This window comes from Beta vulgaris, chromosome 3 (genome assembly GCF_026745355.1).
Source record: "Beta vulgaris subsp. vulgaris cultivar EL10 chromosome 3, EL10.2, whole genome shotgun sequence".
NCBI classification, from domain to species: Eukaryota; Viridiplantae; Streptophyta; class Magnoliopsida; order Caryophyllales; family Amaranthaceae; genus Beta; species Beta vulgaris.
In genome coordinates, this window is record NC_079204.1 from 39,812,387 (window position 1) to 39,884,475 (window position 72,089).

At 35.3% G+C, this 72,089-nt stretch overlaps 6 protein-coding genes across 6 annotated transcripts; 4 read left to right on the top strand and 2 right to left on the bottom strand.

Annotated features, from left to right (window-relative positions):
- Nucleotides 1-2,560: 2,560 nt before the first annotated feature.
- LOC104906527 (uncharacterized) lies at nucleotides 2,561-22,214 on the bottom strand. Its single transcript, XM_010695292.4, has 3 exons — nucleotides 21,650-22,214; nucleotides 7,388-7,620; nucleotides 2,561-2,966 (listed from the first exon to the last, which is right to left on the bottom strand). The coding sequence occupies exons 1-3, from the start codon at nucleotides 22,127-22,129 to the stop codon at nucleotides 2,720-2,722; spliced, it is 960 nt and encodes a 319-aa protein (XP_010693594.3). The 5' UTR covers nucleotides 22,130-22,214; the 3' UTR covers nucleotides 2,561-2,719.
- A 9,510-nt stretch (nucleotides 22,215-31,724) lies between these two features.
- LOC125496058 (uncharacterized) lies at nucleotides 31,725-37,142 on the top strand. Its single transcript, XM_048641469.2, has 3 exons — nucleotides 31,725-33,138; nucleotides 34,053-34,116; nucleotides 35,054-37,142. Exon 3 carries the CDS (start codon nucleotides 35,658-35,660, stop codon nucleotides 36,612-36,614), a length of 957 nt encoding a protein of 318 aa, XP_048497426.1. The 5' UTR covers nucleotides 31,725-33,138; nucleotides 34,053-34,116; nucleotides 35,054-35,657; the 3' UTR covers nucleotides 36,615-37,142.
- Nucleotides 37,143-38,373: 1,231 nt separating this feature from the next.
- LOC125495654 (uncharacterized) lies at nucleotides 38,374-39,543 on the top strand. The gene has a single exon (XM_048640435.1). The coding sequence runs from the start codon at nucleotides 38,374-38,376 to the stop codon at nucleotides 39,541-39,543; it is 1,170 nt and encodes a 389-aa protein (XP_048496392.1).
- A 58-nt stretch (nucleotides 39,544-39,601) lies between these two features.
- LOC125495655 (uncharacterized) lies at nucleotides 39,602-40,819 on the top strand. Its single transcript, XM_048640436.2, has one exon. It carries the CDS (start codon nucleotides 39,602-39,604, stop codon nucleotides 40,817-40,819), a length of 1,218 nt encoding a protein of 405 aa, XP_048496393.1.
- Nucleotides 40,820-42,463: 1,644 nt separating this feature from the next.
- LOC130590812 (uncharacterized) lies at nucleotides 42,464-42,910 on the top strand. The gene has a single exon (XM_057393370.1). The coding sequence runs from the start codon at nucleotides 42,464-42,466 to the stop codon at nucleotides 42,908-42,910; it is 447 nt and encodes a 148-aa protein (XP_057249353.1).
- Nucleotides 42,911-48,886: 5,976 nt separating this feature from the next.
- LOC104906526 (uncharacterized) lies at nucleotides 48,887-53,156 on the bottom strand. Its single transcript, XM_010695291.4, has 3 exons — nucleotides 52,467-53,156; nucleotides 51,332-51,567; nucleotides 48,887-49,370 (listed from the first exon to the last, which is right to left on the bottom strand). Exons 1-3 carry the CDS (start codon nucleotides 53,091-53,093, stop codon nucleotides 49,124-49,126), a joined length of 1,110 nt encoding a protein of 369 aa, XP_010693593.2. The 5' UTR covers nucleotides 53,094-53,156; the 3' UTR covers nucleotides 48,887-49,123.
- Between the last annotated feature and the right edge of the window lie 18,933 nt (nucleotides 53,157-72,089).

Genomic DNA, 72,089 nt, shown 5'->3' on the forward strand with positions numbered 1-72,089 from the left:
CCAATTTGCCCATTTATTTTTGGGGTTAAAGTGTTTTACCAGCCGTTCACTTGATCAATCGTACACCTATCCCTTTTGAAATCCTATTCAATCGGCCCGCATCTTATGATAAGATTCAAACTTTTGGTTGCCTTTCCTTTGCTCATAATCACAAGACTAAAGGTGATAATATTTGCTAGCAAGAGTAAAAAATGTGTCTTTCTTTGATATCCCTTTGATAAGAAAGGTTGGCGTTTGTTTGATCTTGATGAATGTGTTTTTTTAGTCTCTCATGATGTTAAATTTTTTTAGGAGGTCTTTCCCTTTATTGATACTAAAGCAACTAATATTTCCCCTCATGATGTTGTTCCTATTGAGCATGATGTTCATGAAGACTTTGCAGAATTTGTTTTTGAGGATTTTGATGATGATTCGATCCAACCCATTGAGCCCCCTTTAGCCCACCCACATGCTTCATCTTCTCCTCCCCCAAATTCTAGCCCAGCCCGCATCCCTGAAACCCAAAGCCCAGTCCACAAAAATCTTGGTCCTACACCTGCTTTTGACCCGGTTTCTGTTGACCTTGCGTCTAATGCTGGGCCGGCCCAAGTTATTCCTTTCGCTTCAGATCTCCAGCCGCCCTACAGTGCTATTTCTCCTCCTGGGCCTTTTAATGTTGGGCCAGACTCGTAGGACTCTCCTCATGCGTCTGATTTAATGGGTATGGCTATGAGGCACAAATTTCCGTCTGTCAATCTCTGTGACTATGTGACTCACTCTGTTTGTGCTGATAGCCCATCTCCCTCTCCTCCGTCTCGTTCACCGCCCTCAGGTACTCCGTATCCTTTGGCACATTATATTAATTGTACACATTTTTCTGGGAACTATCGTAAGTTTCTTGCAACTATTATTTTGGGACATGATCCCCGCTCTTTTAAGGAGGCTATGACAATGATGGTTGGAAAAAGCCTCTATGCAAGACGAAATTCGGGCACTGGAAGATAATGGTACTTGGCTTCTCACTTCTCTACCCCTAGTAAACGTGCTCTTGGTAGTCAGTGGGTGTATCTAACAAAATTTAAATCTAATGGTGAAATTGAACGCCTAAAATCTCGCTTGGTTGTCTTAGGCAATCATCAGGAAGCTGCGATTGATTATAATGAAACTTTTGCTTATGTTGCCAAGATGACTACCGTTTGTACCTTTCTTGCCATTGCTGTTTCCAAAAATTGGGAGCTTCATCAGATGGATGTTCATAATGCATTCTTACATGGTGATCTTCAGGAAGAGGTTTATATGAAACATCCACCAGATTTTGAGTGCTCTGATCCTTCTCTTGTCTGCCGATTGCAGAAATCTTTTTATGGATTGAAACAGGCTCCTCGTTGCTGGTTTGCCAAGTTGGTGTCTTCTCTCAAAGAGTATGGTTTTCTTCAATCTTACTCTGATTATTCTCTTTTCACTTTCACTAAGGGTCCAGTAAAAATTAATGTGGTTGTATTTGTGGATGACTTGATTATTTCTGGTAAAGATTCCGATGCGCTTCTCACATTCAAAGCATATCTTAGTGACTGTTTCAAGATGAAGGATTTGGCTTCATTGAAATATTTTCTTGGTATTGAAGTTGCTCGTAGTACTTGAGGCCTTTTTCTATGCCAACGGAAGTCTACACTAGATATTGTTTCTGAAGTTGGTCTCTTAGGGGCAAAGCCTTGTGGTTCGCCAATTGAACAGAATCATAAACTTGCCCTTGCCACTGGCGAATTCCTTGCTGATCCGGAAACTTATAAGCGTCTGGTCGGGCGCTTAATGTATTTGGCTGTTACACGACCTGATTTGGCTTACTCAGTTCATATTCTTTCTCAGTTCATGCATACTCCTCGGATGGAGCACTGGGAAGCCGCACTTCGGTTGTTCGTTATTTAAAGGGGACTCCTGGTCGAGGCATTTTGTCACGTGCTGATAGTGATTTTTCTCTTCAGTGTTGGTGCGATTCTGATTGGGCTGCTTATCCCATTTCTCGCCGCTCTTTGACTGGTTGGTTAGTTTTTCTTGGTCACTCCCCTATCTCATGGAAAACAAAGAAGCAACACACTGTCTCTCGCTCTTCTGTTGAGGCTGAATATCATTCTATGGCTGCCATCACATATGAGTTGAAATGGTTGAAGGCTTTGTTACTCAGCCTTGGTGTTCATCTTCCTAAGGGTATACCTCTCTTCTGTGATAGTCAATCTGCTCTTCACATTGCCGAAAAACCGGTTTTTCATAAAAGAACTAAGCACATTGAAGTCGATTGTCATTTTGTTCGTGATGCCATTCAAGATGGTTAATTTGAGCTCTTCATCTTATGTTCCAACATCGACTCAGCTTGTCGATGTCTTCACAAAAGCACTTGGCAAAGCTTCATTTGATACTCTAATGTCCAAATTGGCCATTTTTGAACCCCATGCTCCAACCAACTTGGGGGGGGGGGTGTTAAGTATATATTTTAGGCATAGAGTTTGGAAGATTGTTTCCAAAAAGATAGAGTTTCCTTAGTGATAGCTTTTGCTTAATATCACTGCATTGTACGATATATATCTCAAGAGAAATAAAAATCACCTCAAGCTTTTTTCCACAAATACAATCTTTTCACTTTTTTAAATAAGTATGAAATAACTTGTTTAACCACTAATAAATTGTAGCACATAGAAACCCCGTGACATTACGAGCCTAAATACTGTTACCAATGTAAACACCGTTAGAATTTTCTGATGAAGTCATAAATGTGATCTGTGACCACATCAGGCTTCTCTTGCTGCAAAAAATGCGCAACTCCTTCAAGTATCACCACTTCCTCCAAAAGTGGCACATCTTTTTTCATCCCCCCTTGATTAATATATTCCTTTACTCCAGGCATATGGTAAGCCAGATCCAAGTCTCCAACAACAAATTTCACTGGTACTTCTACCTGTGCTCCTGTCCATGGCGCTGTAAGTTCCCAATTTCTACAACCAAACATAAAGGAAATCAAGTCACTGCTCGATTGATAATAAGGGTTTCTTCATGTTTTGGCTCAGCAATTACAGTATATAAGAAACTTTTCTTAGTAATTAATAAGTATTTATGCGATTTAGGAAAAGGGATCTTTTTAATATTTGAAAATATTTTGATTATGTATAACACACGTTTCTTTTTCTTTTTTTATCTATATGAGCCACGAAGGCATCATAAAGAAAGAGAGGGGAGATTCAAACCAGTGATCTATCGTTCTGTGCACCTCAATCTTGACCACTAAGTCAAAACATCCTTGATTGTAACACACGTTTCTTTAATGAGTTCCTTGATTCCATATACACTTAAATTGTACGGCTTTTAAATTGTACACCTTAAACTCTAAACTACTCGTTGATCCGGGTAATGTCCCAGATTATTCATCAATGTAAATTTGAAGTTTAAATCAAATATTTGAGAGAAGTGGAAAAAAAGAAGTTATTGGCATTAAATTGTGCTCGTGAAACAATCTTTTGATTTCTTTTAAATTTTTAGCACGGTAAAATATACTCCTTCCATTTCCTAAAGATCTTCCTTGTTAATGTTACTACAGATACCAATGAAAATCAATTTGTGTGGGGGTGTGGGGTGCGTAAAATAGGAGAGAGAAAGGGGTTAAGATAAATAAACAAATAAAAAGGGGTTAAAGTAGGAGAGAGAAAGGGAGTAAAATTGAATTAATAGTGTAATGGTGGACCATATGATAAGGACATGAGAGGGTAAAAAGGAATAAAAAAAATCAAATAAAGAATAAAGTAAAAAAAGGAAGATTTTTTTAAAACACACTTAAACGGAAAGATGGAAGATCTTTAGGAAATAGAGGGAGTAATATGAATTATTGATCAATATAACCCTCGCTTTCAAGAGAATACATATATATAGCTTAAAAACTAATATGAACCCGGTGCACACTAATTAGTGTGCACCCGATCCATATCACGTGAGTTTATGATAGTGTATATTGATATGATATAGTGTATGTTAAAATGATATAGTGTATATTAAAATGATATAGTGTATGTTACAGTGTTATAGTGTATGTTAAAATGATATAGTGTATATTAAAATGATATAGTGTATGTTATAATGATATAGTGTATGTTAAAGTGATATAGTGTGTGTTAAAGTGGTATAATGTGTGTTAAAGTGATATAGTGTGTGTTAAAGTGATATAGGGTGTGTTAAAGTGATATAGGGTGTGTTAAAGTGATATAGTGTGTGTTAAAATGATATAGTGTATGTTAAAGTAATATAGTGTATGTTAAAAATGATATAGTATATGTTAAAGTGATATAGAGTGTGTTAAAGTGATATAGGGTGTGTTAAAGTGATATAGTGTATGTTATAATGATATAGTGTATGTTAAAATGATATAGTGTATGTTAAAATGATATAGTGTATGTTAAAGTGATATAACGGGTCACGTGCCTGGACCTGGTCCACACTATTTTTAGTGTGAACCGGGTCCACGCAAGTCGGATTGTATATATAGATATATAATTCATTACAAAAACTATAATACAATTTATTTTTGAAATTTAGGTTAATATGTAAGAATATTAATGATGCAATTAAATAGAGTGCATTAGTTGTTTTGATTAGATAGGTTACAAAAATTTTAAGATTTTTTATTCTAAGTATAAGATTACTGATACTAAAATTATGGTCAATTATACTTTGAGGGTTGATATAGTATGCGGTCAATAGTTATAATTTTAAGGTCATTAGTTTTATTTATTGTATGCATTAGTAAACATTGTTTTTGCATTGGTTATTTATGCGCGATACTAAAATTATGGTCAATGAAGAGAGAATTAGTTCGAAGTTATTTAAGAAAGAGAGAATTAGTTCGAGAAAGAGAGAATTAGTTCGAAGTTATTTACGAAAGAGAGAATTAGTTCGAAGTTATTTAAGAAAGAGAGAATTAGTTCGAAGTTATTTAAGAAAGAGATACTTATTTATGCGCGATACTAAAATTATGGTCAATAAAATGCATTTTAATATGATTTTTATGATATAACTAATATACTTCAGCGCTTCACTAATGTACTTCAACGCTTAACTAATGTACTTCAGCGCTTAGCTAATTTACCCAGAAGCAATTTAAGGCTAGCATAACTAATGGGTGCAAGCGCTTAACTAATTCTATTGCTGGTTTGATACATGGGCGTGATGTCAGCATGACATCAGCGGTCTCACGTTAACACTATAACGTGAGACCGTCTCTCCAAAATGGACTCTTCATAATATTATGTCTAGTGCAAAATTGGAAAATGAAAGTTATGGCATGATAAATCGTTTTAGAAAAACTTCAAAGGAATTGGGAGATAAAAAAATAATTTCAATGCAATTGGGGTAAGAGAATGTTGTTACTTAATAAGAGTGTTAGAGATCAAAAGGTTTGTCTATGTCTATATAATTACATATAATTATAAGACTTTATTATGTTTTACTATGAAACATTAAGCATTCAAATTATAGTGGACTAGTGGTTAAACTCTCACATTTCATTTCAAAGGTCACAATGTTCTTTTGAACAAAGATAATTTGATGAAAGTTTTGGTGTAATTGTTCAAAGTATTAGCATTAGCGAGCATCAAATGGCGCTAATCACTACAAGAGGAGAATCTAAACCATCAATTTTTCATATAAAATCTTACCCATTCAATTTTATTAATTACATGTATCAGAATAAAGAAAATATAATTAAATATAAGGTTTATACATATATTTCTATTGTGTAAGTGAGGGGGGAAGATGGTGTCCACATTACAAAAACTCTGATAGAACTTTGGTTCTCCACCAAATCAAAACCTTGCGAGTTGGGCCCAAAGAGGACAATATCTACTAGTAGGCTCCTGAACACATAGGGGTGTTACATACCCTTAATAAATTTAAATTGCCATATATATTATTTTATCTTTTCTTCTTTCTACTTGTCATATATATTGAACAATTTAACAATGAAATTAAATTTGAAATTTCAATGAAATATTAAATTAAAGGGAATGATTTCCTTTTATTACATATGTGTGTGTGAAAAATTATGAAAAAATATTGAATTACCAGTATATTTGACAGACACAATGAAAAGAAAAGATAAAAACTTGAATTTTATATTAATAATTATACTGATAATATTTTTAAAACTAAATGTTGATGATTGTTCAGTAAGTTCTATTATGTAAATCAGATTCTTCCACTTTATTAATACTCAACGATTGAACTTGATCCACAAATTCTCCCACTTTATTTGAGCACAAGTTTTCTTCTGAATGTTTTCTTCTCTCAATACAATATTTGAATAATGATAAACAAATAACTAAAAAAACCAATGAAACATTGAGTTAAGAAAATATATTTAAAAATATAAAAATAATTATAAATGTCTGTTCGAATCAAATTTTTTGTAACATTGATGAATAATCAATTGAAAAAAAAAGTGAATATGTTATGCACGCATAGCATGCAAAAATGCTAGTATATATAAAACGGAAATATATGTCATAAATTGATAACTTTATAAAATTCTAAGTTTAATTTATGCCACGAACTAAAAAATATACATAAAGTAATAAAAATATGGTTAAACTAATAAAAATATGTTTTAAATTATTACAAAAGTGTTATAAACTGAAACTCGTCTTAATCATTTCATCTCAACCAAGACGCTTTGTTAAGAGAGCCTTAAAGAGTCTGAGAGTTTTAGAATAAACACTCTCAAAACGAAAAAAGCTCCTAATATGAGGTTTGTCTTTAGAGGATTAGGTAGAAAATTGTTAAATTGTTTTTTTTGCCTCTAATAATAATACTAGACACATGTACTAAAATGTCTATAAACGTCATTTCACACAAACAAATGGTAATAATCGTTAAGCAATCAGTTAATTGTTACCAAATACGTCTATGAAAAAAAGTTGTGATATCAGCAGTTAAAGGTGCTCAACAAAAAGTTAAAACTTTAATAGCAAACTCTAATCTCTAATATCTAAACTTTAAACTGTATTTGGCAAGGGAAATAGTTTCCAACCAAACAACACCATTGTTACGGATCTATCGCTAGTTGGAGCTACCAAACACAATCATTAATATTGCAATATTGTGACAATTTTATCTTTACGTTCAAATATAGTTTAGAAACTATTTAATATCATTTTTTGATTGGAGTAATATATATATATCTTATTATGAATATATGAATAATATACATTTTCTAGGGCCTAGACAAACTAAAACCAGTACTCTTTTGGTTCCAAGTTGTATATATATGTAATATGCAGATGGGTTTTAACTAAAATGTCATGAGTAAGAGTTACTAATTATAAAAGAAAATTAATCAACGAAATAATACTTAGTGTAAGAAGGTGCAACATACAGGTTTAGAGCACGATAATAGTTCAACCCTCCAGTAAAGCCTGACTTCGTGAATTTGTCAACATAATAAGAAGATTCCTCTTGGGATAACCAATTGGGATAAGAAGCCATATCCGTGAAGGCTTTGCCTTTTGGCAACATCAAGGGTCCTGGGTCGCGAAATGAAAATATTTTCCTCAAGAGTTTGTCGGCTCCACCAGCTTCAGCAATTTCTGATTCTATTTCACCAGGTACCTATCCATAAAACGAGTGAAATCAGTGAATAGGTCCAGAAAGTAAACTTACTAAATAAAAAGTAACTACACAATGATTAATTTACTAGAATTGAAATGTACCTGAACAATCCAACAAAGAGGAAAAGAATTTTATCTACGTAGCGTATTACTATCATTTTCGGATGTCAATTAACATTTATTATGCTACATTAAATCGAACCTCAAAAGTCCAATTTGCACTTCAACATAAGGGCCCAATAGAAGTATAAACCCCATTAAGTGAAGTCAACATAGGTCAAAGTCAACAAAATTCAAAGGAAGGTCATCAAGATTATTAAGAGATGAAAGTCAAAGAATAACAATCCAAAGAAGATGATCAGAGGATGGTTCAACAAGAAGACAAACGTGCATTAGAGAACAACAATTATTCAGCGTCAGAAAACGGTTAAAGTTTAAATATGATTCAAACATTTTCCCTCCCTAGCATGCATGGAAGTTACATGTTATGATTCACTATAAATACAGAAACTATTATTAAGAAGAAAGACACACGATCCATTAAACTCTAGCATTTCTTAATTCTCTAGCGCAGCTTAGCAATAGCATAGCCTAACCCCCTTCTGGGGTTATAGTTTAGTTCCTTAGATTTAACTTAGGCATCGAAGCATTATCTGGCGCCATTAGGCAAGATCTCAAATTCTCCAATTGAAGCAAGGAACCATGAAGGTAACAACTTTTGTGTCTCCTCTTTATGTTGTCCAGACTGGCTTATCCCTTCCGTGTTGTAAATTCCATCTCTAAGTTTGTGGCATGTATGAGAATTTCATACTTTAATTAAAAGATTGATTACTATTTGCTCTATTTATTGCTTTTCGCCTGAGTTTAATTTATGTTGTAGTTTGATCATTAATTAAATTGCAATACAACAAGTTAGCTAGGTTTTATCTAATTAAAATCGGTAACCCCCAGCGACCAAACTATTGGGTGTCCATTGTCTTGTTTGCAAGGTTAACAAACTGATTTTGCACCAACAAGTTTTTTGGTGACCAAAGTGGGAAAAGAAGGTTCATAGTCAGATTATGAAAAATCTTCTTCAAATTTTCGAAAAAATAACTGTAAAAAGGTTTTTTTTGTTTTTACTAGACGGAAACACGTTCTAAGAAGAATAAACAAGGTGCTCACGGTGAATCAAATTTTCACAACATGAAAACTAGTTCTTGTGTCCCTCCAGAGACAAGGGTGCATGGTAATAACGGTAAAATAAGTCCACCATGGTCATGAGGAGTCGGTTGAGAGACCTCATCAAGGAATGGCTCATCTCCAAGTAGTGTTGGTCGTGGACTTATACACCAAACGTATGGAAAGTTCATGGAGGTAGTAAAGGAATTTACTATTAGAAGCCAGAGAGAGTCAGCGATAACAATTTGACTCTAACTACATAACTCTAGCCCATGAGTCTGCCGGACTCTTCACGGATAACCTCCAAAGGATAAGGGATGAAAATAGAGATATTAACTCTAGGAAATCGATAGGATCCTTGTGGATATAAATGATACAATCAGTGCAACTTTCATGGCAATGTCTAAGTCTCTTGCCACTGAAGGAGTTTCTCGCCTAGAACCACTAGTCGAAAAACACTACCAGTTAAATGAGAAACTAGTTAAGGCCTTACAAGAGGTTCCGTTAAATAGAGTAAGGGGAAGTTTTGGCACATCGCCAGACGTTCCTCCACTAGGTTACCCTCCAAGGGTACATTTCTCCCATCTTGAAACTAGGCGGGGTCCATTTATCCCAAGCAATTTACAAACTTCCACTCATGTGCATTATAAACAAGGGCAATACCCATAAACTATGGAGAGAGTAATCATGGAAATCTTTGGAGAAGTGATGGAATAGCAGCGGGAGTGGAGCCATGGCTGACACCAGGCGTCAGGACATCATCAACCTTCGCTTTCCATGGGTGGTGGACATGTTGGTGACAATAGACATCAAACTAGATCATCATAGGGAGGATAGAGGCAATCTACTTTATATACCTCCTAGGCAACCAACTATGGCTGGAACTCCTTATTAGGGGAATGTTCCAGGATTTCGTCACCCCCAAGCCCCATTTGCTCAAGCAACTGGTGCTTATTATCAAGGGATTCCCACAAATGGAAATACACCTTCGCCACAAATGGCACAAGGAGCAGCCAATTAATTATACCTTCATGCACAATCAGGAAACCCCTATGGGAGGTTATCAAAACCAACCTTTCAACCCTAATCCTAATCCTACATATGATCAGGCAGGAAAGCATGGGATATCGAAATATGGGATATCTAGAAAAGAAGGACCATTGGCAGCACACGTTGAGACACTAGTTCAATGATTAGTGGGTGATACCTCTAGGAGAAATCAGAGGTACGTAGGTCAAAAACCGTACCCTGAATGGATGGATAGAGCAAATTCATTTCCCAGGACTTAACATACATGACTTTACTTTGTTTTCGGGAAATGATAGAATTTTTGCTGAAGAACATTTAGTTAGGTTCAATTGTCAGTGTAGGTGTAGACACATAATCGTGTCTCCCCACTTGATACCCTATGATGACTAATACTCCGCTCCACCGGAACACCCCTTCCTTAGCCCCCTACCCCGAAATCCTCTCACTTTCCTTCTCTCTTTGTCTCCTAGCTTCATCCTTCTTCTTTACCTCCCAATTTCAAATCCTCCAACCCCTTTTGCGCTGGTTGCCTCTCTCTCTCTCCTCGTGGGTCCCTACTCTCGTGGTTCACATATCGTAGGGCGCAAAAGAGGAGGATTCTGGTAGGGTTTCCAATTTCGGTGGATAGGACGTAGGGGTGGTGGAGGAGGATTCTGATGGTTAGGGTGCAGGGCATAGGGGTGGGGGAGGAGGATTCCAGTGGGGTTTCCGGTGGGTAGGGCGTAAGGGTGGGTGAGGAGGATTCCGGTGGGTAGGGCGTATGGGTGGGGGCGGAGGAGGAACAAGAAAAGAAACCAATGTTTTGGATGGAAAAATAAGTCAACGCCGGAAAGTTAACAGTTTGGCCGAAAAATCATAATGTGGTGTTAAGTTACCAACGAAAGTATTTTAATTAGTCTTTCCCTCCAAAATTTTTTTTATGTGGTGTTTCCCCACAAAAATCCTATTTTAATTGGTCCTTCCTAACAAAAAAACCCCTAAAAATATTTGTCTTTTTATGTGTTTCCTAAACTAGTCTAGCTTAATTATTTTTAGGGTGCTTAAAACGTTATATGATTATTGTTTTGCATAAAATCTGTAATGAATCGGTATTTAGTAGAGGCCAGCAATAGGGAATGGGTATTTAGTAGAAATGAAAAATATGATTCAAACATTTTCCCTCCGCAGCATACATGGAAGTTACATGTTATGATTCTCTATAAATAGAGAAACTATTGTTAAGAAAAAAGACACACAATCCATCAAACTCTAGCATTTCTTAGTTCTCAAGCGTAGCTTAGCACTAGCATAGTCTAACCCCTTTTTGGGGTTAGAATATAGTTCATTAGATTTCGCTTAGGCATCTGGGTATGTTTTGGTGCAATTAGGCAAGATCTCAAATTCTCCAATTGAAACAAGGAACCATTGAGGTAATAACCTCCGTGTTTCCTCTTTAAGATGTTTAGCCTGGCTTATCCCTTATGTGTTGTGAAATCTATCACTAAGTTTGTGGCATGTATGGGAATTTCATACTTTAATTATAAAAGATTGATTACTGTTTGCTCTATTTATTGCTTTTCGTCTGAATTTAATTTATCTTGTAGTTTGATCATTAATTAAATTGCAATAGAGTACGTTAGCAAGACTTTATCTAATTAAAATCGGTGACCCCCAAGGATTAAGTCTCCCATGGCATTCAATACCAAACTATTGGATGTCTATTGACTTGCATGCAAGCTCAACGAGCTGATTTTGCACCAACAAAATGCAAAGGAGGTTACATACTAAAACTAATTGATAAGAGTTTGAGTAACTCCTTTAACTTATAATGTGGTATTTTTTTTATCATCATTCTCCAATGTAGGACAACTCACATGTGAACAACGTTTAACACACAACTAAATTAAAATGCACCTAATTACGTATATTGATATAGGAAGTAATCTATATTGTTTTTATTTTTTTGTTGCAATTTTCCTCTGAGTATTTATATACTCCATCCGTTCCAGGAAGAAGTACACAATATTTATGTGGCCAAAGATACAAAAATATGATAGTGTTTTGTAGTTTTTCATATGACAAACAAAAACATGTGGGACGAAGTGGAATTTTTTTATTGATTATAATTGTTATACCTATTGATATACTTCATTCGTTCTATAAAATACTTTCCCTTTGCAATTTTGTCACTACTCATAAGTAAAGAGTTCATTCGAAATTATTCTCTATATATGAAAAAAATCATAGTCATTTTGTGCTAACTTTGACTCATCTCAATGAGTAAATTAAGAATATAAAAGAAATAATAAATTTTATAGATAAGAAATTTAAGATACTAATTATTATATAAAATATACATACATTGGCATACTTGAAAACTGAAATAAGAAGACCTTTGTGGAACTGTTGGAGATCAGTTGACTTTCGAACTTGTTATCAATATTGATATACAGATAATACTCCATGCATCTCTTTTTGGGAGTAATTGTTATATACTCGTTTTACATCTACGGTCTCAAGAATAATACTTAACCATTACTTAGAATATTATGTACATATTATTGATATTTGTAAGTTGATATTATAAAAAGATAAGACAAATCTAATAAGATCTCATATATAATAAGAGTGTCTCTTATATCATACTAGTATATAAAAATGGTTATATTTTATAAATTTTGATCCTAAAAAAGCAAATATATATAACAAGTATACGCAAAGGAATTGCGTGACCAATTTTCTATCACCGTTCAATTTGAATTAGCAAAAGCAATGTCTCATTGTAGCTTTTCCATTCCTTGAATTACCGGACATGAACAGTTTTATTGCAGAATTATTAGTATTTTTTGGAATATACTAAACTATCTGAAACTTTTTTGAATGCTATTGCAGAAAAATATCTTATTGAAAAATTCATCAAATTAGAGGAGCTGCAAATTTAGAAAGACGCGAAAGCGAAGCCTATGGGGTCGCTTCTGTAAGTGGATAGCTAGCACTAAAAACCATCTTTAGACGTAAGTAATAAAGAACAAAATACTAAATATTTGAGCCATATAATTTCTCAATTTTGACACAAAGTACTTATTAGATCTAATATAAAGATTTTGATGTATCTAGACTAATACCAATCCAACTCATTTCACGAATAAAATGTGACCAATTAATCAATCAACAAAACAACTTATTACAAGTAACATCTTGTTCTCGCATCGAAATATATAAATGTTGATTGTTAGATGTGATCAATGAGAGAACCGGATATCCCACTCCAAGGCACGAAAACTACGCTTTCCTATTAGTTTAATTTCGCCCCTCTAGGATCACCGGGTTAATACGAAATAACTAATGAGATACAATGGAGAGAACAATCCACTTAGGTGATCTTCTAAGCGAATCAACAAGAACTTGTGTTTTGTGTTTGTGAAGAACACTCAAGAGAAGTTTGCAAGGTTTCTCTTAAATAAAGCAAGAATATTAGAGAGTATAGAAAATCTGATTTTTTTTCTAACTCTTTACTCATAGGAATTCCAAAGGTTATATAGGAAAATATCCCCTTCATAGACTAGAGTGGTTAATCACATAACCTCCATCTTAATCACTAATCAAAGACCTTTAATCCACTGATTTAAGGACCTTAAAAGTCATTAAAATGAAAACGTACACATCACAACGGCTAAAAAACCGTCAAGGCATCTTTTCGCGTTCCAAGGCAGAAGACAGGTCGCGACTGGCGAGGCCTAGGTCGCGACCCGCAACGGGTCTCGTGACCCGCGACCAGGTGCTTTTGCAACTTGATGTACTATAATCTTGTGCATACTAGACCTCCTCCTCTTCTAGTATAAAACCATATGAGTATCAAACCCATTACCCTATAAATGTTCCAACAATCCTCCTCCCATTTATAGGGTAATGTTGAAAAGTTTTCAACTTGCTATAAATCGCAAACACTCATGTTCATGCATCATGGAAATATCAACGATTGAATTTCCATTTAGTAAAAGTAACTTTTACAATAATTTGATCATAATGATAGACAAAGCTTTGAATCATATAACCATTACAAAATTATTGAATTACTAATACACACAAACATAAACTAGGTTCTTATTAAACCTCCGACACCTATGAAGCCTTGGTGTCCATATCCATTCATAAGCTTCCAAGTCAAGCCTTAGACTTGTGAAGCGGCCAAACTTCTAGTTATAATAGGTAAATCTTTGACATGCTCCTACAATTGAGAACTTTATCCAAGATTTATTAAGAATAAATTCAACCTTTTTAACATTGTAGCAACAAGCACTAACCTCGGGATGTATTAAACAAGTGCTCCCAACCTCTTAGAGAAGTACTATCCTCCTTGAATTTGAGATCTAACGTTGTATTAGACATCAAATAGAGTTTTCCTTCACCATAGGTTGATCAATAGGCTTAAGACCCATCCCTTTGTTCATTTTGTTCACTAGTTCCCTTGACAACGGTTTTGTAAACGTATCCGCCAAGTTCAAACTAGACCGAACAAAATTAATAGTTATACAACTATTCCTTATCATTTCCCGCACATAGCTATGTCTAACTCCAATGTGCCTTGACTTGCCATTGTAGACTTCACTATATGCTTTAGCTATGGTTGATGCACTATCACAATGGATAGCAAGAGGTGACAAGGTTTCACCCATAAGTCCACCTCACTCAACACATTCCTTAGCCATTCCGCTTCTTGGCAACAAGAAGCCAAAGCAATGAATTCCGATGCCATAGTGGAATCCGTTATACATGTTTGCTTCTTGGATGCCCATGAATAGACTACCTCCTCCAAGAAGAAACACCCAACCACTAGTGGATGAAATCTTCTCTTATTCGAAATCCAACTAGCATCCGAGTAACCTTCTAAATAGAAGGTTCTCTTTGTATGTTATGACATAATCCAAGGTCTTATTCAAGTACCTTAACACTCTTCTCAATGCTTGCCAATGCAACATACTAGGATTACTAGTATACCTCTGAGCTTGCCAATAGCAAAAGCTATATCCGGCCGAGTGCTAGTCATAGCATACATCAAGCTTCCAATTAAGCTTGCATACTCCAATTGTGAAATTGGAGTACCACTACTCGGAACCAAGTGAATACTAGGATCCATAGGAGTAGCAAAATGAGTCGAATTTGACTCATTATACCTCTTGACCACTTTCTCAATATAATGAGATTGTGATAAAGAAAACGACCCTTTCCCTCTTATTATTCTAATACCTAGAATAACATCCGCTTCACCCAAATCTTTCATGGAGAAGCTAGAAGAGAGAAAGACTTTGGTCTTTTCCACTTGTTCCAAATCAGTCCCAAAAATAAGCATATCATCAACATATAAGCAAATTATAACTCCTTTACCGTTATTATCAAATTTGCTATATACACACTTATCGGACTGATTTATTTTGAACCCACTAGACAACACAACTTCATCAAATTTTTGATGCCATTGCTTAGGTGCTTGTTTAAGACCATACAAAGATCTAACTAATTTGCAAACTTTAGTTTCTTGACCTTTGACCACAAACCCTTCAGGTTGATTCATGTACACTTCCTCCTCCAATTCACCATTAAGAAAAGCAGTTTTTACATCCATTTGGTGAATTACTAGACCATGAATCGCAGCTAATGCTATCAATAGTCTAATAGTAGCTATTCTAGCTACTGGAGCATAAGTATCAAAGTAATCGATACCATATCTTTGCCTAAAACCTTGGACCACTAACCGGGCCTTATGTTTTAGTATGGTTCCATCGATTTTCTTTTTCCTTACAAAAATCCATTTACAACCTAGGGGTTTGCAACCGGGGGGTAAATTAGCTAAAATCCAAGTAGGATTACCCATTATAGAATCCATTTCATCATTCACTGCCTCTTTCCAGAAAGCAGAATCATGAGACTTCATAGCCTCATCAAAGGTCCTAGGATCCTCCTCCATATTGTAACAATATGAAATTTGAGTCGAAATTGACTCCCTTGACCCTTCAACTAAATATAGTTGAAAATCCGGTCCAAAAGATTTCTCTTTTCTAATTCTTTTACTTTTCCTAATTTCCGGTGTTGTATATCATGATCATTGAAATGTCATCTACAACATTGGAACTAGTACTAGGTATCATGTCCTTTGGTCTTGGAATCGATGAGAATCATGTCTCATCAAATATTGCATCCCTTGACTCTATCACGGAGGAATAGAGACAAAGTCATTGGGCTCAATGACATAAAACCTATAGGCTTTGCTATGTACCGCATAGCCTATAAAAATGCAATCAATTCCTTTTTCACCTAAAGTTTTCCTTTTAGGTTCCGTCAATTTGACAATTGCCCTACAACCCCATACCTTAAGGTAATTGAGATTAGGCTTTTTATTACACCAAAGTTCATAAGGGGTAGTCTTATTTCTTTTATTAGGAACTCGATTTAAGATATATAACATGCATTAAAATTGCATCACCCCAAAAACCGTCATTAAGACCCGAATTAGAAAGCATGTATTAACCATTTCTTTTAGGACCCTATATTTCCTTTCGCTATACCATTACTTTGAGGTGAGTATGGGGGTGTTTCATGAATTACACAATGGAACTAAAATAACTGGATTATATATTCACCACCCCTATCCGTCGAAGTCTTTTAATCTTTTGATTAAGTTGGAGTTCCACTTTGGTTTTAAACGTTTTAAACTTTTCAAGTGCTTCATCTTTAGTAAATAATAAATATATGTAACAAACCTTGAAAAATCATCAATAAAAGTTACAACATATTTCTTATTTCCCAAAGAAGGTGAACTATGAAAGTCACACAAGTCACTATGCACCAATTCTAGCAATATCGTTTGTCTAGTCACACTAGGATAAGGATTTCTTGTAATTTTATTTAGCACGCAAGTATTACACTTCTCTAACTTTAATTCCACTAGTAGAATAAATGCTACTTGCTGCGGTTAAAAAGTACCCTATTGCTGCGGTTTGGGGCGCGCAACAATTAAGGGCGCAACAATAGGTATTAATTATATTGCTGCGGTTTTAAACCGTAGCAATATATACCAATATTGCTGCGGTTTTTTAGGCCAAACCGCAGCAATAGATATTTTTTTAATAATAAAAATACTGGTATATTGCTGCGGTTTCTTCCCCGAAACCGCAGCAATATATGCATGGCAGGTAAAAAAAAAATTTTTTTTTCATTACTCAAGGCCCATAAAGATCTTACCCACAAAGATCTGTTAACTCATAGGTAAAAACAAAAGCTTTATCAGCTTATATGAGAGGAAAATACAGAGATATTCAAGAGAAAGTTTATGAATATTTTAACTCACGCAATATTTACAATTACTGAATTACAGATCTAAAAAAAATACAATTACTGAATTACAGATAATTAACAAAAAAAAAAAACAAAAAGAAAAGTGTGAACGACTTTGACGCAAACCAAGATTTTAAACCCAAGCCATCCGACAAAACTGAACAGCATGACCTTTGCTTCTCATCCATGGTGGTGGCGCGATTCACGAGCGACAAAGGCCGGCGAAATCCAGCGAGCCACGAACGACGAAGGCCGACGACCACCAGCCACGAACGACGCTCGCTCGCCCAGCACTCGAACACGATGCTCGCCTTCACACCCTCGCTCGCACGCACCACCTTCGTCGGACTGCTTCGAACGACCACGCACATATAGAGAGGAGAGAAGACGGTTTAACGCGGCAGAGAAGCACCGCACCTTCGTCGGTCTGCTTCGAACGAACACGATGCTTCGAACCCAGAACTCGGGGAAGAATTATACAGCAAAAACAAGAATGGACCGATAATTGCTTCGAAGGCGACGAGAGAGAACGATAGAGAGGAGAGAAGACGGTTTAAGGAGAGAGAGAGGGCGACCAAAGAGAGAGGGCGAAAACCCTAGTGAGGAGAGAGATGGGGAGAATGAGGAGAAACGGCTGAGGACAGGTAATGAGAGTGAGAGAGGGAAACAAACCCTAACTAGGCCGAAATATATTTAAAACAACATATACAGCTAATATTGTTGCGGTTGCCACGTAGGACCGCAGCAATATATTAAAAAAATAGTTTTTTAATATATTGTTGCGGTCCTACGTGGAAACCGCAGCAATATTAGCTGTTATGGGCCCCACATGTTTTTCAAAATTTATCCGTTGAACAATATTGCTGCGATTTTTGGTGGGAACCGCAACAATATGTCATTTTCTATTTTTTATTTCTTTTTGCGTGTTATATTGCTGCGTATAGGTAAAACCGCAGCAATATCAGCGCAGCAAATAGCATTTATTCTACTAGTGTTCGAAAGGAGGTATCAAACCCATTTTAGACATGTCATATAATCTACGATAGTTTACATGACATAAACGATTGTGCCATAGAGAAGAAACATCAAGCATGTAAATAGAACTAGTATCAATTTTATTATCAATACTAAATTTAAACATTCCATTACAAAAGAAACCTTGTCCAACAAAAATACCACCCTTGGAAATTACAAACTTATCCGACTCAAAAACAACTTTAAAACCATACTTATTCAAAAGACCTCCGACACAAGATTCTTCCTAACTTCTGGTACATAAACAATATCCCGGAGAGTTAAAGTCTTTCCGAAGTTAACAACAATTTACTTGGCCTATTCCTTTAGCCTTTACCGTAGAATCATTCCCCATATACAAGATTGGACCATCATCCAAATCTTTCAAAGACTTGAAGAAATCCTTGTTATTGCACACATGTCTAGAGGCTCCTGAATCTATCCACCAAAATCATCAACCTGCACACACAAAACTCATAAATCATAGCAACAAAATGCATTTCTTCAAATACATTTACATGTGCAATTTTACCTTGGGTTTGAACAACACTAGGTTGTTCATTCTTTAATTTGTCTTCTTCTTGTTCTTAGAAGGACAATCCCTCTTAAGATGAGAACCATTGCATATCCAACAAGGAGGTCTTCCTCTTCTTGTTTGCAACATTGGTTTTGTTATAGTTGTTGTTGTTGGATTTCTTGGTCTTATTAGACCCACCAACCTCTACCAAATTCACGGTAGATTTAGGAATACTAGGAGTAGTATCCTTAACCCCATCTTGAGCCCGGATCCCCTCTTCAATACGAAGATGAGTTCCTAATTTCTCCATGGACATGTCTTCCTTTCTATGTTTCAATAGATGTTTTGTATCTTTCCAAGAATTTGGTAATTTGTCAATGATTGAGGCAACCGCAATTGCCTCATCCATCACCATACCATGTGATCTTATTTGGTTCAAAATGTGATGAACCTCATAGAATTGCTCCATAATAGGTCGATCATTAGTCATTTTAAATGAATTAAAATTACTGACAAAAAATTCTTACTTGAAGCATCTTCCGAAATATACTTGGCCACAAGAGCATCCCAAAGTTCCTTTGCACTCTCCACATTTTGGTAGAGATCGTACAAAGGGTCGGTAAGAGAGTTGAGAATGTGACCCCGGCAAATGTAGTCATCATTCTCCCACTTTGTCCTCTTCCTGTGGTCTCCACGGCTCTTCCTCTCCATCTTCGGGAATGGTGGCATGGGTGTTGAAAGAACATACACCACATTCAAATGGTCAACAAGAAGTGCATCTTCTTTTGCCATCTTCGATAACCCACCCTCTCAAACTTATCCAACTTTTGGAAGTTCATAGTCATGTCCTTGAGTGATTGAGCCATATCCGAAAAGAAAAGAAAAGAAAATTAAGCTAATAGCTTGTTAGATGCGATCAATGAGAGAACCGGATATCCCACTCCAAGGCACGGAAACTACGCTTTCCTATTAGTTTAATTTCGCCCTTCTAGGATCACCGGGTTACCACGAAATAACTAATGAGATACAATGGAGAGAACAATCCACTTAGATGATCTTCTAAGCGAATCAACAAGAACTTGTGTTTTGTGTTTGTGAGGAACATTCAAGAGAAGTTTGCAAGGTTTCTATTAAGCAAAGCAAGAATATTAGAGAGTATAGAAAACCTGATTTTCTTCTAACTCTTGACTCATAGGAATTCCAAAGGTTATATAGGAAAATATCCCCTTCATAGACTAGAGTGGTTAATCACATAACCCCCATCTTAATCACTAATCAAAGACCTTTAATCCACTGATTTAAAGACCTTAAAAGTCATTAAAATGAAAACGTACACATCACAACGGCTAAAAAACCGTCAAGACATCTTTTCGCGTTCCAAGGCAGAAGATAGGTCGCGACTCGCGAAGAAGCTCGCGAGTCGCGAGGCCCAGGTTGCGACCCGCGATGCCTGTCGTGACTCGCGACGGGTGTCGTGACCCGCGACCAGTCTTCTGTCTCCCTTGATTATTCCACGTGCTTTTGCCACTTGATGTACTCTAATCATTTGCATACTAGACCTCCTCCTCTTCTAGTATAAAACCATATGAGTATCAAATCCATTATCCTATAAATGTTCCAACATTGACTAATCCTTTTCGAGCCTGTTTATTCTTCTTCATTTCCGGATTCTTTTAGTTTGTTTCCTAGAGTAGGAATCCAGAATTTCAGACCAATCAAATAATATTTTGTGGTTCTCGTGTGACTCATGTCACAAAAGTCTCAATGAACACTTATGAACACGTGCTAAAAAACCACAATGTGAAGTATTCACCACGCGGGCAGAGAATTAGTGATAATAACGAAATAGTCAAAAGTGAACTGTAAATTATCGGCCAAACTACCAATTGGTACTAAGAAGTAGATAATTCACGTCTTTGTCAAATTAGTATAGAGAAGTTATGAGCAAGATGGCGAAATATTGATGAAAAAGGGAGCAATTTAATAAATTGATATCAAAAACTATTATGATATTCCTTCAATTTTTTTTTTAATTTACACTTTCTTTTTTTAGTATGTTTCTTTTTAATATATACATTATTGTTTTTTCTATTTTTAGTAACATATCACTTTTATTTTCTCCTCCTGTTTTACTCATGTCATTTACTTTTTTAATATTTTAACTCACTCTTTTTTTTTCTCACTCACTTTTCAGTTTCTCTTTCTACCTTTTAGTTTCTCTCTCATACTTTTGTACTTCCTCTTTGATTCTCCCCCAAAGTGAAGTGAGTAAATTAAAATGAAACAGAGAGAGTATTATATAAGCCTAAATTATAACTGAGTAAATACTTTCTCCATCTGAATAAAACTTAGATGTAATTTTAAAACATTAATGTAAACATCATCTTTTCAACCTTTTCTACATTTTTAACTCATTATTTTTCCGTTAATCCATTATCATTATTATCGTGTTATTTTCTCAGTAGAAACTGAAAAGAAGACTAAAGAATCAAAACTGACTTAGTTAGTTGGAGTCCTTATTTTCATCCCTCGTGATCATAGTTCGATTCTTGCCTATTATGAAATAGGATTTTCAAGCCCCAGACTTGTACAAGGAATATTTGTTTTACCTAAAAAAGAAAAAGATAGGGAACATAAAATACAATAAGATTTAAAATTGTTTTTAATTATCTAAGTACAAGATTAAGTTAAATTCAACAAGGAAAAGTTGAATTCAGGAAAAATTTAAACCGATATGATATCATAACTGATTTTTATACGATTTTAACAAAGTACCCTTATTTTTATACCAATAAATCGCCTATAGTAAAAAAAAAAAAAAAAAAAACTCATACCAATAGGTCAAAAGCCCCCTTTAATTTTACCAATCTGGCAATTGCCGAAAATTGTTTATTTTTCATTTTACGAAGAGCCGGAAATTGTCATAGACTCATATGCCTCATAAGTCATATCTCATGTATATTATCAAAAACAATAGTAGAACTGCAATAAAACTGACCTGAAAGCGACAAATGTAATAATCTGGACCATAAGCAGCACAAAGCATATCTAGCAGCTTCATGTTGGGGTTCCTGGGCGAGAAAGCCACGCTCATGCTAACAAACGCCTTAACGCGATCAGGCCGAAAGAGGCACAACCACCAACCAATCACGGCGCCCCAGTCGTGTCCCACCACGAAAACCTGATCGACACCAAGCTCGTCGATCAGGGCTACCAAATCCCCTACGATGTGCACGTAAGTGTATTTACGGGCATCAGATGGGGCTTCGGTGTCGCCGTAGCCCCTCATATCGGGAGCTACGGCGCGGTAACCGAGGGCCGAGAGGGATAGGATTTGGTGTCTCCAGGAGTACCATAGTTCGGGGAAGCCGTGAATGAATAGTACTACTGGGGAACCCTCATCTCCTTTTTCTACTACGTGCATGTTTATGCCATTGACGTGAAGTGAGCGGTGTTTTATGCCGTCAGAAGTGGCCATTTCTCTCTGTTTTAGCAGATTCTGCAGGGGTCTTGTAGGATATATTTGAGTTGGAAAAAGCGAGAAATGGGTTTTATGTTGATTCATTACTGATGTGTATATGAGAAAGAGAAGTAATTGCGTCCTCATGAAAAAGGGCCCACCTAACCTTTGCTTTCTCAAAATGGTTGGTTGTGGATTTAGTTTTACAAACTTCTTTTCTTTTTAAAATAGGTTGTCTTTTCGATGTTAGCTAACTTAGGATGCGTTCTGCTCAACTTAAAAAATTAAGTTTCAGGTCCAATAAGTTCAGATAAGTTGTAATAAGGTCTAATAAGGGCAATAAGTTCTAATAAAGTCTAATAAGGTCCAATAAATTTCAATCAGATGCAATAAGTTTCAATCAGGTGCAATAAGTTCCAATCACGTGCAATAAGTTCCAATCAGGTCTAATAAGGTCTAATAAGGTCCAATAAGTTCTAATCAGGTCTAATAAGGTCCAATAAAGTCCAAATAGTCAATGTTTAATAAATATTTGTATTATTGTCCATTATTTTGTTATTCATAATTTCATATCACTATTAGCTGATTATGTTATTATTAGAATTTTAATTAAAGTACCACAATGATTATATCGCATTATACTTGTATTAGTGTCTATTATTTGATTATTTATTTGTATTATGTCTATTATTTTATTACTCATTTGTATTATGTCTATTATTTTATTATTCATATTACTATTAGATGATTATGTTATTATTAGAATTTTTATTGAAGTACCAAGTATAGTATTATACTTGTATTACTGTCTATTATTTGATTATTCATATTGCTATTAAATAATATCATAATCATGGTCAAATAATTAAGGTTAACAATAATAATTATAATTATAATTACAATATTTTGCAATTCGTCTTTCGATAACTAGAGATAACATGTTTTCGTTACTAATAACAATGAAAGATTTAAATGCTATCAATTGATTGCTTCATTATCATCATTGGATTATCTTACTCAATCGAGGACCCAGAAAAATCGCTCCGTGAATTGTTCTCGACCCGAAACCGCAACCTCAAAGAACACTATTTTCCTCTTAGCACGAAAAAAAATCCGAGAGGTGTTGAAGGTGGATGAGTGAAAATTGATGGGTGATTATGGTTGGTGACTTCGTATTTGTATCTCTAATGGAGTATTGGAGAAAAGCAAAATTAAAGAAAAAACAGAAGGAAGAAAGGAGAAGAAAGAAGAAGAAATGAATGAAGCAATGTCATGCAAAGCTACGGTGATTTTGACCATTTTTTTTCTCTTTCTTTTTGTTTTCTTTTTATCTTCTAGTACATTCACATAAATGAAAGGAGAAGAAATGAAGGAAGGGGCTAATGCTATCTACTTACCTTCACATTAATGAAAGTGAAGTGAGAATTTTTTATATGTGCCAATTATAACTTGTTAGCAATAAATGTCAATCAATTTTTGATTTTCTACTAGTGTTTTATAAAATTAAAACAAGACTATTAGATATATTAGTGATGAAAGTTATGTATAGGCAAATATATAAATAGTAAATTTTTTGTTAAATTAATTATCATAAGAGATAATTAATAATCATTATTTTTCAAAGGACGAATTATAATAATTATTACTCCATAAAAAATTTTGAGGGGTAGTATTTACGTTAGTGGTAATATTTATGTTATTCATGGTCAATGTTTTTGTCTAATAAGGTCAAATAAGTTTCAATCAGATCCAATAAGGTCTAATAAGTTTCAATCAGGTCCAATAAGGTTTCATAAGTTTCAATCAGGGCCAATAAGGTCTAATAAGTTTCAATAAGGTCAATAAGTTCCAATAAGGTCCAATAAGTTCCAACCAGGTTCAATCAGGTCCAATAAGTTGAATCAGGTCCAATCAGATTTTACAAGTTCCAATAAGTACAGTTCAGGTTCAATAAGTTCAGTTTAGATAAGGTCCAATAAGTTAAATAGAACGCACCCTAAGGGTGCGTTCTATTCAACTTATTGGCCCTGAACTTATTGGACCTTATCTGAACTGAACTTATTGAACCTGAACTGAACTTATTGGAACTTATTAAACCTGATTGGACCTGATTCAACTTATTGGACCTGATTGAACCTGCTTGGAACTTATTGGACCTTATTGGAACTTATTGACCTTATTGAAACTTATTAGACCTTATTGGCCCTGATTGAAAATTATTAGACCTTATTGGACCTGATTGAAACTTATTAGACCTTATTGGACCTGATTGAAACTTATTTGACCTTAATAGACAAAAACATTGACCATGAATAACATAAATTTTACCATTAACGTAAATACCACCCCTCAAAATTTTTTATGGAGTAATATATTATAATTCGTCCTTTAAAAAATAATGGTTATTAATTATCTCTTATGATAATTAATTTAACAATAATATTTACTATTTATATATTTACCTATACATAACTTTCACCACTAATATACTCCTATCTAATAGTCTTGTTTTAATACATAACTTTCACCACTAAAACATGTTATCTCTAGTTATTTAAAGATGAATTGCAAAATATTGTAATTATAATAATTATTATTATTGTTAACCTTAATTATTTGACCATGATTATAATATTATTTAATAGCAATATGAATAATCAAATAATAGATAATAATACAAGTATAATACTATACATTGTGGTACTTTAATCAAAAAATTCTAATAATAACATAATCAGCTAATAGTAATATGAATAATAAAATAATAGACATAATAGAAATAAATAATAAAATAATAGACACTAATACAAGTATAATACTATATAATCATTGTGGTTCTTTAATTAAAATTACGGTTTTTTCACCATATACCCCTGACAAATATTTTTTTGCACCATATACCCTTTCGACTTTTGAAATTCACCATATACCCCTCACTTTTGAAAAAATACATCCAGTTACCCTTAATGACTAACGGCGATAAACTCTGTTAGTTATAACCCCTAATCACCCTCTAATCCTACTTAACTAACCTAAATCTAACCCTAACCCAAACCCTAATACTCTATCCCTAATACCCTAACCCTAACCCTAACCCTAACCCCATCCTCCACTCCCACCCCCACCCCACCCCCACCCCACCCCCACCCCCACCAACCATGCAGTCCCCCTCCCCACCACCCCTGAACCCCCCCCCCTCCGCACCCGCAGCGCCGCGCCTCCCCTTCCGCCGTCCATAGCACCGCAACCCCCTCTACCTTCCGACACCCCGCAACAGTCCCACTCCCACCCCCCACTCCAGTTACCCCACACTGCAATCCCACCCCCCCCCCCTCGCAAAATTGCTTTCGGCCTGAAATCTGGCTTTTATCAGGGATGGTGCGACATTTTTCAGGGAGGTACGATGTTGGTGCGAGGTTTTCGGGGTGGTGCGAAGGGTTTTCGGGTTGGTGCGAGGATTTTTAGGGGAGGTGCGAGGATTTTTAGGGGAGGTGCGAGGGTTTTAAGAGTGGTGTGAGGTGGTGCGATAATTTTAGTGGTGCTGCGAGGGTGGTGTGGGGCTTGTGCAACGGTTTTAGAGCAGAGAATCTGGTGGGGTGGGGTCGGCGAAAATCCGATCAGGGTGGGAATAGGGGTCAGGTGCGAAAATCTGGTGGGGTGGGGTTGGTGCGAAAATCCGGTCAGGGTGGGGGTAGGGTCAGGTGCAAAAATCCGGTGGGGTAAGGATGGGGGTCAGGGGAGTGGGGAAGGGGTTGCTGGGGAGTGGGGAGGGGGTTGTTGGGGAGTGGGGAGGGGGTGGTGGTGAGGAGGTGGTAGTGGTGGTGAGGGGGTGATGTGGCAGTGGGGGTAAGGTGAAGGGGTGATGTGGCAGTGGGGGTGATGTGGCAGTAGGGGTAAGGGGTGGGGTGATGGGGCAGTGGGGGTTAGGGTTAGGGTTTAGTTTAGATTAGTTAATTAGGGTTAGAGGGGATTAGTGGTTAATGACTAACGGAAGTCTAATGCCGTTAGTCAAAAGGGTAAGTTGATGTATTTTTCAAAATGTGGGGTATATGATGAATTTGGAAAGTTGAAAGGGTATACAGCGCAAAAAAATATTTGTCGGGGGTATATGGTGAAAAAACCGTTTTATAATAATAACATAATCAGCTAATAGTGATATGAAATTATGAATAACAAAATAATGGATAATAATACAAATATTTATTAAACATTGACTATTTGGACCTTATTAGACCTGATTGGAACTTATTGGACCTTATTAGACCTGATTGGAACTTATTGCACCTGATTGGAACTTATTGCACCTGATTGGAACTTATTGGACCTTATTAGACCTTATTGGAACTTATTGCCCTTATTGGACCTTATTGCAACTTATCTGAACTTATCTGAACTTATTGGACCTGAAACTTAACTTTTTAAGTTGAACAGAACGCGCCCTTAGGGTGCGTTCTATTCAACTTATTGGCCCTGAACTTATTGGACCTTATCTGAACTGAACTTATTGAACCTGAACTAAACTTATTGGAACTTATTAAACCTGATTGGACCTGATTCAACTTATTGGACCTGATTGAACCTGATTGGAACTTATTGGATCTTATTGGAACTTATTGACCTTATTGAAACTTATTAGACCTTATTGGCCCTGATTGAAACTTATTAGACCTTATTGGACCTGATTGAAACTTATTAGACCTTATTGGACCTGATTGAAACTTATTTGACCTTATTAGACAAAAACATTGACCATGAATAACATAAATATTACCACTAACGTAAATACTGTCAAAGGACCAACTCAACCAAAAGCTTAAGCTGATGGTTGAAGCCCTAGGAATAGATTTATACTCTATCAAATACTACCCCTCAAAATTTTTTATGGAGTAATAATTATTATAATTCGTCCTTTAAAAAATAATGATTATTAATTATCTCTTATGATAATTAATTTAACAAAAACATTTACTATTTATATATTTGCCTATACATAACTTTCATCACTAATATATCTAATAGTCTTGTTTTAATTTTATAAAACACTAGTAGAAAATCAAAAATTGATTGACATTTATTGCTAACAAGTTATAATTGGCACATATAAAAAATTCTCACTTCACTTTCATTAATGTGAAGGTAAGTAGATAGCATTAACATTTATTGCTAACAAGTATAATACTATACATTGTGGTACTTTCATAAAAAGTTCTAATAATAACATAATCAGCTAATAGTAATATTATGAATAATAAAATAATAGACATAATACAAATAAATAAAAAAATAATAGACATAATACAAATAAATAATAAAATAATAGACACTATACAAGTACAATACTATATAATCATTGTGGTACTTCAATTAAAATTCTAATAATAACATAATCCGCTAATAGTAGTGATATGAAATTATGAATAACAAAATAATGGACAATAATACAAATGTTTATTAAACATTAACTATTTGGACCTTATTAGACCTGATTGGAACTTATTGGACCTTATTAGACCTGATTGGAACTTATTGCACCTGATTGGAACTTATTGCACCTGATTGGAACTTATTGCACCTGATTGTAACTTATTGCACCTGATTGTAACTTATTGGACCTTATTAGACCTTATTGGAACTTATTGCACTTATTAGACCTTATCGCAACTTATCTGAACTTATCTGAACTTATCTGAACTTGTCTGAACTTATTGGACCTGAAACTTAATTTTTTAAGTTGAACAGAACGCATCCTTAGTTGGTAAAATTTTATTAGGGTGATATTTAAAATATGTGGTCGAATCTCGTTTATGTCAATAAGCTTAGTTGCTCATTTACATCAAATAAAAAATTATGATCTGCTTAATCCTTAAAAATGAATTGGGAAAATCTCAATGGTACTATTTAATATTGACTTTTCTTTATAATCATCTGAAGTTCTGATTCTTAATGGTATCATCAACAGAGGTATAGTTAGTCAGGATTGATCACATGAACAACCATTATTTTGAAAAAAGAAAATTTAAAACCGCAAAACACGTGTATACTTCTGTCATTGACAAACCAAACCTAACTCCCTAAGTTTCTCTATCTCTCACTACACAGACACAGCCCAACGCGACAATGATAACGACCCTATCACCGACAACTTTCTTACTTGTTGGCCTTCAAAACAAACCAAACCCACCTAGCCACCTTCGTTGTGCTAATACTGCAAATCTGCAGTTTTTCTAGCGACTCACCCAATGTCGAAGAAAAAAAGTTCTCTCACTTTCTATCTTTCTCTCCAAGTATTCTTCTTTTAGTTTTAGGTTTTTATCTTTCATTTGTCATTTGTAATTTTCCATTTTAACACTTACACAGTCACCCTGAATTTGTTTGTTTATCTTTAGGGATTTATTTTGTTTGATGTCTGATTTAATCCTGTGATTCAATTATGTCATTTGAAATTTATTTATTGCTGAAATTTGTTTTGAATGACATATGATGTACAAATTGTTTTGTGAATTAGGATATAGGATGGTAGTGTAGTAGTAAGCATCTTTAGGAATACCTATTTATAGTATTTATTTAGATTTGCAACAACAAAATTATTATCTAATGTAATATTTTTATTATTTTCTTTTATTAGTATTGGATTCTCTCATTTATCCTTATTTTTACTATTTCTTCAAAAATAATCCTTATTGGGTTAAAGCTATTAGTTTCTTAGCCCATTGTTTAACAATTTATTACGTGGGCTAATTATATGCAAAACCTTTTACTTTAACCTAAAAATTTAATAAATGGTCTAAACAATTAATTCTGAGCCGTTTATTAAACCCAATTTTCTTCCTATAAATCCTAATATATAAAAAGAAATATTCCTCCCATCTCCCTTTTGAGCTGTGGCATACTCCTCTCTCTCTCTAAAAAAAATTCTTAATTAAAACCCTTGCACTTTGATCCTAACTGATTATGTATTCCTAAAAATTAGTACCTTATGTTTTTATTGATTTTTGTTACTTATGTCTTACAAATGTGCTTGAATTTTCGACCTTTACTATTGATCATCATTTGCTATTGTTTGTGTTGTTTTAAACTAGATTAATTAGATCTAAAATCCTAGACTCCATTTATGCCTCCTTTGTTTTTTTGAAACTTCTCAATATTATTTATTTTATTAAAGCCTAAACTAATCCCTTTTTGGATAAGTTATTTTGTTACAAGAAGTATTTTATATGTAGTAAGTTACTAAGTATTAAGTAGATAATAAGACCTAATACTTTCGGACAAGCCCTAAGACTTCCAGAAAAATCGTTTTAAGAATTGAGAATTGATGTCGTAGTAAGTGGTGCGTCTGACGAAGCTATGATGTGCAAGGCGCATGAAGCTATGTGGAATACATCTACTGTGTATGACGCACATTATCCTGGCACGAGGCATGAACTACGACAGGTCATCAAACTGGTAGAATGTTGTTTATGTGAAAATTTTCAAAGTCTATAACATTTTAGAAATTCTATATTCTTCTTAGCTTGTGTTTGATTTCACGAACTATTATGTTGATAAAGATTATTGAATTGTGTTTTAGCTCTTGTTCAACCATAGAATAGTAAGTAGTCTTTAGTTTCATGTATTGCCATTGGAAGTTACTAATGTCTAGTAACTTATTTATGTTAGGAGACGAATTCTTAGAGGAAGACTTTTAACCCTAGTTTTTGTCACACGCGTAGTGAGCCTAGGGTTGTCTATGTAATAGTAGATAAGGATAAAAGCATGATAAACTTAGTATCATATCTAGGAAACAAAATTGTTTGCTTCGTGACATTGAGTTATGTTAAGATCAAGTATGAGCTATGTTGAGTTAGCTTCATGTTCAAGCACGTCTTATGATTGAAACCAAGATGCATGTCCTCAAAGAAGTTTTTACATAAGTTCAAGTATTCATGTAAATATTAAGTAAGTTTCTCTTCAAGTCAAGTATAGCCAAGCTCATGGCTACTACTTAATGGACCTAAGAAAACAACTTGTTTGGTCACCATGTATGCAAGATAAAACAAGTTTATGTTGAAGGAATGGAACCGTACCCTTTTGATACTTATTCCCAAATAATCACCTCCTCAAGAGGTAAACCATTTGCGCCCTATCAGTTTATATAATGTTATATATAAATGTGCTTCCAAATGTATGGTCAACATAATGAAACCCCTCCTTCCCGACCTTATTGAAGATTACCAAACTGCCTTTATTTCGGGACGGCATATGAATGATAATATCTTGCTCTCTCATGAGATGATGCATGTTATCAACAAATAACGATCCGGAAATCGTCATTTGGCGGCTGTCAAAATTCATATGAACAAGGCTTACGATTGTGTTAGCTGGTTGTTTATTCTGAAAATAATGATAGCATATGGATTTCCGGATTACTGGATCGGGTTGATCAAACAATGCATATCAACACTGTCTTACAGATTTATCATTAATGGATCCGTAACAAAACCGTTTACTCCCACTTGCGCCCTTCGGCAAGGAGACCCTTTGTCACCCTACCTGTTTCTATTTTGCATGGATATACTTTTGTGTATGACAACTTTAGCGGCAGATATTCGAATTCTTCAAGGTATCCAAATTCGACGGCAAGGTCCTTCTCTCACCTACCTTTTCTTTGCAGATGCGCCCTATTCTTCTTCAAAGCGTCAGCAGCTAACTGCAACTCATTGACTTCACTGGTCAAATGGTTCCGTAGCGTTTCTGGTCAACTCCTCAACTTACAAAAGTCTTTTGTAAAATTTAGTCCGAATATCCCTTCTGATCAGCAACTGCTCTATAAAACGCTACTTTTCATGCAAGTGCAAGGCAACATGGGCATGTATCTTGGAATAGTGAGCGATATACAAGAGAGCAAGGAGAAACATTTTACTCCATTACTAGACAAAATTTTACAACGAATTGCACAATGGCAGCAATGGAATTTATCACAAGCCATGAATCTTATCATGATTAACTCAATTTTGGTAGCATTTATTATTCACTGTCGGTCTTTCGCATCCTAATGTCCGTCACACACAAAATTGAAGGAATGATTGGCAGATTTTTTTAGGGAACTTCGACTAAAAAAGGCATACATTGGCGTGATAAAGGCGATCTTCAACTCCCAAAGAGTTTAGGCGGCCTTGGCATTCGCAAAATAGGAAATTTTAATACAGCGCCGTTAATGAAAAACGTCACTCGTATGCAAGAAAATCCATATCTATTACTCTCAAAAGCTTTCAAGGATAAGAAAAGCCAACAATTTCATATCCTATCTCGAGATCAGAATGTCTCTTGGGGTAGACAGGGTCTCCACCAGGCTGAAAATATTTTAAATAAAAGTCGAGCTTGGAAGGTGGGCAATGGGCAAACCATACTAGCTTCTAGTAGTAAGTGGGTGCATGGTCATACTCCTATCCTCCGAGATGAGGTTCAACTAGTTGAGACTACCAGATTAAAAGTAGCAAACCTCAGGGACCCGACTACTAACGAATGGAATGTTCACCAACTCTACAAGTTTTTATTCCTTCCAACGCAAAGATGATTCGGACGGTGGAGCTACCTTCCAATCCCAACATCCCTTAGAGGCTATATTGACCATTGACAAAATCAGGGCACTTCACGACTAAGTCATGTTACTATTTTCTTTCTACTTTACAGCAAAACGATATCTCAAGCATGACCAACTCTAAAACTGCGGAATTCTTTCGCATTATATTGGGTCTGAACATCATGCCAAAATGAAAACTGTTCCTGTGGAATTTATGGAACAATGCATTAGCCACGAACTACGATCTGCATAGACGTAACATCGACACTGATGCCTCCTACCCGATCTGCCTCCAACCTAAGGAGTCCCTACTACACTTGTTGATTTTTTGCACCCTAGCAGAGGAAGTACGACTCCATGCCTTTTCGACTCTCAGTGTGTAATATCCCGAAAATTTAAACTTACTTAAATTAAATAATAATAATTAGTGGCTAAATTTTTCCTTTAATGATAAGGTAAGATCGAAATTTTGTTATTCTATGTCCAAGTAATAACAATTAATTCTTTAAATAAAAATATATATATTATGGCAAGAGTTACAATTAATAACAAGTTATGTTAAATGATTTCATGACTTAAAATAAGAAAACAAATAATAGACAAAACAATTACTTGAACTTTACAAAAATGGGTCAAATTGGTTTTGGTAATAAAAGGAAAAGAAAAAGAGAAAAGAAAAGAAAAAGAAAAAGAAAAAGAAAAAAAGAGAAGAAATTGAAGAAAAATAGAAAACGTGAATTTTCCTTCTCCTTGGCTCCATTTCAGTTTTTTCTTCAAACAAAACCCACCCATGAATTTCTTCCTCACAATTTCACAAAAGATCCATTAAAGGATTATAAACTCTAAAATGGATTATTCTTGCTCAATCAAACTCATGTTCATATAAAATTCATTAATCAAACAAAATTACCCAATAACCCATTTTTATCCATTCAAATTCATCAACCCAATTGAGCAAAGGTTGAAGCTCAACAATGGCTATAAATAGCCATGTTTATCCCCTCAAACCATTCACTCAAACCACTTGAGTCTTCGCCGGAAAACACCACCCAAAACACCCCTCAAATCCCCTGTTTTTTTTCTTTCGCAATTCTCTCTCTCCTCTGTTTTTCGAACTAACACCACCGCAGCACCACCTTCTGTGGCTGTCACCCTCCGCCGACAACCACCGACGCCCCTCGCCACTACCACCTTGCGCCAACCACCGTGCCTTCGCCTACCCAGCCGCCCCTCTCCCTCGTCCTCATCTCTCTCGCTCAGCTCCTCTCTCCTCTCGCCAATTCGTTCTCTCTCTCCTCTTCCTGGTCTGCTGTTCGCACCGTCCCAACACCACCGGAGTACCGTCGAGCCATCACCGCACCCCGCGACTCTCGTCGTGTCGTCACTTTTCTGCTTCGCCTCGCCTTCGGTCGCCGGAGCTTCGTTGTCCCCCCTGCTCTCTGGTTCACGCTATTCTGTTGAAGCAGAGGTATGTTGAAAACATACCTCTCCCCTTTATATGTTCTGTTATTTATTTTTGTTGGGCTTTGAGAATATTCTCAAATTGAGATAATGGCTGGATAAATTAACAACTTGGGCTGATTTAATTAAATCAGTAAATTAGTGAGCTATTTGAGATGGTTAGTCAATTATGTCCATTTAGTTAATAACACATACATAATAAAAGACTCACTATATATTATATAATACTTGTGATTCGATAATTAATAAACGATTAAACGATAATTTATGTGATAATACTTAACAATATATGTCATATATATATATATATATATAATATATATATATATATATATATACCTTTGCAATTTGATTATTATGAGACTAGATAATGATGTAGTATGTGATAACCTTAATATTATATTTTATATAATTAAATATATCAACTAAAAAGTATTAGTAAATAAGTATAGTTCACTTGTTAAATTTGTATATGTTAAGGTAGTAGTTAATTAAATTACAAGAACGAAAGTATTCTATTACGAGTTTTATAATTATAAGTCATTAAGTATAATCATGAACCATAAGATTAATGACCACTCTTTTAATTCATGAAATGACGAATAATATGTTAAAGGGACCCTATGACTAATAGAATGAAGTTTTGACTTAAAGGTTAACAGAACTATAACGTTTTGAAATTCATAAAATATGAAAAGGTTATAATAAGACGTTCATATTCAGAAGCCGTGATTTATAGCGTAGACGCTAAGTTGTTAAGTGGAAAGGGCGCCTACGACTTTTTTTCAACCACCAAAGACGATAATATATAACACTCCTACACACCTCCTACAATGGAAACATGAAGGAAATGGATCAGTAAACTCAGAATTTCGAATAAAATATTAATAAGTCTTCATTAATTCCTGAATTGATTATTAGATATAAAAAGGAAGAGATATTACAAGTCTTCCCTTACGATCAAGGTTGTTAAGCAGGATTCCAGGTAACGTCTACTGCTAACACCCGCACTCCCCTTCCAACTACGTTTTATGGTGATTTTATATAATGTTTATGCTATGTTTTATATGGTGTGCGGGATATGAAATGTTCTGTAAATGATTTGATGACGTTATGAAATGACTTTATAATGATTTATGTAAAATTACTCAAAAGAAACGAAACATGATAAATGAAAGTGAAAGATGGTGAATGGCAGTACTATATTTTCTGGGCCGTGCACGTGTCATTCTATTATCTGGCGGCAATGCCACCTTCTGATGGGGGACAACGTCCTCGGTGGCACCCGCATTATGGCATTATATGCCACCTTCTGATGGGGGATGAATATCCTCGGTGGCTTTGCCTTCCTGTTATGGTGTAGGGCATTATATGCCACCTTCTGATGGGGGATGAATATCCTCGGTGGCTTTGCCTTCTTTTGTGATGTATGGCATTATATGCCACCTTCTGATGGGGGATAAATATCCTCGGTGACTTTGCCTTCTGTTACGATGTCTGCATTATATGCCACCTTCTTATGGGGGATGAATATCCTCGGTGGCTTTGCCTTCTGTTACGATGTCTGGCATTATATGCCACCTTCTGATGGGGGATGAATGTCCTCGGTGGCTTTGCCTTCTGTTATGATCTATGACGTTATATGTCACCTCCTCATGGGGGATGAATATCCTCGGTGGCTATGCCTTCTCTGTACTCGCCAAAGTAACCAAACATAGTTTTCTGATATTGAAATGTGATAATGGAGATAATATGAACGGAAATGACTTTTAAATTCCTGATTCGAAGTGTATGTTTACGAAATGATTTTTACTATATTCTCTTCTCCCTGTTTGCAAATAAAATGAATTGAAATGAATTTACGTTGTTAGAGTAGTATGTTACTGAGTCTCGGCTCATGACGTTTTGTTTTTCTGTTTTAGGTATGCATACGAAGATGGGATGACGTAGCAGTGAGGTTTAAATTACGTTAATTCATACGACTATAACAATTATGTAATCCAAGTTTATGATCACCAGATTACGTAGTATCAGCTATGCTTAAGCTATCTATACATATTTCTAGAATTACTACCATTATAATAGAAGTTTAGTGATATGAAAGAATGTTGCCTTGTACTTTCCTGTGTGGAGAGTACGGCAGTGACGCACCGACTAAGCTAGGAAGGTCTTCCGCTGCTAATCTTTGTAATTTATTAACCTAATAGTGATGCTTAGAAGTCGGGGCGTTACAGAGTGGTATTAGAGCAAAGGTTCTGAGGACCATTAGTGAAACTCGGGTTTTCATGCCAACGAGGTTTTAGGAAAAAGGAAAGTTAAAATGAGAAATAGGATATAAAAAGAAATAAAAGAATTAGGTTATAAAGTTATAAAATGGTTTTAAGAAGGAGATTTATATGATTATGAAAATGGTAAATGAAATGAGCGTGAGTGTTAGGAACGAGACGGGAACAATATTTTATACTATTTATCTACGATGTTTGTGCATGAATATGTGATGATTCTAATACAATTAATGTATTAGAAATGGCTTCAAGTGAAAGCGATCCTACTAATGGCGGAAATGGGAACCAAGAGCCTGATGTTTCACTAGATGAAATAAGGGCAAGACTCGACGTTTTACGAAACGACCCCGTTTTCGGAGATGCCACGGGAGACGTTGCAAACGATAATCGAATGGATTTGATGAGGCTCATGATGATGGAACTACTGCACGGAAATCGACAAAGGGTCAAGACGGAGCAAGAAGAATGCTCGAATACGTTTAAAAGATTTTCTACGCATAATCCGCCAACTTATGACGGTAAGCCAGACCCCACCGAATTCGAAGAATGGCTTAACAGCATGGTGAAGCTATTCGATGCCATTCAGTGCCCCGAAAAATGGAAAGTAAACTTTGCGATATTTTATTTGAAAGGGCAAGCTGATCTTTGGTGGAAAACCGCCAAGGGCCTGCAAAGTCAGCCTGGGTTTGGATGGGAAAGACTAAAGGAGGTTATGAGAAGCCAATTCTACCCTCAATCTCTGCAGCTCCAGATGGAATCTGAGTTCATCCAACTGAAGCAAAGGAACATGTCCGTCCTGGAATATGCTGTGAAGTTTAACGAGCTTGCTCGATTTGCTCCCGACCTGGTAACCACCGATCGTCAGATAATGAATCGTTTCGAAGGCTGTTTGAACTTGGAACTTCAAGAGAAGCTTGTTGCACACATGAGTCAGTCCTACCAAGAATTGTATGATAGAGCTATCAACGTCGAGCGGAAAATGAAGCTTCGAAAAGAGATATACGAAAATAGTAAAAGAAAAGAAAAACCCCAGGATGGTCGATCCATCAACAACTCCAACAAGAGGCTGAACATGGGATTCTCAGAGAACAATCATTATCAAAGACCGTCTCTCCAATGTTATAAGTGCGGTAAGCAAGGGCATTTGGAAAAAGATTGTCGACAAGGGACAGGTAAATGTTTCCGATGCGGTAAATGAGATCATTTGGTTAGAGATTATCCCATGCCAGACTCTCGAAACCATCACGCGAACAACTACGATCTTAGACGAACTCAAGGAAGCGGACAAATTTCCGGATATAAGGGCAACACAACTAACACCAACATCAACAGAAATCATGCACGAGGATATTCACAAGCTGGAAGAGTATACGTGATGAAATCAACTGAAGCTGATGAACATGAAAATAACGATAATGAAACCTTCTCTACTCCCGATGCTTAAATCTTTGTGCGCAAATTGACGAACTCATATTATATGACGCTATTGCTACGTATTATGATGCTATTAAGTGTAGTTTTAAGACACGTTTATGTGTTAACAATCTAAATAAAATATGAAACTATTTCCGTGAAATGTTGTTACGATTTTTCTCAAGTTTTGAGGATGAAACTTTTTCTAAGGGGGTAAGGATGTAATATCCCGAAAATTTAAACTTACTTAAATTAAATAATAATAATTAGTGGCTAAATTTTTCCCTTAATCATAAGGTAAAATCGAAATTTTGTTATTTATGTCCAAGAATAATATTATTCTTAAATAAATATATATATTATGGCAAGAGTTACAATTAATAACAAGTTATGTAAATGATTCATTAGTTAAAATAAGAAACAAATAATAGACAAAACAATTACTGAATTTACAAAATGGTCAAATTGTTTGATAATAAAAAGGAAAAGAAAAAGAGAAAAGAAAAGAAAAAGAAAAAGAAAAAGAAAAAAAGAGAAGAAAAACAGAAAACGTGAATTTTCCCTCTCCTTGGCTCCATTTCAGTTTTTTCTTCAAACAAAACCCACCCATAAATTTCTTCCTCACAATTTCACAAACGATCCATTAAAGGATTATAAACTCTTAAATGGATTATTCTTGCTCAATCAAACTCATGTTCATATAAAATTCATTAATCAAACAAAATTATCCAATAACTCATTTTTATCCATTCAAATTCATCAAACCAATTGGGCAAAGGTTGAAGCTCAACAATGGCTATAAATAGCCATGTTTATCCCCTCAAACCATTCACTCAAACCACTTGAGTCTTCACCGGAAAACACCACCCAAAACACCCCTCAAACCCCTGTTTTTTTTTCTTTCGCAATTCTCTCTTTCCTCTGTTTTTCGAACCAACACCACCGCAGCACCACCTTCTGTGGCTGCCACCCTCCGCCGACAACCACCGACGCCCCTCGCCACTACCACCTTGCGCCAACCACCGTGCCTTCGCCTACCCAGCCGTCCCTCTCCCTCGTCCTCATCTCTCTCGCTCAGCTCCTCTCTCCTCTCGCCAATTCGTTCTCTTTCTCCTCTTCCTGGTCTGCTGTTCGCACCGTCCCAAAACCACCGGAGCACCGTCGAGCCACCACCGCACCCCGTGCCTCTCGTCGTGCCGTCACTTTTCTGCCTCGCCTCGCCTTTAGTCGCCGGAGCTTCGTTGTTCCTCCCCTGCTCTCTGGTTCACGCTATTCTGTTGAAGCAGAGGTATGTTAAAAACATACCTCTCCCCTTTATATGTTCTGTTATTTATTTTTGTTGGGCTTTGAGAATATTCTCAAATTGAGATAATGGTTGGATAAATTAACAACTTGGGCTGATTTAATTAAATCAGTAAATAAGTGAGCTATTTGAGATGGTTAGTCAATTATATCCATTTAGTTAATAACACATACAACTGGCGTCTTTGGATGAGGCGGCATCGAATCAGGATAGAGCTAACTTTGAAGCTGGACAGAGTAGAATGGAGAGTTGGGTGGCTTCTATCAGAACTCCACAACGACCGACTAGTAGTGGAATGGTGAACCCTTCTCCTCATCCGATGCAACAACTTGAAAGTAACCCAGGTAATCCTAATCCATGGAGTAAAATGTTATTTGCGAATATTAGGGAGGAGGGTGTTGATTTAACTGTGGGTGGAATTGGAAATCAGAATGGAAGAGATGGAAGTGGGGAGAATGAGATGCTTAAAATTTCAGCTGAAGAGATTCAACCTGAAATAGACTATTGGAAATCAGCAATAGTGTGTTACATACTGGGAGTTAAACCTCCATTCAGGATTGTTGATGGATTCATAAGACGTGTATGGGGTAAATATGGGATTGATAGAGTTTCAATGATGAATAATGGAGTGTTTGTGGTGAGATTTAGGAACAATGAGGATAAAGTGAAGGCAATGGAAGCTGGACCTATATTATATGACAGGAAGCCATTCATTATGAAACAATGGTCACCTGAGCTTGATCTGATAGCGGAGGATGTGAAGGTTGTCCCAACATGGGTGAGGTTTCCAAGTCTTCCATTGAAATATTGGGGGCAACAGACATTGACAAAACTGGCTAGTAGGATAGGTAAACCTATTCGAACAGATAGAGCTACAGCTCAGAAAGAAATTTTAGAATATGCAAGAGTGCTTGTGGAGGTGAAAGTAGATCAGGAATTTCCAAAGGAGATTTTGTTCATGAATGAACAGGCGAAGATGACAGCACAACAAGTAATCTATGAATGTAAACCTATTTTTTGTGATGATTGCAAAGGAATAGGACACAACAAGGAAGAATGTAGACAAAAAAGGTTTGAGGTTGCAACAAAGAAGATAAAAACTAAGCAGATCTGGGTGAGAAGACAGAGCCAAGATGTGGAGAGGGGAGGGTCTCTAGTACAGCAGCCTAATGTGGTGCAGGTGGAGAATCAGCAGGAGGAGCCTAAGGGGCAACAGAGGAAGGAACCAAGGGAGGGGCATAACAAAAAACATCTCTCTGAACTGGGTACAATAGAGGAAGAAGTAAATGATCAGGAGGTAATGGAGAGGGAACAGGATAAGGCAGCTCCAGAAACTTCAACAGCAGCTATTCCTGAGAAAGGCAAAGGTCCAATGCAGGTAGAGGGGGACCAATTACCTCCAAATGGATAGTATAGCATTCTGGAATGTCAGAGGACTGAATAGTCCTCTGAAACACAGTGATGTGAGAATGTTTCTCAATCACAATAATGTTGGGTTGTGTGGATTGCTGGAAACAAGGGTGAGGAAAAGTAATTTTGTGAAAGTGTATGGAGGTGTGTGTGCAAGTTGGAGTATTGTGACTAATTACCAAAGTCATCAGGGTGGTAGGATATGGTTAATATGGTGTCCTAGTAAGTTTGAGGTATATATCCTTGAATGTAATGCTCAGTATATTCATGGGAAGATTCTACACAAAGCTACTGGGAAGAAGTTCAGTCTTACTGTGATATATAGTTTTAATGATGCTAAAGAAAGGGAGAGCTTATGGAATGGGTTGATAACCATTCATAAGAGAATGAAGGGTCCATGGATAATAGGTGGTGATTTCAACAATGTTCTTAATCTCAATGAGAGACTAGGATCAGCTGTCATGTTAGAGGAGGTGATAAAATTTAGAGAATGTATGAGGGAGTGTGGGCTGAGTGACCACTGTACTACTGGCCCTTTCTTCACTTGGAGGAACAACCAGGAGGGAGATAATAGAGTATGCTCAAAAATAGATAGAGTGATGGCAAATGAAGAGTGGGGCAAAGAATTTGAGAATGCTCTTGCATGTTTTTTGCCTGAAACAGTGTATGATCATAATCCTTGTGTGGTTCAGCTGGATAAAGAAGTTACTAAGAGACCTAGATCTTTTAGGTTTTTTAACATGTGGACTAAAGCTCCTGAATTTTTAAACACTGTACAAGAAGTCTGGCAGCAGAGGACTAATGGAGTGCCTATGTTTAAGGTGGTTACTAGATTGAAGCAGTTGAAGAAGGGATTGAAGGTGTTGAATAAGGATCGTTATTCAAACATAGAACAAGCTGCTGATGAGGCTAGAATTATGCTGGTGGATGCTCAAATACAACTACATAAGGAGCCTATGCACAGTAACTTACAGCAAATAGAAGCTGAAGCTAGGAGGAATTACATGGAGAAGCATGAAGCTAGAATGAGCTTCATTAAACAAAAAGTGAAGCAAGAGTGGATAAGTAGTGGGGATCAAAATAGTAGATACTTTCATGCTTGCCTGAGAAAGAGAAGAGTGCAGAACCAGATTTGTAGAATACAAGATAAGAATGGGGTATGGAAGGAGAAGCAGGAGGATATTGAAGAGGCATTTATTCAGTACTATAAGGAGCTACTGGGTAGCACTTATATTACTGGGGCAAAGGTCAGTAAGACAAAGAGGGTCCTATGTTAGATGATACACAGGGGCAGGGCTGTGTGAGAGATTTACAAGGAGGATGTGAAAAGTGCACTATGGGCCATTGATGAAACAAGAGCCCAGGTCCTGATGGATATAACAGCAAATTTTTCAAGGAAGCTTGGTCATGCATAGGGGAAGATGTAAGTCAAGCTATTCTTAATTTTTTTCAAACTGGAAAACTGCTGAAACAAATCAATGCAACAAATTTGTGTCTTATTCCTAAGATAGAACAACCTAGCAATGTTTCTCAATTTAGACCTATTGCTTGTTGTAATGTCTTATATAAGATTATCTCAAAAATGATATGTAGTAGGTTAAAGGTAGTGTTACCTAGCCTTGTGGATGAGGTGCAAAGTGCATTTGTAGAAAACAGGAAGATCATGCATAATATCCTAATCTGTCAGGATATGCTCAAGCACTATAAGAGAAAGAATCAACCAGCAAGATGTACTCTAAAGGTGGATTTGAAGAAAGCATATGACTCCCTGAGTTGGGAGTTCATTCAGGGATTATTAGAGGGCCTTAATTTTCCTCAACAGTTTGTGAAGTGGATCATGGAATGCATAACTAGTCCTTCATTTTCACTAACTATAAATGGCTATACGTGTGGTTACTTTGCAGGCAAAAGAGGGTTAAGGCAGGGAGATCCCTTATCTCCTCTGTTATTTGTATTAGCTATGGAATATTTTACTAGAATTATGAAAAAGATGTGTAAAAAAGAGATGTTTAATTTCCATTATCATTGTAAACAGCTTAGATTAACACACTTAATTTTTGCTGATGACCTTATGTTGTTTAGTAAGGGGGAAGTTAAATCAGTTGTAATGCTAGTGAGATCTCTTAAAGCATTTGCTAGAGTATCTGGATTGGAAGCAAGTCCGGAAAAATCAGCAATATACTATGGCAATGTGAAGGAGGAAGTGCAAACAAGGATATTTCAAATGACAAAGATCAGCAAGGGTGAGTTCCCATTCAGATATTTGGGTGTGCCTATCACCTCAAAGAGGATTAGTAGAGCTGATTGTGATGTGCTGATATACAAGATTATGAAGAGAATCATGTGCTGGAGTACAAGGCATTTATCCTATGCAGCTAGAGGGGTACTAGTGAATGCTGTCCTAATGAGCCTTCACCTATACTGGGCTCAGGTGTTCTTGTTGCCTAGAAGTGTGATGCAAAAGATAACTCAACTATGTAGAGCTTTCTTATGGGAAGGAAAAACTGTACTGAATAGAAGCCCTCCTGTAGCATGGGAAGTAATTTGCAGACCTAAGAAATATGGTGGATTAGGTGTGCAGGACTGCAAGTATGGAATGAAGCTGCAATAGGGAAGTATGTATGGCAAGTGGCTCAGAAAGAAGATGTTCTTTGGATAAAATGGGTTCACAACATTTACCTCAAAGATGGGAATATATGGGAGTACAATGCTCCTGAGAATGCTAGCTGGGTGTGGAAAACTATCTGTAAAATGAAAGACAAATTCAAGGCAGCTTATAATGGCATCAATGGAAGGATGGATCGAAGAAATACACTATAAAGGAGGGATATAACTGGTTGAAAGGGCAACAGATAGTTGTGGAATGGCATAGATGGGTATGGAGTAGTTTCAACCAGCCTAAACATGCTTTTATTTCCTGGATGGCTATGTTAGGAAAATTGAAGACTAAGGATAGGATGTATAAGATTGGAGTATGTGCTGATGATCTATGCCTCTTATGTGGACAAGACACTGAAACATGCTCTCATTTGTTTTTTCAATGTCCTGTAAGTAGCATCATATGTCAAGGGGTTATGAGATGGATAGGAGTGAAGAAATACCCCCAGGAGAACATATACACAAGCTGGAAGAGATGGGGAAGGAAATTCAGAAGGAAGAAACAACAGCAGGTGAGCTATGCTGTATTGGCTGCCCTGGTTTACTACATATGGCGATGTAGGAATCATGCACTATGGAAGGAGTCTATTAGAAGACCTGAATTGGTGATCAGAGAGATTCAAAATGAAGTACTAAGAAAAGTGCAAACATGTATAGACATGAAATGGTCGAGTGAAGATAGGACCTGGATACAAAAATTACAGTTGTGAATGATGATATGTAGTTAGAAATTGAGTTGTGCTCAATAGGTTGTAAAAAATCTGTGGACCCTGTTTTGGGTTTCTTTTTGGTAATATATTGCTTACATTTTTACCAAAAAAAAAAATAACACATACATAATAAAAGACTCACTATATATTATATAATACTTGTGATTCGATAATTAATAAACGATTAAACGATAATTTATGTGATAATACTTAACAATATATGTCATATATATATATATATATATATATATATATATAACCTTTGCAATTTGATTATTATGAGACTAGATAATGATGTAGTATGTGATAACCTTAATATTATATTTTATATAATTATAATATATCAACTAAAAAGTATTAGTAAATAAGTATAGTTCACTTGTTAAATTTGTATATGTTAAGGTAGTAGTTAATTAAATTACAAGAACGAAAGTATTCTATTACGAGTTTTATAATTATAAGTCATTAAGTATAATCATGAACCATAAGATTAATGACCACTCTTTTAATTCATGAAATGACGAATAGTATGTTAAAGGGACCCTATGACTAATAGAATGAAGTTTTGACTTAAAGGTTAACAGAACTATAACTTTTTGAAATTCATAAAATATGAAAAGGTTATAATAAGACGTTCATATTCAGAAGCCGTGAATTATAGTGTAGACGCTAAGTTGTTAAGTGGAAAGGGCGCCTACGACTTTTTTTCAACCACCAAAGACGATAATATATAACACTCCTACACACCTCCTACAATGGAAACATGATGGAAATGGATCAGTAAACTCAGAATTTCGAATAAAATATTAATAAGTCTTTATTAATTCTTGAATTGATTATTAGATATAAAAAGGAAGAGATATTACAAGCTTCCCCTACGATCAAGGTTGTTAAGCAGGATTCCAGGTAACGTCTACTGCTAACACCCGCTCTCCCCTTCCAACTACGTTTTATGGTGATTTTATATAATGTTTATGCTATGTTTTATATGGTGTGCGGGATATGAAATGTTCTGTAAATGATTTGATGACGTTATGAAATGACTTTATAATGATTTCTGTAAATTACTCAAAAGTAACGAACATGATAAATGAAAGTGAAAGATGGTGAATGGCAGTACTATGTTCTCTGGGCCGTGCACGTGTCATTCTATTATCTGGCGGCAACGCCACCTTCTGATGGGGGACAACGTCCTCGGTGGCACCCGCATTATGGCATTATATGCCACCTTCTGATGGGGGATGAATATCCTCGGTGGCTTTGCCTTCCTGTTATGATGTACGGCATTATATGCCACCTTCTGATGGGGAATGAATATTCTCGTTGGCTTTGCCTTCTTTTATGATGTATGGCATTATATGCCACCTTCTGATGAAGGATAAATATCCTCGGTGGCTTTGCCTTCTGTTACGATGTCTGCATTATATGCCACCTTCTTATGGGGGATGAATATCCTCAGTGGCTTTGCCTTCTGTTACGATGTCTGGCATTATATGCCACTTTCTGATGGGGGATGAATGTCCTTGGCGGCTTTGCCTTCTGTTATGATCTATGACGTTATATGTCACCTTCTGATGGGGGATGAATATCCTCGGTGGCTATGCCTTCTCTGTACTCGCCAAAGTAACCAAAGAAAGTTTTCTGATAATGAAATGTGATAATGGAGATAATATGAACGGAAATGACTTTTAAATTCCTGATTCGAAGTGTATGTTTACGAAATAATTTTTACTATATTCTCTTCTCCCTGTTTGCAAATAAAATGAATTGAAATGAATTTACGTTGTTAGAGTAGTATGTTACTGAGCCTCGGCTCATGACGTTTTGTTTTTCTGTTTTAGGTATGCATACAAAGATGGGATGACGTAGCAGTGAGGTTTAAATTACGTTAATTCATACGACTATAACAGTTATGTAATCCAAGTTTATGATCACCAGATTACGTAGTATCAGCTATGCTTAAGCTATCTATACATATTTCTAGAATTACTACCATTATTATAGAAGTTTAGTGATATGAAAGAATGTTGCCTTGGTACTTTCCTGTGTGGAGAGTACGGCAGTGATGCACCGACTAAGCTAGGAAAGTCTTCCGCTGCTAATCTTTGTAATTAATTAACCTAATAGTGATGCTTAGAAGTCGGGGCGTTACACAGTGTCACCATACCATCACATTCAGATTTTAGAAGCTGGCTTCGGGAAACTATTCTCCACTTTAGAAAAACGGATGGCTACCATGGTACGCGCATCCCCTTATTATTGGAACATTATGGGGTATCTAAACGACGAGAAATGCGCAAGTTTTCAGACATCAACGTATTACAATGGAGCGATTTCGAACACAGTTAAAGAAATGGAAGTGCATAACATTTTCATCTCAACCACTCCCCCTACTACTAGCCCACAATTTGACCCAATCATGCCACCAGGGTTTAATATTGCAAAACTGGGAACGCTACTCGATTATTCTCCTGAGATCATCATCCAAATCGATGGCTCCTGGGATAACAAAACGAAACAAGGAGGTGCTGTTTGGTTCGATGTTACTCCTGATGGGGGAATACAGGATAAAGGGGGCACCCTCATATGGGTAACATCAGCCATAGCTGCTGAGACTGCAGCATGTCTTAAGGGCATCCAATGGGCGAACCTAGAGGGACTACGTAAGGTAGATTTTCACACGAACTCCACAACTTTAATTTGTCTGTTAAGTTCGAATGGGACAGGTGACATCTCCATTCATCACACAATTAACAATATTCAGGAATTAGGCACAGGATTCCTTGGGTACAACACTACAAAGGTTCACAAGGAGAATGTTCACTTAGTTCATGAGCTTGCAAATGCCATCCGAATGGCTTCCCCTTCCTTTTATATCTTTTAGTTTTCATTGTTGTAAATTTTCGCGAGGTCAAAAAAAAAAAAAAGTTAATCACCAACAAGCTTCAGAAGCGCATAATTTTGCAAAATAGTAACGTGGTTTAACTTGTTCTAGATTTATGCCTAATGTTTAATTGTTTCATTCCGCATATGTTAAAAAAAATTATGCTTGTTTTACTTTGTAAACCTTCATGGTGGAGTTTAATTAATTTCTTTGTTTCAGATATTAGTGATAATAATGGTAGCTGTCGTCTCTATCGACAACTGGATGATTATGTTTATATATTGTTTTTTGGACTTTCTTTTTGTCATGAAACTGGACTATGAAAATAATGATATTCCGTCTTTGTTGTTTGTTTCGACTAGGAATGGCAACGGGTCGGACTTGGACCGGATTATGCATAATCCGACTCCGACCCTACAGAAAGTTGGATTTTAAATCTGAGTCCGACTCCGAGATCCGACTTTGAAAATCCGAATCAGACTCGACCTAAAATCCGAACATACGACACTCCGAGATCCGATCCGCGACTTAAAATCCGGACATCCGACTTAAAATCCGAACATCCGACTCCGAACCTGATCCGACTTATTTTTCTCCAATTTTTTAATCATTTTTTCTGTGGGAAAATCCTATATAATACAACTGGCTGAAAGTCGAAGTCAGATTATACATAAATAATACATTACATAAATAAGAAAAAAGGATTGATTGACTCAAAGTCGGAGTCGGATTCGGATGTCGGATTATTTTATGAGATCCGACTCCGACCCTCCTCCGACTCAGAGTCGGATTTTTTAAACGGGGTCGGAGTCGGATTACTTTTTTGTCGGAGTCAAGTCGGATTTTTTCCTTCGGATCGGAGCGGACTAGGGTCGGATTCGAATTGGATTGCCATCCCTAGTTTCGACACTTCAATCACATTAGACTTATTTTCAGCTAGTTCATTAGTGGGGATGTTATATATAGTTGAGGTTTCCTTTGATCGAAAACTGCTTCGTGAAATCCTTAGAAATACTTTTTTGCCGACCTCAATCTCATAACTATTTGGTCGATCTTGGCAAACTCTCACATTCCTTAAATATCAAGGGTGGTCTAATTATTATAAAGGTCCTGTACAACCAAGGTAAATTGATGGTTCCAGGCCCGTTCCTGATATCTATACTTTTTTGCCACGTGTCACCTTCCCTCATCCGGTAGCTTTCTATCCATGTTTTTCTCATATAGTAAAAAAAGAAGAAAAATTATTTACTTAAAGATTCGAACCCACAACCTCAAGTATGAAAGTAAGAAATCCAACCATTGCTCCACCATACCATTATTGATTTTGTAATCAAAATTAATGATCACATATGAATGAAAAATGTTTGGAATACATATAATGAATAAGATGACTTTTTTAAATGAGTATGAGAATACTTATTTAACTACTAATAAATTGTAGCAAAGAGAAAATCCGGGGCATCGCCCGGGCCTAAATACTAGTTAAAATACTCAAAAATATGTGCCCTTCCCAATCTCAACTACTATTCTCTATATATATTATATTAATTTAGAGATATTAATGGTCAAAATTATGCTAAATATAAGTTCTTTTTAATAATAGCTCATGAAAGTTAGATTCATTTTAGCTTAAATTTTTTATAATATACCCATCGGATTGACGGTTATCTCTTTATGAAAAGTCTTCCTAAATTAAGTCATTATTGCATCTTAAATTTATCATGTCATCCTCATCATCAAGTTATCAAATGGAGTCTAGTTTGGATTATGTAAATGCTTTGTCCTTTTGGGTTACTTCTTTAATATTTTTCTGGGTTTGAATTGTGAAAAATGAAAAGGTAATAATATAACCCTTCCCTTTTACAAATGCACTACTTTATTAACCTCTAATATATCTAACTATCTTACTTTATCAATTCGTATAATTTATATAAACTAGAATATGTTGAAATTAATATATATTAAGATAAATCTAATAACATTTCTTCTTATATATAAGTGGGGTAATTACAGTGGCAGATCTAGAAATTCAGAAATGGGGGTACGGAACAATGAGTAATTAGATTCATAAAATATATCATTTTTTCGTCCCTATCTTTGGCTATATTTTATTTTTTGGAGTCAAATTTCGCCAACTTTAACCTAAAAAGACCATTAATATATAAGAAAAAAATATCATATGATATAAATGCTCCGATACAAGATGTACATAAAGGTAATGAATTTGAATTCTGAGGAAAATTTGAAAGATAAATTATTGTAGAAGATTTTTTTTTAAAATTGGTTGTTGATATAAGTCACATAATCATGTTAACAAAATAAGGTGAAAAATGGTTATTAGAAGATAAAATGATGACTTAATAAGTACATAGAAGTGAGATAAAAAAAATACAAAATAATCCAACAATTTAAATATAAGTTAGCAACTTTCTATAATTCATATTGGTGTATGTATAATAAGAATTGCATATTTAACTTCTACATAAGTTATTCCTTTTATTTAGGAGGGCCTCAGAGAGTAAGAGGGAAAAAAAATGTTGCTAAAGAACATTTGAGAAAAAAAAAGAAAGAGTAAGAAAAAGAAAGTAAGGATGAAAGGTAGATTACAGGACTCGAACATGCAACCTCACACTCTTTTATCAATTTCCTCTCCCTTACCACTGAAACAAACACTAGTTTTGATAAAAGTCTGCATGTGTAAACTATATATATCTGCTTTTCTAATTAATGGGGGTACAGTTGTACCCACTTTACCCCCTGTGTATCCGCCTATGGGGGTAAAAATGAACAATGTAAACGTAAAAAGTGTACAACTATATAAAGTCGAGGGATTATGAAATAGCAAAAAGGAAATAGTTACTTTCTATGAGAAGGAAAGAAAACCCACTTAAGATCTGTGATGGAAAGATGCAGTGGAGTGATAGATAACCAAGAAGCCAATGCCTCTGCTCTGTAGATTTCATGCGTGCACTTTTATTTTATCTCATAATAGTAGATCATAAATAAGCCATATGGGCTTTTTCTCCTTGGGCCCTGGGGAAGGGCCCATCCTGCCCAAGCTCAGGGACGGCCCTGGATGGTTCATTGATAAGTTAAAAGTAAAAATATAAAAAAATAATATTAGAAGAGTTATATGTCAACCATAAAAAATATTCAAACATAATAAAGAGTTCAATACCAATAACGAAAAACATGTTGTACAATAAATAACAACTCATTTCAAAAGTAGTATTTGACAAGCAGAGTCGTATACAGTCGTCCACATGCTATACATGATCAACGTCGCCCCTGCTCAATAGTTATTAGCTTAAAAAGATGATTGAAAAGACTCAGAATTTCTTGATGAAGTCATAGATATGCTTGCTAATCATATCAGGCTTCTCGTGCTGAAGAAAATGATGAACTCCTTCAAGGATCACAACGTCTTCCAAAAGTGGCACATCCCTTTTCATTCCACCCTTGTGAATGTAGTCTTTCACCCCAGTTGCATTATAAGTCAAATCCAAATCCCCTACAATAAACTTTGTTGGTACTTTCACTTGTGCCCCTGTCCATGGTGCTGTAATTTCCCAATTTCTGCAACAAAGTTTATCAGCAAAGCTGTCATTCGTTAAAATAGAATAACATATGAAAAGTTTTTCGTATTACTCTGAGTATAGTTGGAAGGGTTTTTTACTATAGCCTTTGGTACCGTGTTCTTTCCCAAAGTAAAATGAATAAAACCATGAGCAATTGAAATAATTTAGCTCCTAATTTAAAGTTTGAGATTAATACGATGACAAAGAATTTGGATTTCATTCAAGTATTCTATGCAATTCAGTTGTTAGGTACGTGCGGTTTATGATTTACTTGTTACCATTTAACTTCTTGTTTATAAATATATCTCTATTATATAAGCCAAGGGAGGAGGTGTGGTGTCCTCTTTTGAAGTGACTAAAATACCCTCTAATAATTTAAAATAATATTTTTCTTTTTATAAAAAATTGAAAAATGAGAATCAATGAAACTTGCCATATGAGTAGATCAAAAATGGAATATGCAATACCATTAATAACAAACTAGATTGACACAATCAATTTCACTAAATCAATTAGAATCTTCAACTAAGAAAAGTTAGCAACATATTGTGATAACATAATATTTCATATTTACAAAATTCAAACAATATGGTTTATTAACATCTATAATTGTTAAAGAACTATACTAAAGTCGCTGAAAAGAAAATTATTAAATCATCTACCAAATTTACAGTGACGGTATTGAACAGTTAAAATCATTCACCTTTAATTTAAAAAGATAATAACATCTACAAAAGAACCTGATCAATAATTTACATCACTATCAAACTAATTTTACATTAAAAAAATGTCCATTTGTATATAACTACATAAGATTGTTGACGCACGCATCGCGTGCATATGCAACTAGTCTCTATTATATAAAGGAAAGAGGAAGTATGGTGTCCCCAATAAATTTATATACTTATATCCATTAGTAAATTAGCTACTACTAGATACGGAAAAACAAAGTCAAACTAAAAATAGTATTAAAAAATTAACTTAAATGTTGAAACGAATAAAATTACAATCGAACCACCAAAAAAAGAAACACTAACTATAAGATTTAGTACATTTATGGAGAAAAAAATAAATAGGAATATTACATCGATCAAGTATGTTATCAATCAATTCACAAACATAATACATCAAAATGCAAAATTCAATCGTTTAACAAAGTGAAATGATTTGTTTAACATAAAAGGCTATGTTAATGTAACATAAGAAATCCTATGAAATTAACTTAACATTCTTTCATTGTTCATCAAGTTGAATTTTCAAAAGCTAAAGAAAGAATAAGTAAAAAAATAATAAAAAAAGAGATAAGTGATAGAGTCTTAAAAAATTTAATTTTACATCTTTTTTTGGCTAAATAAAATGTTAGGATTGATGTTTGAAAAAAATCAGCACGAATCGCATGCACAATTTGCTAGTACTTGTATATGCTTCCTCCATTTCATAGAAAACATGGGGAACCACTACTTTTTGGAAAAAAAAAAAAACACAGATATTAAAGAAAAAGATGGTTATTCTAAGGAGAAAGTGGGGGTACTATCTAACTTTTAAGGATTTATCATCCTGATATGAGAATATTATAACACTTCATAGGACGGAGTGTCTTCCAATAAAATTAGAATAAATGGATATAGAAGGGTTTGTCAAACAAAAGCAAATGGATATAGAAGTCTATGGAATGGGTATATATACTATCTCACTTTTCTTTCTTTAATTCTGTAACTATTTCAATCACAGGCTTGCATATGGTTGGTTGATGATGATTCTTATTTTTATAATGTATAAAGAAGTTAAAATTCTAAAACCTATTTTTGAATTATTATTGTCACCCTATTATAGAAGTAGATTCATCATTTACTTACAACACAAATTAGAGGGAGCCAGATAAAAGAAAAACATAAAAACTGGAAAAATATTTAATAAAAAAAAGCGTATAGCATGAGATAATGAGTTGGTGAGACATACAAATTTAGAGCACGATAATAGTTAAGTCCTCCAGTGAAGCCCGTTTGTGAGAATTTATCACAATAATAAGCAATCATTTCTTTCGACATCCAGCTTGGGAAAGAGGCGGGAACGTCATTGAAGGACTCGCCTTTAGGCAAAAAAAGAGGACCAGGGCTGTGATGTGAATAGATTTTCCTTAGGAATATTTCAGCCCCACCAGCTTCCATTATCTCTTCTTCTATGTCTCCAGGCACCTACACAATAACACAAGTTACAACTTACAACATACAACAATCAATTTTTTCTTTTTCTTTTTCTTTTTTGAAAGACAAATAAGGTGAGAATTGTATTGCAATCAAAACTCAACAAGAATACATTCTATCGCCGCCTCCCCTTGTAAGCAAATCTTATAGGAACGTCCCATTAGGGAGAAGAGCTAAGTAATAAAACGAAGGCTAAGTAAGGACTCATAAAAGACTAACTCCAAAAATTACAAGCTTTTTGAAGCCAATTTCTATCTGTCTGACTGACTTTTTATCAATCAAGCTCCTTTTTCTATTTTTAACTGTATACTGTATATATGAACTTTTATCTTAGGAGTGCAAAATGATATGAGTCTCACAAATATACTGTCATAGATTTTCACATTATATCTGCTTATACCATGCATCTAAAAACACTTTGTTTGGATAAGAGGAATTGGAGAGAAAGGGAGAGGAGGGAATATGAGGTTGGGGGAAGGAAGGGGAGGTAGAGGAATGGATCCATTTTCCTTCCCCTTTAATACACCGTCCCTCATAAATTGAAGAGATTTGGAGCTGGATCCACCTTTTCACTCTCTTTCTTTCCCCTCCCCTTCCTCCTCTTTCTCTGCCCTTCCTATTTCTTCAAGACTTCTATTGCCTCCATCCCAAAATTGTTGTTACATTTTGACCGTAGGCACTATTCACATCATAACTTTGACTATTTTTTACTCCATATACATAAGAAAAAATATAGTCATATTGGATCTTGTTTGATTCGTCCCAATTTGTATTTTCCAGATATATAATTTTTATAATTTTGTTTATATATGTAACTCAAGATATTGGTGTTTGAAGCAGCGACTGATAATGTAATAAATTGAGAGAAACGAATTACATATAATGCAAACCTGAAAGCGGACAATGTAATATGAATCGCCATAGGCAGCACGAAGCATATCAAGAGGCTTCATCTTAGGATTCCGTGGCGAAAAAGCCACACTCATATTTACCAAAGCTTTCACACGATCAGGTCGAAAAAGGCACAGCCACCACGCAACAATAGCACCCCAATCATGTCCAACCACGAACACTTGCTGAGCTCCAAGCTCATCAATCAGCCCTACCAGATCCCCTACTATATGCCCGTATGTATAACTACTAGCGTCCGTTGGAGCGTCGGTATCGCCGTATCCTCGCATGTCCGGGGCAACAGCACGGTACCCCAGTGCGGAGAGGTCGAAAATCTGCTGCCGCCACGAGTACCACAAATCCGGAAACCCGTGGATGAACAGCACTACTGGAGCCTCTTTATCTCCTTTCTCGGCTATGTGCATGTTTATGCCATTGACGTGAATTGTGCGGTGTTCTATACCAGAGATTCCGGACATTTTTCCTGTGATGAAGCACTTAGTTTGTGTTGTTTGTGGGATTGGTAAGATTGGTAGGGGAACAGGGTTATGATGTGGTGATGTTTTTGAGATGCTTGAGATGGCCGTGCGACAAAATGTGACAAGTCGACGCATCATATTGCACATTCGTTAGACTGAGCTTTATTTAAAGGTAAACTCTCTTGCTGATTCACGGGTTGATTAGTTTAATTTGCTGTGATTTATTGGTTTAGCTAATGATTGAGGGAAATCACTTTTTATTGGATCAAAGTGTCTTTCCGGAATATATCATTGAACAAGTCTTTGAGATTCTTTAATTCCACGTTGGTCACGTAGGAACACAGAGATGGGGACATGCAACTGTACCCAAAACCGTTTATAAAATTAAACATGAGGAAAACTTTTGGATAAAATATGTATAACAAATCGGATAAAATCGTTTGCTTTTCATCATTCATCGGCATATTCTAAACATTTCGGTATTACATGCATTTATGTGACAGTATAAATTGGACTCTGTTAGCTGATGGAGGTTATATTATGAAATGGTATCAACAAGTGCCAATGTTTTTGTTACCAATTGACTATATTTATATGTGTGTTTAATAGTGCGTGGATAGAGCTTAGTTAGATTGCAACACTCCTATATAGCATGGTATCACAACTCACATGTACTTTCCCTTTCCCCACACAATTATATCAAACATAAACAATAAAAATGTGTGTTTTAAGACGAACCAATCAACTCTCATTTGATATGGAAATGCACTAACCAACTACACTACAACAATCATGTTGGTTTTTGTGAGGGTAAAAATCATTTAAATACAGTATAATATTTCTATTTTTTTGAAATTTCAAATGCACGTACGAGACGTATTATCCGGAACAAAAACAAGTTCTAATTTTAAAACTGATAAAGAAGCTTGAAAAACTCGGTCTCCTAATTAATCTCATTTTGACAACACTAATACGGATGGACTAGAAGTCCCAATACTCTTTAACTATCTTTTATTTCAAATTTTGGAGAAAATAATACAACAGGTTTAATACTCATTCATCCATTTATTATAGTTGTTCCATATTGACTTTTGATACTATTCATCTAATGTAGTCGGACCATCTTTGATTATTTTTTATGTAAGAAAAACATAGTCAAGTGTTATCTTGTAAGGTATGTCTTAGTATATACTTTCCAAATATTAACTTTTATAATCTTTACTCGTGTATGATTAGAGATATTGAAAGTCTAAATTGTGTTTTGACAAACGTGTAAAAGAGAAATGGAACTAGGGATGGCAACGAGCCGGATTTGGAGATCGGGTCCTTAAGGACCCAAATCTAGATCCATTTTTAGAAGTTGGATTTGGATTCGCACCAGATCCGACGGGTCTGGAAAATTAGGAGTCATATCCAAATATTGCTGATCCTACGAATCTTGATCCAAAACGGATCCATCCATTATTTCTCCGTCGAATCATAATTTAACGACCCTTCAAAAATACAAAATTTAATAAACAACACTTATACAACAAAATTCATTGGTTCATCCCCGAGTTTGGATCAAACACAACGTAACTCACGTTCAATTCTAACATTAAGACTAGATTAAACTTAAAAAATACACATATCAAAAAAAAAAACAAAAGAGGTAAACTTCATATTATAGATTTACATAACTAAAAAAAATAAAAGCTTGTGCCAAAAAACCTCTTGGAAGAAGAAGGGGAGAAGAGAGAGTGAGAGAGAGGAAGGGGAGTGACAGAGTGACTGCTGGAGCCTGGTCTAGCTTGGCTGGTAGTGAGGTGGCGGGTTGATGGTGCGATCTTGCTTGGCTAGTGATGTGGTGGTGTGGTGGTTGTCTTGGGGGAGTGAGACCAGACGAGTTTTGCTGAGAGAGAAGACGGAGAGAGATGAGTGGTTGTGGTTCTCAGCTGACTAGTTGCGACTGGCAGCGGGCTACAATGGGCCAAGCCTAGTGGAGAGAGACTTGAAGTGTCAATTGCGAAGTCGTCTAGTGGTAAAAGAGTAGTCGTGTGCTAGTGGACGGAGAGAGACTTGGGCATCGTTGAGATAGAAGTTAGAGAGACATGGGGACGACGAGTGGGATGAACTATGAATTTCGTTGTATAAGTGTGGTTTATTAGAATTTTTTTGCTATATAAGGGTTATTATTCGGTGCAGAAATAATGGATGGATCCATTATGAACTCTGATTCTTAGGATCAATGGTATCTGTATCCGAGTCCTACGTCGAATTCGAGGCAGATTTGGATCTAGCTTCAAAAAAGATATGGATTTAGGTCTTTAAGGACCTGGTCCAGCTTCGAATCGTTGTCATCCCTGATATTGAATGAATAAATTATTAAATATATTTTTCATAATAAAAAAAAATTGTGAATATATGTGGGAAATTAATGATTGATTTTGATTTAGTTACTTGTCTATCCCAAATTCCAAATTATAGCTCCACTTAGTGTAAGTCGTAATCAGTTATTGTATCCCAAATTCCAAATTAAAGCTCCGCTAGCGCTACTTGGTCCATGATGAATGATGTGCTGGAGTTTCTTTTTATTCGGGATGCTTTAGAGTGATTGTGAAGCAAAGCATAAAGGAATGCTTGCTTTATTCATATTGAAGCAAAAGCATAAAGGAAAGCTTACTTTATTCACTCAATCTGGTACGTTTCTTTCTGATATGTCACATATCTACACAACCATGCAACTCTTATTTGTTAAAGAATGATGATCAAAATTACAGTTCTACTCTTTTACAAACAACAGTTGTACATCTAGATAAAGGAGGTGTTAAAAACATAACTTGATGCCAACTCGACCAAAATCTCGTTCTATTCAAGAGAGTCAATCCCCAAACCTAATCAGGACTCGACCTGAGATCAGCCTGACCTGACCGGCACCCGGTAAAGTCATATAGACCTGAATTCAAACTCGTGATCGATTGAGCTCGACAATCTAAGAACTTGACCTGACCTGACTCGAAGTCAACCCAAAATCCATCAGACTTGATAAATGCTTGATCATTTTTTCTGACTTGTTTCTGACCAAATTGAATTGAACCCAAATCTTTAATGATGATAATATTTTTCTAAATATTAAAAAAAATCAAAAAAGACTATTGAGCCAGACATTTGCTTCATGTCACTGCATTCATGCATGGTGATTACATGATTAGGCTCAAATAATAATTTTGTAAGACTTTAAAACCTAAACCCTTGACTTGTTATTACTGCGTGCATGTGTGCAAATCAAAATCAAATTTTACTAGCCTAGACGTTTATTAGTGCAAAGATCAAATGTCTAACATTTATGATTGCAATTCTAATAAATTCTCATGTGAAAACATCATTTTATAAGGGAATATACTTTCAACTTCTCAAACTTACATCTAATGGGACTTTAATGTCAACCTTCTTCTTTTGCTTTTCATAAGGAGAAACAAGACAAAATCAACAATAACAAGATCAAAGGAAACAACTTTTAATTTGTTGTATTCTTTTTAATACAATAACCCAAGTCCCAATCGAACTCAACTCGAACTGAACCAAAATCAAGTATATATGAAACTAAAATGACATGTACAAATCTGTCTAAAACTTGTCCATGAGTGTAGACACAAAATAGTGACTCCCCATTTAAGGATCAGATGATTTAACATATCGTGTTTTTAATTCGTTCGACTCAAGGGGAGAGCAGTCCAAAGAGCCATCTCAAAACCATTTCAAAAAAGTCTTAAAGTCCTATTGTGAATAATTCATGATAATTAATTGTAATTTGAGCACAATCCTTTGAAAAGCCCAATTAATTATTTAATAATATTTAATTTTTTATTTAAATACATAAATATTTTCAAAGACAACCACCACACCATATGTACGTCGAGCGCACCAGCTGCGCCAAGCGCGCCATTTTGCCACATACTTTACCACGTAAGCATGTGCCTAGCGACAGAATGCACCAAGCGCCCAAAATTGCCACATACACTTATGTGTCATATAGAGTATGCGCAAGTGCACTTCTCTGTGTGAGACACATTTTTTCTTTCTTATCTTTTTCAAAGCGCGTACCACGTGTACGCTTTCTACTGGACATGTCGTGTAAAGCGCGTAATCTATGCCTGACACGTGGACTTGTGCGTGACACGTTAGCATGCGCCTGACTCAGCTGGCGCGTGAAGCACATTTCCGTTTTTCTTATAAATAAACCTGATTTCTGTACAAATTTCAGAATGAATTTCACACAACAACTCGAATTTTATATTACGAATACTTTATGAACCTCATTATAAAATACATATTCTCTCTACAAAATTCATACAAACACATTCAAATCTTTTAGACATTTAGATTTTCAGGCTTGAATTCATGATTGCTCGTCCTGAAGGTTGTCAGTCGAGTAGACCCAACCATGGTATAATCTTGAGGGTCCTTGAATAAATTCTCTATTTTTTGTTTTGAAGTTACTAACCATTACTTCATGATGTAGATCTCTGCTATAAAATCGTCCTATTGTACATTCTGAACCTTTTTACTTTCTTTTTTTCTTTATTTTCATACATTATTATATGCTTACCTGATTGTTCTATACATATTATACGATTGTCCTGTTTTATTGATTTTATCACCGACATGTTATTTTTGCTATTCAAAGATCTAAAGAACTATTGTAATATTGTCCAGATTAGTTTGGACAACTTGCTAAGTTCCCTGTGATTTTGATCGCTAATAAAATATCACTGAAAGTAGTATTTTTATGTGTTTCCTAAAACAACCTAGACTAATTATTTTTAGGGTGCTTAAAATATTTTTTGGTTATTCTTTTGCATAAATATTAACATGAATTGTATTGAGTACATGTCACCAATGGGAAACATGGTTCCTATCTTGTTGTATCCTCAGCCCCGAACTCAATCTTTGGTTCATTTTGATCATCTATGGAGTCTAGACAGGAAAATCTTTATTGGGTAAGTCCCTAAATTTGTGGTACTTACAATTTCCTGATATTCAATTAGGTTTATGAGTCTTCCTTTAAAGACTTGTTGGCGACTTCATATAATTTTCAATGCAAAAACCTTTACAATGGTTAGTCAAATACAAATAAAATACACGCTCATCCCGCGTAGTCGAAATAAAAACACGGCCTACAATTTGGCGACTTTACTAGGGAGGATTTTGAAAAATTAATTTTTTAAATGAGTGGGTGAAACTCGAAAAATACGATTCATACTCTTTTTATGCCTTAGAATGACATAACAGTTTTGATGCATGGCTATTGTTTAAGCCACTATACGGAAAATCTACCTTACCTCATTAATTAGCATAAGTTATATGTGTGAGGCCACCCCTGTGGGGTTTGCGCTTTGTCTTTCCAAAAAACTTCCTGAGCGATAGTGTTAGATCTTAGTCATAAGCAAACCTACCCAACTATGACATTGTTCCTCACTTGAGAACTGAAGTGCGTCTTACATGTGACCACCTATTTAAGCAGGGGTACGAACCGTGGGATCAATCTCTTTGTCATGGGCCCTTTTCAATCTGAACCTAAACCTGACCATAATTTCAAACATAGAAGTGGAGTTTAGGTTGAGAACTTTTTCAACCATGTTATATGACATTTTCCTGTGATTGCGATTTTGCCTGTTATTAACTTGTCGAATTGTCATTATTATGCGTCGTTCCTTAAATCGCGTCTAACAAACAATAAAAGTTCGTCAATTGGCCAAAATGTTGCCTAAATCCCAGAAAAACATGTCGGGGGTGTACTGCGCCAAGCGTATTAATTTGCGCCTCGCGCACCACTCCCATTCCCATGCTAGAAGCACAGTTGTATGAAACGCGCAGCAATGGTGCGTGGCACGCAGTCCGTGCATCGCATGCTTTTCTTCGATTTACTTGTCATGGTGGTCGACCCTATGTTCTGTCCTATATTCGGTTTGTCTGTATTCGAGTAAAACATGATCGTTTTAGGGGCCTCACCTAATTCAAACATAAAAATCAATCTTTTCATGCAAGGTTGAGTTTATCCTAAAAAGTGCATCTAGAAAGAGGTCATGATAGAGTGAGAATTATCATGCATGTCTAGGGCTGGCAATGATGCGAGTCGAGCTCGAGTTTGACTAAACTCGACTCGAACTCGAAAACTCATACTCAAACTCGACTCGACTCGAAAACTCGTGAGTTTCAAATTTTCAAGCTCGAACTCGAACTCGAAACCTAAACTCGAACTCGAGCTCGAACTGGGACTCGTTTCAAGCTCGAACTCGAACTCGAAACCTAAACTCGAACTCGAGCTCGAACTGGGACTCGTTTCAAGCTTGAACTCGAACTCAGACTCGTTTCAAGCTCGAACTCGAACTCGTTTCAAGCTCGAACTCGAACTCGTTTCAAGCTTTTTGGTCATTTGATATAGTTCTATTTTTTATAGAAGAAATTCTTTACTTTGCTTTTTGGTCATCCTATACACTTTTTTTTTCATTTTTTTCAAAAAGAAAAGTACAAGTATTTTTATAGAAAAAATTAAAGTTAAAAATTTCTTAAAAAAATTGAAAGTATATATATATATAAAATTTTATCGAGTATCTCACGAGTTTCTCGAGTCGAATATTGAGTTGCTCGACTCGACTCATTAACTTGTCGAGTCGAGTTCGAGCTCGAGTCGAGCTCACTCGAGTCGAGATTTGACCGAGCTTTGACCGAGCCGAGTTCGAGTAGCTCGCGAGCTGTCTCAACTCATTGCCAGCCCTATGCATGTCTACCTTCTCCCTGCTTTCCTTCTACCTAATCTTCCCTATCAATCCTACCCACCATATTCAATCAATTTCGAAAACTTACATTTTTCAAAATCAATCTTACACCCTCTTCTATTCTTCTCTTTTTCAAAAACATTTACAAGTCATAACCATACAAGACATCTACAAAAAAAAAATTCAAAATTAATCCATTATCTTTTCCTAACGAAATATAAAAACAAGGGGTTGCCTTCAAAAATGAATTTCGGAAATTCTAATCCCAGTCCAAACACCCACCTTCATACGATCCAATCAGCCTAGCTAATTCACTTGTTTTCATTCTAGGCAATATGCATTGGAGTCCATTTTGCATTCATCCTAGGCCCGTCTAAATTTGAGTTCATACATTCACTAGTATTCGAGTCGATCTTAGGCCTATATAAGTCTAGTTCATATGAAAATCTAGACCCATTTGCATCTTTGTGTAAAATCTAGTCCAATTCTATTCATAGTCCATTTCAATCTAAGTCTAATTAAGTTTAATTCAATTTAAATCTTAGGTCCATTTAGGCTCAGTTGATTCCCTAAGTCTAGTTTGCATTATATGTAAACCTTAGCCAGTATTCGGAATAATTAGTCGGTCTTCAGACTATAAAATTTTTCTAGGTCTAGTTTGCATTATATGCAAACCCTAGTCAGTCTTCAAACTATAAAAGTCAGCCTTAGGATTATAAAATTTTCCTAGATCTAGTTTGCATTATATGTAAACCCTAGTCAGTCTTCGGGTTATAAAATTTTCCTAGGTCTTGTTTGCATTATATGTAAACCCTAGTCGGTCTTCGAACTATAAAAATCAATCTTCAGACTATAAAATTTCCTTAGGTCTAGTTTGCATTATATGCAAACCCTAGTCAGTCTTCGGACTATAAAAGTTAGTCTTATGACTATAAAATTTCCTTAGGTCTAGTTTGCATTATATGTAAACCTAGTCACTTTTCGTACTATAAAAGTTAGTCTTATGACTATAAAATTTCACGAGGTCTAATTTACATTATATGTAAACCCTAGTCAGTCTTCGGACTATAAAAGTCAATCTTATGACTATAAAATTTTCCTGGGTCTAGTTTGCATTATATGTAAACCCTAGTCAATCTTCGGAGTATAAAAGTCAGTATTAGGACTATAAATTTTTCCTATGTCTAGTTTACATAATATGTAAACCATAGTCAGTCTTTAGACTATAAAATTTAAGTCTTCGGGTAATAAAAGTTCATCCCCTTAGTCTAAACACCTTTACTTGTCTACCGGCCTGCTTTGAGTCTAGTCTGCTGAATGGAGCCCTTGCGTCAATAAAGCCTGCAACTTGGTTCTTCAAGTTGAAAGGAAAAAACAGATCACTGGAGAGATTAATCTTGGAGTAGAGTGAGTGCTTTGGCTGTGAACAGACAAGATCAAAGCCTTGGACCACTTCAGAATTTCCAAAAGAAAGATTACAAGAAAATAAGTGCAAAGTTAGTACTTGGCAAAGTCCAATTATTCAGTCTGCTTGCATAGTCCAGTCCATTCCACGCCTGCATGTGCATTCAGCTAGGCCCATATTTCTATCATGGTCAAACCCATACTATTCTAAAATCATACTCATCTCTAACCATTTCCCATTTTCATATCAATTTTCATTTCCATTTCTTATTTTCATTTCCATTTCTCATTTCAAAAACATTATTTCATAAAACTTACAAACGAGGTCCACTAAATTATGTTCATGACCAGTTGAAAGATTACAAATTAGGAATGTCTAAATGAGGACGAAATGTGAGCCTACTCTAAAGCTCATCAATCGCACTATCACCACCCTGACTTCATATAGAGTTAAGTCATGAAGGTTACTTTTGACCCTTCAAAATAGAGGCACAATCACTACCATAGAATCTACCGCCTTCATAATAAAGGCACGATCACTTCCATAGGGTCTACTCTTAACCCTTCACCTAAGAGTTAATTCAAAACCTGCAACCAAAATGTCTACGGCGAAACCATGACCTTGCATTGCATTTCATTCTATCATTCTATATATATACAAATCTCCTAGCCTTGCAAAACCATGACCTTGCATTGCATTTCATACATCCTAGTCTTACATAACCCTGACCTTGTATGACGTGTCATCCCTTAGCTATGCATAACCTTAATCCTTGCATAGCATCCCTTAGAGAGTCTAAGTTTGCATTATTGCATCATTATGTGCTTTGTCTGAGATTGTTTGCACCTATCTCCTAACATCTTCTTATACATGTAAAATTATATTGCTTGTAGTTATTTCCTGCATACTAACTTTGTTTGCAGAGACTGACGTATATAGATTAGTTCTAAACTGCAGAGCATTTAGAATCCTTCTCCATCCCGATACTGTATACTTTCACTTTCTGTTTCCTGAAAATCAGTCAAAGTGGGGGTTTATGTAGACACATAATGGTGTCTTCCTATTTAAGGACCAATGATGAAACATATCCCGATCTTAATTGGTCTGATCCAAGGGGAAATCAGTCCGTAGAGCCATCCCAAAACTATTTCGAAAAAGTGTCGAAGTTCTCTCTTAAAGCCCAGTTTATTATTCATGATAATTAATTGTATTTTGAGGTCAATCCCTGGAAAACACCATTTAATTCTATAATAATAATTAATTAATGAATTAAAATAAATAAATATTTTTTCAAAGATATTTTCATAATCGGATTTTATCCCATAAAATCAGCTTTTTGACTTAAATGATAAAAGAAAATCTTTAAAACGCATTTTATAATCAAAACGTATTAATAGCAAGGTGTTGTGCTAAGCACACCTACTACGCCAAGCGCACCATTTTGCCACATACTTTGCCACAAAACCGTGTGCCAAGCGCACAAAACTGCCATGTAAACTTATGTGTCATATAGAGTACTGCACCAAGCACACTTCTTTGTGCAAGTCGTATCTTTTTCTTTCTTATCTTTTTCAAAGCGCGTACTACGTGTACGCTTTCTACTACGCATGTCGCGTCAGGCACGCCAATCTGCGCTTGACATGTGCATTTGCGCGTGACACGTCAGCCTGCACCTGCCTCAGCTGGCGCGTGAAGCGCAGTTCCGTTTTCCTATAAATACACCTGATTTTCATACAGATTTCATAATGAATTTTCACACAACAACTCGACTTTTATATTACGAATACTTTACAAACCTCTATGCGAAATACGTATTCTCTCTATAAACCACATATAAACACATTCAAAACTTTTAGAAATTCATATCTCCATGCTTCACGATTACTCGTCCCGAAGGTTGTCAATCTCGCAGACCCAAGCCACGTATATTCACTAGTAGAATAAATGTTTATTGTTGCGGTCATTAAGTGGCCTCTTGCAGCGGTTTTGGCCACGCGGCAATTAAGGGGGCAGCAATAGGTGGTAGAAATCGCAGCAATATATTTATTTTATATCAGATTTATAAAGCATATTGCTGCAGTTTCTATAGAAAACCGCAGCAATATGTTGTATTTAATAATATAAAATAGACATATTGCTATAGTTTTGGTCAAAAATCGCAGTAATAGGTCATAGTACAACTAAAAAATAATTATTATTTTGTTTTGTATTTTGTAATCAAATTTGAAATATTAAAACTAAGCCATTAATCCATCCACTATCTACCCAATTCACAGACAAAAGAAAGATGAAATGACATCTTATTATACTCATCAACAAAGTTGAAAATTTTCAATTTCTAGAAAATATTATCAAAAACTGTAAATGAGTCGATAACTTATAATCCAAAAATAATAACTAAAAGATGAAAAAACAGACTATGAAATTATATAAACTAACAAAAAAATTCTAAATCTGGTAAAAACAGACTATGAAATTATATAAACTAATAAAGAATTTCTATTATCAAACCATCATGCTATTATTCTTATAGTTTACTTATGATCAGGAGTATGTAGTTTCGATTCATTTCATGGAAGAAACAATAGCGAACAAGGACACAGGATTAGGAATAATGAAAATCATATAAAAACTTACGGATTAAAGAAATAGAAGAACAACAACGATTCCGTAACAACAAATTACATAGCAATAACCGAAATAAAAGAGGAATTAAAAAATATACAAAAGTATATGAAAAACGAAATTACACAAAAATAAAAGATCTGGCCGCAACAACGGCCGACAATGGCGCCAGTAGGGTCGACGGCGATGGCTCCTGTTTGGTGATCGTCGAGAAAAACGAAAAAAAACAAATCTAAAAAATCTACCAACAAATCTAAAAAATAAAAATAAAAAACGGAAAAAGGAAACAAAAAGCAAAAACGAAAAAAACCAAAAAAGGAACTCGTCGGAGGCGGCGAATGGGCGTCGCTTGCAGTTAAGAGCGGCTTTGTCGCGTCGGTTTTTTCGCGTCACTACGTTCGAAGTTGACGCGAGGCGAAGGTCGACGGGAGGCGAAGGTTGACGACAAAGAGATGAAGAGAGGTTGAGAGCAGCTTCGTCGCGTCGCACCGTTCGCAAGGACGACGGGAGGCGAAGCTAGGTTGACGACGAAGAGAGATGAGAGAGAGAGAAGGTGAGACAGGTTGAAAGGCTGAGAGAGAGAGAAGTGCGTGGGGTTAGAGAAGAGAGGGTTGAGACTTGAGAGGCTGCTGCGAGGTTGAGACTTGAGAGGGGAATGTGAGGAAAAAAACCCTAATTTTTGTCTTTTATAATTTTTTTAATTATATTGCTGCGGTTTTTGACAAGAACCGCAGCAATATATTAAAATTTTATTTTTTAATATTATTTTAACATATTGTTGCGGTTCTTGACAAAAACCGCAGCAATATTTCTGGCCAAATAGTTAATTTGTTTGAATTTTTTTTGGTGATACCATATTGCTGCGATTTTATGTAGAAACGATAGCAATATCTTTATTTTATATTTTATGTGTCTTTTTACGTGATATATTGTTGCTTATGGGTAAAACCGCAGCAATAAGCAATTATCCTACTAGTGATTCTTGAGGGTTCTTGAATAAATTATCTATTTTTTATTGAAGTTACTAACCATTTATTTCATGATGTAGATCTTTGATATAAAATCGTCCTATTGTACATTTTGACCTTTGTACTTTCTTTATTTCTTTATTTTCATCATTATTATATGCTTGCCTAATTGTTCTATACATATTATTCGATTGTCTTGCTTTATTTCTTTTATCAGACACGTATTATTTTTTCTAATCAAAGACCTAAAGAATTATTCTAATATTAATCAGATTAATTTGGACAACTAGCTAGGTTCCCTGCAATATTGATTGCTAATAACATTTGAATAAAAAAGTCTTTTATTTGTTCCCTAAACCAACCTAGACTAATTATTGTTATGGTGCTTAAAACATTATTTGGTGATTCTTTTACATAAACATTGACATGAATCATATTAAGTAGAGGCTAGCATTGGACAACATAGATCTGACCGCGTTGTACCATCACCCCTGAACTCAATCTTTGGTTCATTTGGACCATCTATGGAGTCTAGATAGAGAAATCTACATTGGATAAGTCCCTAAATTTGTCCCTATGATTTTTCAATAACCAATTAGGTTTATGATTCTTCCTTTAAAGACTTATTGACGACTTCAAAATAATTTTCAATGCAAAAACCTTTACAACGGGTAGTCAAATACAAATACGCGCTCATCCCGCATAGGCAAAATAAAAACACGCCTACAATGAGGCACCCTAACCCGATATAGACTGAACCGAAAATGGCTCGACCCTTGCCCGACCAGAACCCGGTCGTACGAGGACTCAGAATTTGACCCAACGACCCAAATGGACTCAACCCGACCTACACTCGAACCCCCGAGAATGTTTGACCCAAACATGACCCGGCTCGAACAAACCCCCTAACGTGGGTCAATCTGAAACACGACCTTTAACCCTAAAAGTCAAAATATGCCTAATAGATAACGTTGTCTAGAAACATCCCATATTATGCGAAGAAAATACAACGTTTTCCGTGGAAGCTTAAAAGTACTCCCTCGGTCGATATTTTACTTGCTACTTTTTTTTATAGTAAACCGAACTATTAACTTCAACATATCATTTTGCTCTTATATGTAAAAACATAGTCATGTGTGTCTTGTTAGATTCCTCTCCATGTCTAGATTTATTACATCAAATTCTTGTAGCTTTTAGTTAAATGAAATAAGAAATATGCACAACCAATATATTTAAAAAAATCTGAAACTTGAATAATTGTTTTCTCTATCTCATTATTGTGAAACTTTTTCCAACAATTAAATTAATTTTAATATTTGTTACTAGGTAAAAATAATTAGAGGAAGTATGCGATGTTTAGAAACTTTAGTACTAATATGAGCACTATAATTAGGGCATGGAGTGATTATTAGTGTAAGTTACGTTTTACAATGGATTTATTATCCACATTATAATTTATTTTATATTAGAGTATATATAATATTAGACTATACAGAAGAAATAGAAAATATATATGTACATTAAGTGAAATATAATAATATAACTTGAATAACGATTATGGTTCACAGAAAGAGCGAACATAAACTTTCGGTTACCTAGCGGAAATATTGTTTCGGAACGGTTAACCACCCATGAACACCCCTGGTGGTAACTATTTATCCTAAGTGAGTGACTCTTACAATAGAAATTACTCATTTATGAAGGAATGATTCATTAGATATCCCGGCAATTTCTAAATATAAATAGATATTATCAAGATAATAAATTTAATTATTTTAGTAATCGTATTTTCTTGCTAAAGAATAATATCATTAGTAGGACAATATTGATTGGGTATATAACTAAAATATATTAATCTTATTAGGTCACACATTATAGCAAAAGTTGGACAAAGCAATCCAAATCTATTTAGGATTAGGGTTGGACCGATTATCAAGTGAATAGGAGGAGAATTAGTTCTCCTAGCAAGGGTTTAGGTGATCACTTGATTAAGCAGATTCTTTTTACAAGAGAGACAGCAAGTGAAATCCTAAACTATTCCCTCTAACCTGTACCTATATATACCACCTAAAAGCAAGAGATTTCTTCTCTTGCGCTCTAGCAAATGCTGGTGTTCAGTTGGTGCTCATGGACTGACTAGAGGATCAACACTTAGGACTATCGGATCTTCAAAGCTTTCATACGAAAGGGTAGTCAGGATACAAAGATTTTATATTTATTCCATATTGAATTATTCATGTGTTTGATTATGTTTGCGATCCTATGATAGATGTTAGGAATAGTTTCCTGAAATTCCACTATATGCATCTATATGTTCCTACAGTGGTATCAATTTTGTCTAATTAATAATATTTATATTATCATGTAATTGTATGCAAAGTTATTATTTATATTCAATTAAGGTAGGATTTATTTATGGCTTGAATTGGCATAATTGATATTTGATATTAATTGATTGGAAATTGTAAATAATTGATTTATTTGTGATTTATGCTCAAATAATTTTATAAAGTTCCAAATTTTTTATACTATGGATGAAATAAGTTCTTAAATTCACGCCATAATTTTCAAATTTTTATAGATATATTTGCTTGACCTAAAATTATTTAATGTTTAATTTGATTAATCATTAAAATAATTTGTTAATAATTAAAATATTTAATATTTACTTGTCAAATAAATCTAATATTCTCACCCACATGGATGTAGAATAATATGATGGCTGAAAATAATTTGATTCTTTCTCTCACTAATTTCCTATTTTATCATATTATTTATGAATTTTAGTTAAATTTTATGTTTAATCTGATTATTCATAAATTTTAAGGATAGCAATTAAAATATTTGATATTGTTTGAGGTGATAATTCAGTATATCAACTTAAAAATAATTTTCCAATTTTTTAGAATATACTACCTCCGTCCTTTATTAGTTTACCCACTCTGACTTACAACACTATTCATCTTCATTACTTTGACCGTCATTTGTACTTTATATGTAAGAAAAATATAATTATGTGTGATATTGTTTGAATCGTCTCAATATGTAGTTTTGGAATATTAAATTTTTATAATTTTTACAAATATATAATTAGAGATATTATTACTCAAAGTTTTACATCGATAAATGTGAAAAATTAAAAGGGGTAAACTAATAAAGGACGGAGGGAGTAATTGTTAATTTTCTGAATTTTTGGATATTATTTGATTTTTTGCCCTAATTTTGAATTCTTGATTCCGAAGGTTATTCGTTTACATCAAAGAAAAATTGTTATTCTGTGTATTTGAATGATATTTTTTATGTCTCCGCTAAGTTACCAAATGCTTTATATGTGCTAGAATTAGAAACCCACATCTATAACATAGACAACGATAAACATAAAGCAAATGATTCAAACACTACATACCTATGGCATTGTCGATTAGGACACATAAGCTGAAAGTGCATTGAGAAACTTCATAAAGATGGAATTCTCAAATCATTTTATTTTGAATCATTTGATACTTGTAATTTTTGCTTGATGGGGAAGATGACAAAGTCACCTTTTATAGGTTCAAGTGAAAGGGTCAATTATCTTTTAGCCCTCTTACATACTGACGTATGTGGACCTATGAGTACTTTGGCTAGGGTAGGGTACAATTACTTCATTTCTTTTAATAATGATTTGAGCAAATTTGGATTTGTTTACCTCATGTGGCATAAGTCAGAATCCTTTGAAAATTTTAAGGAATTCCATACTGAAGGACAAACCAACTTGGGAAGAAAATTAAGGCATTGCGATTCGATCATGGTGGTGAAAATTTATCTCAAGAGTTTGGTGATGATTTGAAAGATTGTGGCATCCTTTCACATTGGACTCCACCTGGAACACCACAGTAAAATGACGTTTCTGAAAGAAGGAATCGAACGCTACTTGATATGGTTTAATCCATGATGAATCTTGCTGATCTTCCTATTTCAATCTAGGAATTCGCGCTTGAAACAACAACATTCACACTTAACAAAGCACCATCCAAAGCAGTGAAAAGACACCATATGAAATGTGGACTGGAAACGTTCCAACATTGTCTTTTCTAAGGATATGGGGTTGTGAAGCTTATGTAAAATATTTACTCTCTGATAAGCTTTCACCCAAATCCGATAAATGTCTCTTTGTGGGTTACCCAAAAGAGATTAAGGGATACTATTTCTACAACTAAAGCGAAAACGAAGTGTTTTGTTTCTCGTAATGGTGTCTTTCTGAAACAGGAGTTTATTTCTAGAAAAACAAGTGGGTGAAATGTATATCTCCAAGAAATTCGAGATGAGCAACAATTGGATGAGGTTAACACCTCATCAGAGGCGGCCTGAGATGAAAATGCTCAGGAGGCGGTGCATTCAATTTACGTACTTTCTACCGCCCCACTAGGAGATACTCCATGCACTCAACCTAATTAGGTAGAAACTTCTTTTGTTGTTCCATAACGTAGGTCTAGTAGGACCATCATTCCATCAAAGAGAAATATTAATTTCCTTTTTACTTAAAGTTCTGAAACAACGATTTTACAATCAGAAGAATCCACTAACTGCAAAGAAGCTTTGGATAGTCAAGACTCCAAAAGATGGCTTGAGGCCAAGAAATCTGAAATGGATTCCATGTCTGAAAATCAAGTATGGGACTTGTTTGATTTGCCTGATGGGGTAAAACCCATTGGATGCAAATGGATTTTCAAGTTGAAAAAAGACAAGGATGGAAACATTAGTGCTTTAAGAGCAAGGTTGGTGGCGAAAGGTTTGGAGCGAATTCATGGTATTAACTATGATGAAACCTTCTCATCAATAGTCATGCTAAAGTCTATTATGATAATCCTTGCGATTGCTGCCTTTTATGACTATGAAATATGGTAGATGGATTTCAAATCTGCTTTCTTGAATGGTTTCCTGAACGAGGATGTGTACATGACACAACCTCAAGGTTTTGAAGATCCAGAAAATCCAAAGAAGGTATGCAAGCTTAAGAAATCCATTTATGGACCAAAACAAACATCAAGGAGTTAGAACCTCATATTTGATGAGGCAGTCAAGAAATGTGGATTTCTCATAAATGAAGAGGAATCTTGTGTATACAAGAAGTTAAGTGGGAGTAGTATTACTTTTTTAGTCTTGTATGTGGATGACACACTTCTCATAAGAAATGACAAAAGCATGCTTGAGTCGATCAAGGAATGGCTTAAAAACTGTTTCTCTATGAAAGATCTAGAAAAGGCAGAGTACATATTGGGAATAAAGATATATGAAGATAGATCAAAAAGGATGATTGGACTTACTCAAGAGACTTATATTGATAAGGCTCTTGCAAGGTTCAAATCAGACATTTTCAAAGAGGTTTCATTCCTATGCAACATGGCTTTGCATTTGGTAAGCCTTAGTGTCCTTTAAGTCCCGAAGAGGTCAAGCGTATGAGTAATATTCCCTATTCTTCTGCAGTAGAATTCATGAAGTATGTCATGATATGCACTCGATTGGATCTTTCATATGCTTTGAGTATATGCAACAGATACCAATCGAATCCAGGGGATGCGCATTGGATGGCAGCGAAGAATATCATTAAGTAATTGCAAAGAACTAAGGATAACTTCTTGGTATATGGTGGAGACAATGAGTTAGTTGTTACTGGCTACACCAATGCAAGCTTCTAGAGTGACAAAGATGATTTATGATCCCAATTTGGTGTCATATTTTGTCTCATTGGAAGAGCTCTAAGCAGAGTACCATCGTGGATTCTACAAAAGATGTTGAGTACATTGTAGCAGCTGATGCGGCAATCATCAGTGAGCTTGATTTGGTTCCTAGTATTGATAATGACATTGAGTTGAATTATGACAACAATGGTGCTATTGCTCAATCCAAGGAACCCATATCGCACTAGAGATCCAAACATATGCTCGGGAAATTACATCTTATTGAGAGATCGCTGGAAGAGAGGATGTGAAAGTAACCAAGGTTCATACTAAGGATAATGTAGCAGATCCTCTGACTAAACCGCTTACTCAACCTAAGCATGAGTGTCATACTAGGTCTATGGGGCTTAAGCATATGGGGGAATAGCTTTAGGTTGTTTACTTCATGTTTATAATTGTAAAGACATTTATTATGCTTTGGATGTTTATCAATAAAAATTCGTTTCTTATTTAACTGTTTGGTTTAGTATTAAATAAAATGTCCAAATAATTTGTGTTTCCAATAGGATAGTCAAAAATATTTTGACAATGAAACCCTATAAAGTGAACTGGAATCACAATTTATTTAAAAGTCACTAGTCTAAATCATTAAATTGGACATAAGTCATTTATGTAAAGACTAGTATTATACTTCCTCCATTTTTTAATAAGTGATGCATTTCTCCTTTTTCTGTTAACTTTTTGGGAGAAATGTGTTACTTATTAAAAAATGGGGGTTAGTAATTAATTGATATATAGCGCAGTTCCATGGGATATGGAGATGTAGTGATTTATAATTGATTATATGGATGTATACTTGATGCATTGAGACTTGGCCTAATTAGTTTCTAAAAGTAGAATTGAAGTACTATATTTAGTGAATTCCTTAAACATGAGTGTGTCTTATTAACCACAAAATATATATTTAGTTTAAGCTTGACGTTGTTAACGTCGCATCGTAAAAGGAGGTCATAAAAGCAGTGATCAGGTGGGCTAAGAATTGAGTGGGAGTTATGGCCATACAAGAATGGGTAAGTCCTTCTATTAAATAGGAATGATGTCTGGGCCTCTTGATGAGCGAGAATAACTGAAAAATTACATGGCCATGCGAAATGTGATAAAGAGGTAATCCTTATTTGAGCCGTTCGAACTCAACGATCAAGGAACAAAATTTGAGAACAATATAGTATTATCAAATTTGGCATTAAGTGACTTAAAGAATTTAACATTGCACTCTTGTGTTCGGATAAGTGGAAGATTGAATTAATATGTCATTAAACATCCTGACAATTACTAAATATAAATAGGAATTATATTACGAAGATAATAAAAATTATTTTAATATATAATCGTATTTTCTTGCTGGAGAATAACATGCATGATTAATAGGACAATATTGATTAATCCTATAAGGTCACACATTGTAGCACAAGTTGGACAAATCAATCTATATCCATGCAGGTTGAGGATTGGCCGGTCATAAGGGGAATAGGAGGAGAATTAGTTCTCCTAGCTAGCCTATGACTCTTCTATTATATTATGATATAATATTAGGATTTAAGTCATCACTTGATTAAGCGGGTTTTTTTTCACAAGAGAGAGAGAGAGAGAGAGAGAAAGTGAAACCCTAAACTATTCCCTCTAACTACCGCCTATACCAACTAAAAACAAGAGATTTCTTCTCTTTC

Bases quoted from the DNA above. Each gene is read 5' to 3' on its own strand.
- LOC104906527 (XM_010695292.4), bottom strand. From the start codon at position 22,129: ATGGCCACTTCTGACGGCATAAAACACCGCTCACTTCACGTCAATGGC. The intron at 7,621-21,649 runs GTCAGTTTTATT...TTTTATGGATAG, and splicing joins ATTACATTTGTCGCTTTCAG to GTACCTGGTGAAATAGAATC. The intron at 2,967-7,387 runs GTATGTTGCACC...GTTTGGTTGTAG, and splicing joins TATTATCGTGCTCTAAACCT to AAATTGGGAACTTACAGCGC.
- LOC125496058 (XM_048641469.2), top strand. From the start codon at position 35,658: ATGGCTTCAAGTGAAAGCGATCCTACTAATGGCGGAAATGGGAACCAA.
- LOC125495654 (XM_048640435.1), top strand. From the start codon at position 38,374: ATGGAGAGTTGGGTGGCTTCTATCAGAACTCCACAACGACCGACTAGT.
- LOC125495655 (XM_048640436.2), top strand. From the start codon at position 39,602: ATGTTTCTCAATCACAATAATGTTGGGTTGTGTGGATTGCTGGAAACA.
- LOC130590812 (XM_057393370.1), top strand. From the start codon at position 42,464: ATGGCTATGTTAGGAAAATTGAAGACTAAGGATAGGATGTATAAGATT.
- LOC104906526 (XM_010695291.4), bottom strand. From the start codon at position 53,093: ATGTGCAATATGATGCGTCGACTTGTCACATTTTGTCGCACGGCCATC. The intron at 51,568-52,466 runs GTTTGCATTATA...GTTATTGTGTAG, and splicing joins ATTACATTGTCCGCTTTCAG to GTGCCTGGAGACATAGAAGA. The intron at 49,371-51,331 runs GTATGTCTCACC...ACTTTGTTGCAG, and splicing joins TATTATCGTGCTCTAAATTT to AAATTGGGAAATTACAGCAC.